At 38.0% G+C, this 52,041-nt stretch overlaps 2 protein-coding genes and 1 non-coding gene across 3 annotated transcripts; 1 reads left to right on the forward strand and 2 right to left on the reverse strand.

Moving 5' to 3' along the window:
• Positions 1–14,192: 14,192 nt before the first annotated feature.
• LOC149023955 (uncharacterized) lies at positions 14,193–14,729 on the reverse strand. The gene has a single exon (XM_089143386.1). The coding sequence runs from the start codon at positions 14,727–14,729 to the stop codon at positions 14,193–14,195; it is 537 nt and encodes a 178-aa protein (XP_088999512.1).
• A 5,340-nt stretch (positions 14,730–20,069) lies between these two features.
• TRNAV-UAC (transfer RNA valine (anticodon UAC)) lies at positions 20,070–20,142 on the reverse strand. The gene has a single exon. It is a non-coding gene; the product is annotated as a tRNA-Val (tRNA).
• A 6,441-nt stretch (positions 20,143–26,583) lies between these two features.
• Positions 26,584–30,707, forward strand: LOC149023957 (G-type lectin S-receptor-like serine/threonine-protein kinase At4g27290). Its single transcript, XM_089144381.1, is given in 9 exon segments — positions 26,584–27,240; positions 27,395–27,836; positions 27,838–28,111; positions 28,216–28,350; positions 28,451–28,617; positions 28,705–28,915; positions 29,173–29,410; positions 29,853–30,003; positions 30,103–30,707. Coding segments are annotated over 9 exon segments (2,529 nt in total). The 5' UTR covers positions 26,584–26,635; the 3' UTR covers positions 30,409–30,707.
• Positions 30,708–52,041: the final 21,334 nt, after the last annotated feature.

Below are 52,041 nucleotides of genomic sequence, written 5' to 3' on the forward strand. Positions count from 1 at the left end.
AGAAATTGCTTTTACTTTTTGTCGCTAAATACTTTCTTCAAGGACTACATGGGTGTTCCTTTGCTTATGGAACCTAACTTCGTTGACTATAGCTGTAAGGTAAAATAGTTTACTGGTCAGTTTTGAAAGTTTTAGATTTAATATGTTTCTTGTTTTCTGGTAATTTTTATTTCAATTTGAAGCAACTGGTATTGCCACCTTCATGTTCTAAAAAACTTTTAGTCAACTCTTCTGTCTAAACTAGATATGCTAGCTATCGACAGGACAATTTCACTTGTCTTGCTTATGCTGATGGATATTTGAGATTAGAAACTACCTGGTTGATGAAGCTAATGTGTTATTTGTATAACCTCAATTTTCATCTGAATTCATTGCTTATGGCATGGGTTTCAATTGTTTTTGTAGTTTCAATTTGGAGCTCCTCCCCCTGCAGAGGATAAGACCCTGAAGGACCCTTGCTTGGAAATGTGCCCAAATGCTTTTCGGCATCAAGGAAGAGGAGTTCTTAGACATGAACCACAATGCCCCAAGGTAAACTGAATCTGTCCTCTCATAGGACATTGTAAAGCACTAATTGTGCACCAAGCACATCTCTCTTCGTGAGTTGTTGATTGTATTCTTATTGCTTTGCCCTTTCTTTATTTCCAAATCCAACCCTTGAATCATTCTCCTATAATTCTAATCAGTCTTTTTTTGTTACGATAAATCCTATCCATTCTTTTTAAAATATCAAACATAGATAATTATCTCCATCATTGATTCTCTCCCTCATACCATTTCTTATGCAAAAAAACTAGGAATGCCTCGCGAACCCTTTTTTTTTTTGTGGAAAAATAACTACTAACAGTTATTTGTAGCTAGCCAGCACTTGAGCATTAAGCTTGTCACATTCCAGCAACGAAAGCCTAACGGGAAGAAGATATGTTTGTCAAGCTGATTTGCACTCTTCGTAAATTTTGTTGACACCAGTGAACAAGGATTTTGTTTTTGGTCAGCATATTGCTATTTTTCGTATGTTTAGTTGATGCCGATGAACAACGATTATGTTTCTAAATAGCATACTTGTGAGACCCTTTTCTCTCTTTGTGAATTTTGTTTCGAGTTCTGATTATTGGTATTAGTATTTTAATCGAGAATTCCATCCTTTCTTTTCCATATGGTTGATTTAAAATGATCGAATCATGGAAAAGATGTAGAAGAACTTATTGCGCTTGTATGCTTTTCTATTTGGTTGGATAAAGAAGATCCAAATTATTATTCTTGCAAGTCTTTTCTTCTGTTGGTGTTATTAATTGAATAGATTTCTTGCACTAGATTGGATTTTTAGTACCCTTCCTAATTCACTATGTTTAGTTTTTAGACTACTTAATTTTATTTTTGATCCTTTTTATTCATAATTGAGTTACTCATCATGTTGAATTGACTACTTTGATCCATGCTTGGCAACGTGGTCAATGGGAGTTTATTCACTTTAATGATTTTCAAAGCCAGTGTAAGATTTTATAACTTCCTACTATTTCTTATTGATTGTCAATTAACTTAGAGTTTTCATTGTAACTCTTTGAAATATATTTGGGTAATTGAATTTAGACTTATTTAAATGTTGATTGAAAAAAGAAAAATAAAAAAAAGACTATCTTTTCTCTCTTATATGGGCACGTGTCAGTATCTAATGCCATATGGTACTTCTTCAGCGATTCCTCAGTCTTGAATTTCTTTTTAGAGCAAAATGTTTTCTTTCTAATGCCATATGGCTTGCCTACATGGGTTTGAATAGGAGATAAAATAGTTGAAGCTCAAAATGTATGAATTACCATAGCCCCTGTGTGAAAAAAAGGAGGTTTACCAAAGGAAGAAAGCTGCGTTATTATTAGACTTCATTATCGACTTTGAAACAGGTTTATATCCTTTTTTTTTTCTTCACAAAATTCCTGCAGTGTTAGTCTATGACAAATGATCTAGGTCCTTAATGTTAAATAAATTGTGTTTATTTGGACATTTCATGGCCAATTTGATCTACACAAGCTTGGCTATTGTCTTCTAATTGAATATTGATTTTGGTATTTGTCTTATATATATATATTTTAACTTGTATTAAATTTGTAGTAGAATAGATTTTTGAAATTTGGATGGATTATTTCAAATATTTTTATCCTAAAAGAATGAAAAAAGACTTTACTAAGGATATTTAAGTAGTTGTCCCTGACAGCCCATTTAGAGACCATAATAGTTGCAACTCTGTAGCTATCTCCTTTGCATCCTTCTCTATTGCATTAAGGAAACCATCTTCCATTCCATCCAATTGAATTGATCTTCCAAATGAAAATCATTTTTCAATTAATTTTCATATAATGCAAATTGGCAGATTTTATATTTGGCCCTACACTTATCATCTTGTACAGGGTTCTGCATGCCAATAATGAATCTCACCTTCTTAGTATAAATTGTGAAAGTGAACCCTCTATAGCAGTGTTATCAACTAAGCCAATTACTTAGGATAGCGTAAAGCATGTTGTAAGTCTCCTTGTTGTAATTAATTATTAACACTTTAAAGAATTTAAGAATTTAATGTTGCTCTAAACCCTTTGACATGTCCTCTGATTTCTTGATATAATTTGAAAAACCAAGTTTTATGACAGTTGTCACTAATACTATTAGCTTGTGGATAAGCTTGGGTTCTAGGGAAAAGTACCAGCATTTCATCACCAAACTGACGAGTTGACAGCACTACCAAGGCACCAATTACATCTTTGACATCGTCATTGCAGGATGCAACAGAGTACAAGTTGAAGGTTAGACAACAGGCTAAGCAATACCCACCTCTGGTCTGACACCATATGTAACCTTTTTTTTTTCTGAAATAATGGCATTTGCCAACTGCAAATTGGTGCATTTATCAATTGCTTATGTATGTGTGTATTTAGACTTTTGAGTGATCATGCCTTCTAATTCACAATTGCATTATAATTCTAAATCTATGATGATAAACAATTAGTGAAAGATGATTTCAAATTCTTAACTTATATCCAATATATGATGAGCTCAATTAGAAATTTGAAACTCATTGCTTCTTTAGATCCAGCGTATTACTCCACTCATCAATACATGAGTCACAAAACCAAAAAGATATGTACAGTAGTTTTTGCTGTTAGGCATTCACTATACAAGCATAGAGATAGTGCAACAATTAGCATGCATTAAATATCTATTATTAATTATAGAATGATTGAGCTCAAATTGAAAGGAAATTATTTACCAAGGAAAAAGAAAATTAAAACTAAGTTTTTAAAGAAATGTAAGAAGGCCAATGGTCCAGATAATCATGAGATTAATGGTCTTATGTCTTATATGTTATGGTATAACTTATTGGTAACTTTTCCAACTAAGGTTTGTTTCAACTTTTTTCCATGTCAAGCACCATAGGCTTGTTTTAATTCTTTCAATGTTGTAATAAACTCATTTTACATAAAAAAAAATAAAAAAAATGAGAGACACTCTAATTAGGGAAGGAAGAGGACACTACAAGAAATCTAAAGCTCCTCGGATATGATGGACACCAGATTTTCATAAATGCTTTATTGGAGCTGTCAATTGCCTCAGCAAAAATAATGGTAAGTTTCAGTTGTAGTTCCCTACTGGATATATGAAGTTTGATATATATATATATATATATATATATATATATATATATATATATATATATATATATATATATATATATATATATATATATATATATATATATATATATATATATATATATATTTTATGAAAGTTTGATATATTTCTAATATAAATTGCAAAAAGAGGAGATGTCTGATTACCAAAAATAAATAAATAAATAAGAGGAGATGTCTAGATATTCATAAATAAGTTTGATCTTCTTACTTCCAATCGCCAAAACTTCATGATTTAACCAATTTTGCTTTGGAATATCAACTTCAAATTGACTAAAGAAGGTATTTGTTTTTCTCAGTGGAAATAAAGAAGATATTGCTGGTTAGAGGACAAGTGGGCATTTAAGTGATCTAAATACGACTTTGACTTTTAACCGGGGAAAAAAAGATTTCGTTCAAATGCCTTTTCTTATGGCTCTGTTATTTGCACAAACAACACAGAGCGACGTGCATTTGCACGTGTGAATTTTTACTAGTTTATTTAAGTTTTTTCTAGTTCTTTGATTGCTTTTGGGATTTTAGTTTCTAGAATGAATGTTTATGTTCAAAATTTTTATGTAATGCAAGGAATATTGAAATTGTTTAGTTTATTTTATGCAAGTGTATTTTCCTTTCTTTTGATCAATGCAATTTCAATTTCAAATTCGAGTTTCAATTTTCAAAAGGATTCATTTTTCTCTAGATCTAGCAATTGCAGATTTGGATCATTCCAGATCTGGTTGTTAGGGTTGGTTGAGATTTGAATCAATTGTTCAAAGATTATTTTTGTCATTCAAGATTCAAAGATGCAAGTAAGTAGCCTTCGTCAATAATCTTCTCTTCCCCCTTCATTCGCGCTTTTGTCTACCCCTCCATATTCTTAACTTAGGATTTATTTTTCAACATTTATTTATTGTTTTCCTTTCCCCCTGGGTCCTTGATCAAAGATGCCTACAATTGTGCCTCTCTTTGGTTAAGGTTTTCCTTTTCATTTTATTGCTTTGTTATTTACTTTTTGCACTTTTTCTCTTTTTAATATCCATTCCCCTGATTGGTGGACTGTAAGCTACGACAAAGGGTCCACAGTTAAAGTCATCATAGTTATTCTCCCATTCACTCAATCCAGAGCTAACACTCAGATCACTTCCCTTTATTTATTTATTTATTGTTTGCATTTATTTTATTCTTGCCTTTTTTTCATTTATACGTTATTTTTTCATTTATTTATTAGATGATGAATGGTTAAGTTATGTTTGTTTTATTTTTAATCCCAATTTGATTGTATTAGATATATGTGTTAAGACCACTCATTTAGTTTAATTGATTAGTTAAAAATTTTGAATCATTACACTCTCGCGTTACCATTAAGAGGTTAAATTCTAAAGTGTCATATCTCCCTGAGATCGACCCATTAGTTACACGATACCATGTGCTTGGGATTACTTTTATTTTGCAAACAGATTTCATTATGAATCACTTCAGAGCTGAGATTAGAGCAATCCACCATCAGGTAGGCTCATTGAGGCAGCCCAAGCCACCATCCAGCTTGCCAGTAACAGAGGTGAGGATGCCAACAAACAAGCAGTGACAAATTCTACCTACAACTTGCCACGTACTAATTTCGTACCTGTCCCAACTAAGCCACAACTTTCCATTCCAGGTATGAACCCTATAAACATCTTTCCAAACTCGTCTTTTGTGCCTACCAAATCCCAAGTAGCCCCCCTTTCCCTGTTCTCATGTTCGACAACCCAAATATACCCCTAGTTCCTTGCTCACCACATGGCTAACCATTTCCATAAATTTGCACAAGCGACAACTAACTCACCTTTTCATCCCACCCTTTTTCCCTATCATATTCAGTTTCTACAACAATTTCAAACCTTTGATAACCAACATCTCACCACTAGCCCTAATTATCCTTTGCACCATTTTCCTATTTTACCCCAAATATACCAAAAATCCAATCGCAGTCCGTTCTACTATCCATTGAGCTTTCTTATTTGCAAACTCAGATGATGCACAACCCTAAACTAGCTTCCACTATCCGGAACTTGCTTCCCCAAATGTTGAGTTTCTCCATTTTACAACACACACAATACACCTCTCCTTCCAGACAGTGACCTATGTAATAACCCATATGATGCCAACCTGAAACTCGAATTGCAGGACTGAAGACTCAAGTATCGAGCCTGAAGAAGTTGTGGGCCATCCGAATTAAAGCCCATGTCTTGGTTCCAAAACACATTGACCTAGGTAAAGATGGTGAAGAACCTGCTTTATTTGGAACCAAAAGAAGATCCAGTTGGAACCCAGATGGTTTGAGTAGGTGGACATCTAGTGTAAGAGAGTCAAGGTTGGAAGATGTCATTAAGCAAGGTAGGAGCCTTCTATAGGATGTTTAAGCTTGCAGCAGTGTTAGGGATTAGCCTAAATACTAAAAAGCACTAGAGTCGATTACTTGAGGTGGTTGATTGGCAAAGCAACCACCACCCTGGGTGGTCTTTTGGAATAGTATGGGCAGGTTTGCCTACTTTGCCCTCAACACCCTATTTAAAGCCCCTTAAAGCCTATTTTTACATTATTTAAAAGCTTTTGACTGTTGGAGATGACTGCAAGGTTTAAGAGCAGGTGTGGGAGAAGAAGACCCATTTTTGCAGAGAATCTCGCAGAGACTTTGTTGACTTTTGGATCCTAGAAGAAGGTAAACTAACTACTCTCTTATCCTTAATTTTCTTCTTTTTAAAGAGTGGTTTTTCTTACAAATCTCTGTTGGAAGAAGATTGGAGATGGGAAATAATTATTTTTCTTCATGTCCAATCAAATCATGTTGGGATAATAGATCAAATATCTATTTTAATGGCAAATACTTTCAGAAAGAGATACAAATTTTTAGATCTATGTTGTAGTTAGTTTTTCGTTTTCTTAGTTTTTTGTTTTCTCGTGGTTGGAGAGGCTTATGTAGTGTCTCATGAACGCGATTTAGGCCTAGGATAATCCCCAAAAGATGGATGACCAGAGGTTTGAATTTTAGACTTAAAATTCTACCACAAAACCTGGTGGTTGCTTAAGGAGGTCAGTTGGATCAACTGACTCAAGCAACTGGCCCATGTGACCGATTGGTTCACAGAACTTGTTTTGAGGGTGTTTCTGCTTTGTTTGATTCCCACACCTAAATGTAACTCTATGAACATAACTTTAGGCTTTACTCGGATCAACTGGAGTATTTGATTGTGAGGATCTTGGTCATATATCAGTAAATTTCCGCTAAGTCAGCTAAGGACACAATTACATATTATGTTGTATTATTTGATATGCTGATCTATTTATTATTTTAAGCATGTCTATAATCCTTTACTATGATGTAATTCTTGTTTAAGCATGATCAATTATGTAATGTGAGCCATGAATGATAATTATTGTGCTTTACTTCAGTATATGATGTGAGATGATGATTGATGTGGTTTTGACTTCGGGAATTGGATTGGTAAGCTTGTCCTTGAACATCAAGGGTTGTGGTCTGGACCATTATCCTTGGTGCTTATTGCACATTCCTTAGTTGTTGTCCTTCATAACTGGGAAATAGATGCATGGTTATGTTACCCATTACATGCTACTACCCTTTTGGCAAAGGTATTGAATTCGAATAACCCATGATGACAATGTCCAACAGATGTAGCTAGGATCTGTGAGGAGATACAACCCCACTATTATCATGCAATGGTAGGGTTGCATATATTAAGGGTTAGACTAATAGGCGTCCGAAAGATGGCTTGGGTGTGGTGAAAAGACATGAGAGACATCTGCCCTAACATATGTGGATGACCATAGAGTTAAGGATGTTGTCCAACAGAAGTAATTAGTCCATGAGAATTAGCATTTATAGCTGGAGAAGGATATTGGACCAACATGGCACTTGGCATGAGGAAATATATCTGGGCCACATGTAGTGTATTACTGTATGACCTTGCATTAGATTTTAGAGTCCCTGACATCTGCCAGTACTCAGACCAATGGTCATAGTGATAGAGTGTAGACCTATACCCTAGCCATAGTGGAAAATATGGACTATACCCCTTACTCGGGATCCTAACAAAGATAGTCAGTCTGTGAGAAATCAGGGTGACAAGACTTGCCTAGAAGAGGGCTAATGTATATCTTGATGCATGTCTAGCTAGATAAAGTTTGCATAGTTAGATTCACTAGATGTGTACATAGCATATCATTCATCATTTTTTTTATTTTATATTCATGCAATCTGGGTATACATGTGGTTGTTGCCTTATGGAGTTCTTTACAATTCATTCCTTTTGGATTTTTTGTTTTTCTTCAGATGGCTATGCAAGTATAGAAGAAACCTTGCATTTATGGGAGAACCCCACTGAAGAAATATTGGAGACGCTAGTAGGAACTGGTAACAATGAGCACAAAGCTTCATGTAGATGCCTGTAGTGCTCTTACGACTGTGCATTGACAATAGTAGAACTTTGGTTGTTCGTCGGTGGGATAAAGGGATGAAAGAGAGACTTATGACTCCTTTAATAGAACAACTAGAAGAAAAAATCCATAAAATGCTTAAAGAGAAATGTAAACAATAATGAGACCATTTTTAATTTTGCTTATGCTCGCATATTCTTATTTCAGATACTCTTTGCATTCATTTTGGAATTTTGGAACCTTTTTATTATTATTAATTGATGAGCGATTTATTTATTGCTCTTGATTATGGGATGGAGTGCCTTATTTATTATTGATAGTGTAACCTGATTTTGTGGTTGTGGATCACACCCACGAGTTGTCGGGATAGATTTGATACCGTCGAATGGTGTGTGACAGCCCCACCTTCCACATTTATCCAAACACCAGCACCACCTCTTGCAACATTACCAAATCTGGCATACCAAACACCGCCTACCTTTTTGGATGTTCCAAACCGAAAGAAGGCCAAAAACAAACAGTCCAAGGCCATTGTCATTAAACCAAACCAACCAAGTCAGGGCCTACCTCAATCGCCATAACCCCCCCTTCTACCTCCTCCTCACCCCTACTCTCTAACTTAGACCTCAAATTCCACTTCTATGGATCTTGATGGGCATCCTCCGCATTTTTTAACAATAGGGCTCGTGGACTGTCGCAACAACGCAATCCACAAACACCCACAAAACTATTGAGTTGGAAAGTTCAGGGCTTGGGCAACCCTGTGATTAGAAGTGTTTTGAAGAAAGTAGTGAAGAAAGATAGCCTAGATGTCATGCTTTTTATGGAGATCAAATTAACTTCCAATATTGCACAGATGTTTTGTGAGTCAATCAGGATGAATAATTCTTTCCATATTCCTCCAATTGGCAAGGGATTATGTTGCCTTCCTTAAGACTTAATTTCCCCCCACCACTGTGTGTAAAAGGGTTACAACAAATTGTCTCCCAAGATACAAGAGAGCCTAACAATTGTTGATTTTTACTTTTTAGGTTTCTTTATGCACTTACTAGACTGAAACACAGAGTACTTATGAAAAACAGTAGTCTATTATGTGATCTAAGGGTATCTATTGGTAGAGAGGTTCATAATTTGTAAGTTTGTACTCTATATAGATAGGAACCATTATGTATAATCACCTCCATATGAGGTCAAATTTAAGCTGTTGGATCGTTTGGTTGTACGATTCAATAGTCCAAATTGATCGGATGTATCAATATGGATATACCTTTCTTGGTACAAAGACGCTTTTTATATATAGGGGATGGAGGCGTTACATACGCCATCAACAAGAGTCAAACCCACAACTTTATTACTATGAGGTATTGATCTTACCAATCGAGGAAACATGCGTTATATATACTTTTATAACGAGTAGATTACGGATGCTACTCTAACTGTTGGATCTTGGATTCAGATGAATCTACCTCCATCATGTTGACCAAAAACAAATGGCAACAATAATAAACAATTAGGTAAAGACAATGCTAAGAGCGGAAAGTTGTAAGAATCTCATTGAAACATAAATGGCGTAAGTGAACCTCTGCAGCACTCAAACGCATGCCGCTACAAATAGTGCCACGTGGTGACCACGTAAATCCCATCGTTGAAGCTTTAAATGTTATATTCCTTTTAATAAGGGTCTAACTAAAGCGGTTCATCAACGACCCAACTAACCCTCCACCCTCAACTCACTTGTGTAAAAAACAAAAAAAAAAACCCCAGGTCCACTCAGAATTCCTCTCGTCTTTACCCTCTTCTTCACTGTTGTTGCCGGCCAGAAGACGAGATCATCATATTCAATGCCAAAATAGTCATTGTCGTCACTTTCGCATTCATTTTCCAGAGTCATCGTTGTCTTATTTTGAGAACATGATTAGAGAGCTTCTCCTTCTCTCCTTGTTGTGTTCTAACCAAGTGACCCTGTACCAATGTGTCATCCGTCAGTTCCATGGCACAAAATGGCGAATTAAAGCTAGATAGATTTGATTCATATGGTACATCAAGTTGCCTAGAAAGAACATGAAACAGAGAAGTAGTATTTCTAGAACTAGACTGAATAACATGATCAAAAGGTCTTAAGATTTGGTCACTGAAACTTAATTTATTACAATAATGCAAATAGAACTTTATGGGAAAACAATGGAGAAAGAGACAAAAAAGGAGAAACTTCCTCTTTACCTCTTCCTCTGGCTAGTGAGACGACAGTGACGCTGCGGAAAGAGGGTAGGGATGAGATCTAGGCTTCCTTTTTTATAATTTTTTATTTATTTAAGTCGAGGGTTGGTTGGGTGGTCGATGAACTGCTTTAGTTGAACTGGTATGTGATGTGTCCAAAATTGGTTCAATCCTCAAATTCCTACAAGACAGACGTCAGGTGTGGGCCGACCGTGGGGTCAGGTAACCACCTCTGAAGGTTAAGTCAGTAATGGATTACCACAGAGCTCTGATAAGCTGCAGTGCTTGAATTGAACGAATTAATGGAGGGAAACAATTCAGTTACCTTTGTTCGATGTGATCCTTTAGTTTATATAGGATTTACCCGTGGTTCTCAACCGTTGGATCAATCCTTGCTTTCTTTTTGCAACCATCTGATCATAGGGTTTTACCCTTCTTTCGGAGGTAATAGTAGTTACCTTCTTTGGTACGATTGCTCATTCCATATTGGTGTTGGTTACCTTCTGTGTCATGATCGTATATCCCGAATTCCATGGGATCACATCTCTTGTAACTATTAAGGTTCCTTCACCCTTACGTTACTCATTGGTTCGAACTCTGGACTGGTCCCGACCGGGTTTTTGGGGGGGGTAAGGGGGGAAAAGGGGTGGGGGGTTTTTTATCCTTTTTTGTGTGGGAGGGAAAATAATTTTTAAAGGTTGGGTTTTTTTGGTGGGGTGTGGGGCTTCTTTGGGGTGGGGTGGGGGGGGGTGTTTTGTGGGTTTGGTTGGGGTTTTTTTTTTGTAAGGGTTTAGGTAAGGAATAAAATAGGAGGAGGGGAAAAATTGGGAGTGGGGTGGTGTGGGTTGTTTAAAAGGAAAGTATTTGATGGGAGGAGAAAAGAGATTTTGTTAGCCAAAATTGATAATATAATAAAGGGAACAAAGAATTAAGAGAAGATTCGGAAAGACAGAACTTGAACCGAAAAAGAAGAGTAAAGGAAAACCGTCGAGGCGCGTTAGACGCTTTCCTTAAAACAGATTCGTCCCCTCCACAGTGTGCTTGAGGATTCAACAGACGTCTGTCTCCCAAGATACAACGACGAACAACGATGTACTTAGCACAAAGTATATCGCAACTACGAACTTGACATGTGCCTTCCTTCTATCACCACACGATTCAAATACGAAACCAAACTCGAAGCCAAACTCAAACCATTGACAACACTCACAAATCGTTTTTAAGAAGACCCTTAAAACACACTTAGCATTCTTCTTAAATCATAAAAGAAAACACAACACAACAACCATCTTCACCAAGGGGGATCCCTATTTATAGATGAGATCAATGTCTCTTTAACTAGCTTGAAAGATGAAAAGCCATAGTCACTTATTACCAAACTTAATGAATAAGTTATGGGAAATGAAAAGCTTTAGACTTTTAATAACAAGCTAGGAAGTGAGAAGTTTTCTTGGGAAATCAAGAGTCCCAAAACCCTCCATTAATCACAATAGGGAAATGAGAAGTTTGTTGTTAGGAAATAAAAGGTCTCATAACCTCCATTCATGAATTCTCCTTGGGAGATGAAACACCCAATAGTCCATAGGTATTCCCATAACCCTTCATTCATGACCTCTCCTTGTGCAATGAATCACCAAATAGTCCATTGGTATTCCATGCACATATTTCCACAAATTCATTTATTTCCACAAACTCTCCATATGAATGATTTTCATTCACATTCACTCATGCTCAAAGAGCATATTCCAACAATCCCCCACATGAATGAAAATGACGACGAAAAACAAAATAAACAACGACCGACAAGGTGATAGAATTCTACGGTGAAAGCCTGCATAGGATAGGTAGGTTTTGCCTTTGAACCTTCCCTTGTGAAAGTATATTTACTTTACTAGCTGATCAGTAGACGCGATGTCCTTGAACTGTTCTGCCATTTGTGTAAATGATGATATACTCCACACAGACATTCCCCTGACACAATTACAGTTCTCATGGTTATGTCCATTTTGGCCGTGGACATCGTCCTGGTTTTGCGAGAGTTTCTAGAGAATTGAGCCCTCACAATTCTCCTTTGAAGCGGCCCCTCTTCTCTCACACATAGGTGATTTCTTACTTAAGAGTAACCCGCATTACTCTGCTCGGATCCAACGTTTGTCCAATGCATAAGAATCATTAAAAGCATAAGCTTAACCTATTCCTTACGGGTATCACTGTTTTCATCTTAGGAATGGGTAGAGGATGAACCCCCATAGTGATCTCACTCGGTTATTACAGTTTAGTTGTCCTATTGAACCTAGATCTTGGGATCTCCAGTCAACTAGGTTAGGTTTCCACTGTAATCAACCTATTCATTCATGGGCTTGAGTCCCATTCCTCTTGATGTTTGTTTAACTTGATCTCAATTCAACCTTTGGTCAGTGGATCTGCAATCCTTTTCTTTTGACCTTATACAGTCATATGTCATGACTTTATTCGAGATCAATTAGCCAACAATATTATGTCAACGACATATGAGTCTTGACTCACTGTTATACATCACATTCTGCATTCTCTTAATAGATGCTTAGCTAGACATATAGCATGCATAAGAGATGCTAGAAACCAAAACAAATTTCATTTGCCCGTGTAACTTCGAGATATATAAATCTCTAGTATGAAGCTAATCAGCTATACAGTCCATTCCTACACGAGATGCTCACCATCTAGTTTGCTTTCTAACTTGCCTTCTAGCAAGCCTTGTAGCTTTCTTTCTAGCTTGCCTTGACAATTACCAAAAGTTCCAAACTAATTAGGGAACTCAAAATACAAAACTGCCATAACAAAACAAAACTGGTTTTGCAAAAATTCGAGATGAAAATAGATAAGTTTTTACAATAGATAAAACAATTTTGCAAAACCACATTGCCGATAAAACTTATAAATAGAGGCGATCAGTAGGTATGCGCATACACTTTCATAATTGTCAAGTTACTACTAATGGAGCATCAACATATTCTATCCATGGATGGACTTCACAAATTTTAAGTGCACTAACCATCAAGAGACTATGCCTCACATCTCTTATAGTATAAACAACTTTAACTTGCACCTCTCAAACCCATCATGATCAATAATGTATTTTAAGCAATTAATACATATGGATGGGTGCGGTCAAGTTGAGAATATCGTAGTGGTTTAAACCGGATGATCATCCATAAAATAAGTCCATAACAATTCAATGGACCAAATATTAACCACTAGAATGCCTTAAAAATAACCTCATATATACCCAACTCGGGAATATCTTCTTAGAAGTTCCATTGCCGTTTGGCCTCTTTGCCATACATTTATCCAAGGCTACAAACTCAAATTCTATCATGAATTTGGTTACCACCTTCTAATTTGAAGGATTTTTACGAGATCCATTACTTTCAGTCATAAACTGATAAAGAAGTCATCTATCACATGACTGCCGTGATCTCAAATCTTTTCATTTTTCCATGAAAATTCACATAACCCCCCACAATTCGGGTTTAATATATATAAAGTTTTATAACCTTATATATTTGGTATGTGCTCCATATGTAAGTCATAAGCACCATGCACACAACACTAATGAATTAGATTGCATGAATTATGCTACATCATTCATCTCTTACGACCCTTTTCATGGCTAACTATGGATTTTCTTAATCCACATAGTCAAAATACACTTGATGAATTTGCAACATGCAACCTCATATGATTACAACAAAATGTAATCAACAAGAAAATTCTTCCAACACAACCCAAGGTTGTCATATATGCATAGTGCAACATACAAGTAAATACACTTGCATATATATCAATAGAGAATGAAATCATCTCTTTATTTTTGTGCTTCCAATATTTCTTGAAGTCTTTCTACAAAGATTGTAGCTTCTTAATTATTGCAACTACTTGGAAAGACTCACTCATGGTCATTCCCTCAACATGAATTTCATGAATGATCGTTTGGAGTTCTTGAACTTGACTCATCACAGTCTTTGAGTCTATCATCTTGAAATTCAAGAACTGACCCACAAGAAACTTTTTAGCACCAGCATCCTTAGATCTATACTTATGGTCTAAGGACTCCCAAAGTTCCTTGGCAGAACCCTTAGGACTATACACACTATACATTGCATCAGTCAAGCCGTTTAGAACATAGTTCCGGCATAGGAAATCAAATTGTTTCCATGATTCAATCGTTTGAGCACTTGAACCATCCTTCCCATCAATAGGAGGATCCTCTTTTAAGAATCTCGCAAGATTCAAAGTTGTTAAATAAAACAACATCTTTTGTTGCCAAGTTTTGAAGTTTAGTCCTCCAAACTTTTCAGGCTTCTCATGGTGATTTACTGGAATCGAGACCGATTGAGTCGTGGCCGTAGGAGCCTTCACACTCGTGTTATCTCCCATATTTCAACCTGAACAAAATCTGAACCGCTAATGCATTTGACTCAACCTCTCCAACAGTAGGAAGATTAGCTTTTAAGAATCATACTAGATATAGTTTTGTTAAACAAAACAACATCTTTTCTATCCAAGTTTAAGGTTCAACCCTTCAAACTTTTCCATCTATTTTCAATTACATGAAAGAGTACATAAATAAGATTCCAATAGATAGCAATTCTAATTTTGGTCAATATCCAATTTCAAGACCATACTCTTTTTGCTATTTTAAGCCAAGATACTCTATGAGTATAGGAAATTGCAATATGCATATGATTCAATAATCCCATACCAAAGTATTGGAGTTACACATATTGATCACACTAGAATATTATCTAGCCCATATGTCTATGCAATTCATCCGTTCCATAATGCAATTATGGAGCCATAAACTCCAAAACATTCTCTTTGAAAATACCACCAAGATAGTTTGATATAACAATCACGTGAACCAAGTAAACACATTTTCTCATGAAAATTGTAAACCCAATGAACTGTTGTAGTTCCAAAAGAATCATGCCTTTAACTTTGTTATGAAACAATAAACTCAAGGCTAACAACTTTGATCATTTAGAGTTTTTGCATCCAACCCAACAAAAGCAAATCATATTAAATAAAACATGATAAAGTTGGGTAAATACCTTGAACAAAGTATCTCACAGAAGAATAATATTCACAAGATGAACTTAAAATCTTCTTTTCTTCCCATACTTCTTAACGGATTTTTTAGCCGTCACAATTCAATACGTACTAGATGAACTATTTGAAATCATAAGTTCACAATACCTAGTATATGAGACTAATAAGAACCAATGTAATGGTGCCCTTAGCTTGAGTAAGCAATACTTTGGAAAAACCTTTTACTTACCCATATTTAGCACAGGAAGATGAAAAAACCATATAATCAATACACATCATCATCTTCTCTTCCTTTCAACTTTATTTCTCCTTACATTAAATATATAGAGAAAGTAAAGTAAATAACATTATAACCTATAATGATAGGTTAACATTTTAAACAACCAAATAAATAGATGAAAACCCATGGTTGTCATCCTTGTAAATTCATTATCAGAATTCAAGGAAGGTTTTCATACTAAAGCAACAACCATTATGTAATATCTCAATGAGGATTATCATTAGAATTACATAAACAAGCAAACATATAACAGTCTTGTACTGATGTTTCAAACATCATAAAATTGGTGGAAATATCATATGATCCCCTTTCATTAGGTCTTTAGGAAAGGAGCATCAAGCAATTTAGATAGTAGTTCATGGAGTTTCTTAACAGCTAAAGTGTCTAAGAAACTTTCAGCCCTTACCATGATGTCTAATAAATCAATTTAAGAGGATAACCTCTTAGCAATAAAGTCAAGATGGCTTTCACCATGCTTGCACCAATCACTAAGTATTTCAACCATAGCTATTGTCCACTCATTTACACCACCATCTGCAGTGAGTAATTTATCTTTCCAGAAACTCAAAAGATTATCAAGAATTAGCCCATCAAAGGTTTCCATCCTCTCATCCAGAGATTGGACTTCTTCTATTCTTTGACGCTTGGAACAAGAACCCATGTCTTATACCTTAAATAATATGTTTTAAGATTGTTAGCCAAAATTGATATAATAAAGGGAACAAAGAATTAAGAGAAGATTTGGAAAGACAGAACTTGAACCGAAAAAGAAGAGTAAAGGAAAACTGTCGAGGCTCGTCAGACGCTTTCCTTAAAACAGATTCGTCCCCTCCACAGTGTGCTTGAGGATTCAACAGACGTCTGTCTCCCAAGATACAACGACGAACAACGATGTACTTAGCACAAAGTATATCGCAACTATGAACTTGAGATGTGCCTTCCTTCTATCACCACACGATTCAAATACGAAACCAAACTCGAAGCTAAACTCAAACCATTGACAACACTCACAAATCGTTTTTAAGAAGACTCTTAAAACACACTTAGCATTCTTCTTAAATCATAAAAGAAAACACAACACAACAACCATCTTCACCAAGGGGGATCCCTATTTATAGATGAGATCAATGTCTCTTTAACTAGCTTGAAAGATGAAAAACCATAGTCACTTATTACCAAACTTAATGAATAAGTTATGGGAAATGAAAAGCTTTAGACTTTTAATAACAAGCTAGGAAGTGAGAAGTTTTCTTGGGAAATCAAGAGTCCCAAAACCCTCCATTAATCACAATAGGGAAATGAGAAGTTTGTTATTAGGAAATAAAAGGTCTCATAACCTCCATTCATGAATTCTCCATGGGAGATGAAACACCCAATAGTCCATAGGTATTCCCATAACCCTTCATTCATGACCTCTCCTTGTGCAATGAATCACCAAATAGTCCATTGGTATTCCATGCACATATTTCCACAAATTCATTTATTTCCACAAACTCTCCATATGAATGATTTTCATTCACATTCACTCATGCTCAAAGAGCATATTCCAACAGAAACCCCCCCAGGGGGGGGGGACCCCAAAGGGGGGGGGGCCCCCCCCCCGGGGGGAAAAAAAAAACCCCCCCTGGCTCTATATACATAGAAAAAAACCAAAAAAACATCCAATGGAGAAGAAAGAAAAAAAAAAAAAACCCCCAAAAAAAACTACTTGAAGAAAGAAAGAACAAAAGAAAACCCCCAGCCCCTAACGAGAGTCACCGAATTGGACCATTTGCAGCAAGCACGCTCTCAGACACACTCTTTCTCTCTACCATTCCATTCATCTTTGTATATTTTCTCATTCACCATGTTTGTGATGATTCCAAATTGTTGAAAACTTGAAATGATGGTGATACTCTGTCCAATTAAGTAGAGTGGCGGAGAAGGCTAATCTCATAGTTCTAAAGAGCATATCATACCAAGCATTTCATACTCATCTTCAAATGACAGTTATATCTATATGATTTGACATGTTGAGTTCCATCACAATAATTCAATTGTTATCCTCGTGAATCTTTCATTCATTAAGTGAAAGTGGGCTTCATACATAAACATAAGAGTATTATATCAAGCATTCCATGCTCATCTTTAGATGACATGATATCTCTATGATTTGACATGCTGATTTCCATCACCATAATTCAATTGTTATCTTCGCGACTCTTTCCTTCATTAACTAAAGGTGGGCTTCATACATAAACATAGAGTATCATATATCAAGCATTCCATGCTCATCTTTAGATGATGTGATATCTCTATGATTTGATATGCTGATTTCCATCACCAAAATTCAATTGTTATCCTCGTGAATCTTTCATTCATTAAGTGAAGGTAGGCTTCATACATAAACATAAGAGCATCATATCAAGCATTCCATGCTCATCTTTAGATGACATGATATCTCTATGATTTGACATGCTGATTTCCATCACCATAATTCAATTGTTATCTTCACGAATCTTTCCTTCATTAACTAAAGATGGGCTTCATACATAAACATAAGAACATCATATCAAGCATTCCATGCTCATCTTTAGATGATGTGATATCTCTATGATTTGACATGCTGATTTCCATCACCATAATTCAATTGTTATCCTCGTGAATCTTTCATTCATTAAGTGAAGGTAGGCTTCATACATAAACATAAGAGCATCATATCAAGCATTGCATGCTCATCTTTAGATGACATGATATCTCTATGATTTGACATGCTGATTTCCATCACCATAATTCAATTGTTATCTTCGTGAATCTTTCCTTCATTAACTGAAGATGAGCTTCATACATAAACATAAGAGCATCATATCAAGCATTCCATGCTCATCTTTAGATGACATGATATCTCTATGATTTGACATGCTGATTTCCATTACCATAATTCAATTGTTATCTTCGTGAACCTTTCATTCATTAAGTGAAAGTGGGCTTCATACATAAACATAAGAGCATCATATCAAGCATTCAATGCTCATGTTTAGATGGTGTGATATCTCTATGAGTTGACATGCTAATTTCCATCACCATAATTCAATTGTTATCCTCGTAAATCTTTCATTCATTAACTGAAAGTGGGCTTCATACACACACACTCTTTTTTTCTTCTTGAAATGCCTTTCATTTTTGTAAGTATGTTTTTTTTTCTTCATAAATTCTTTGTAAGTATTTTTTTCTTTTTGGTAATAAATTCTTTGTAAGTATCTCATTTGCTATAATTGTAATAACTCCAAATGGTTGAAAACTTGAAATGGTGGGGATATTCTTTGTAAAATAAATAGAGAGGAGCAAAAGGCCAACCTTATAGTTCAAAATGCATCATACCAAATATTCCATGCTCATCTTCATATGATGTGGAATCTCTCTGATTTCTCATGCTGATCTCCATTACCATAATTCAATTGTTGTATTGCCCTTTCTTTGAAATGACGTAAATTTTAAGAAAGATTATCAGTCCTAAGGGTGTCAACGGTGCAGTTTGGGACGGTTTCGGGCTGAAAAATACTAGCCCAAACATGGCCCATTAGCAAAATAATGATTTCGGGCCGGTTTCGGTTTGGTGCGGTTTTGGTTCCGGCTAACTAACGGTTTGGGCTAACGGTTTAGACTCGGGTTGACTAACGATTTATGGTGTGCAAGAAAATAAAATTAAAAAAAAAAAAAATAATAATTGAACATCCTACAACAAAAGCCAAAATTCTATGAAAAACAAAGTTGATCGGTCAATTTCCATTAAAAAATCCACCCATTCTTGAGAAATCAAGAACCTAGATATTAAGTAGTAGAATGACTATTTGATCTTTGAATTTATGCATAATTTTTTTAATTGTCTAGACCAACTACATAGTAGTAATATAATGATTCAAATACTATTTAATGTAAAATTATAAAACGGGTTGTAAAATAGGCTATAATGGGTTGCGGTTCGGTTTTGGGTTGGTGTGGGCTCTACTACCCTCAGCCCAAACACATCCTAATAAGGTTTGGTTGGGGCCGGTTTGGGCTATAACGGGCCGATGCGGTTTGGTTTCAACAGTTCGGGCCACAAAATTGACACCCCTAATTTATGCATGATTTTTTTAATTGTCTATACCAACTACATAATAGTAATATAATGATTTAAATACTATTTAATGTAAAATTATAAAACAGGTTGTAAAACAAGCTATAATGGGTTGCGGTTTGGTTTTGGGTTGGTTTGGGCTTTGCCACCCTCAGCCCAAACACAGCCCAATAAGGTTTGGTTCGGGCCTGTTTGGGCTATAATGGGCTGGTGCGGTTTGGTTTCAACAGGCAACAAATTGACACCCCTAAATTAGTCCATTCATTATGCAAACAAAAATGATTATTTATGATGCTGCCCAGGATCGAACTGGAGACCTTCAGTGTGTAAGACTGACGTGATAACCACTACACCACAGCATCAACATGTTGGAGAAGTGGCAAATCTATTTTTGAGTAGATTAGGAGAATCGGAATGCTGAAACTAAGCTAATAGGAACATGATAATCCCCAACCAAGTGATTGTTTTATAATTTATTTAACATAGATAGTGAAAGAATGCAAAGAAAAACTCTAATTTTGATAAATAGGTTGCTTACTTGAAGGGTAAGTCTTATGTATTTATAAATAAAATGGCTGTTGTACAAGATTCGTTTACAATATTCAATTTTGAATTCAAAATTAAAAACTTGAATTCAAAAAATCAAATTCAAACCATAACAAAGCCGTTATGGTGTTTCATCCCCCCTCAAACTCTGCATTGGCAGGTGCAAGAGTTTGTCTCTATGCTTGAAGAAAGCTTGTGACATTAAGCCCTTTGTAAAGACATTTGCAATTTGATCATTTGATAGAACAAAGTGCACTTTTATGGTGTTGTTCTGAACCAAGTCTCGGACAAAATGATAGTCCACTTCTATATGTTTTGTGCGAGCATGTAGCACTAGATTTGTAGCCATTTGTGTTGCAGACACATTATCACAATAAATTTCCATTCCTCTTGGAAGTTATACTTGCAAATCATGTAAAACATAATAAAGCCATAGTAACTCAGATGATGTGACGGCAAGGGATTTGTGCTCAGCTTCTATACTTGATCTAGATACTGTAGGTTGTTTCTTGGAAAACCATGATAATAAATTATCCCCAATTAAAAAAAGTGCAAAATCCACTAGTTGATCGGCATGTGTCTGGACATCCTGCCCAATCTGCATCAGTGTAAGAAACTATGAAAGAAAGTTGGGTTGGTTTCAAGAGAACACCAGCACCAATAGTATGCTTGACATAACGTAAAATACGTTTTGCTGCTTGTAGATGATCTTCTGTGGGAGATTGCATGAACTGACACACTTGATTGACTGCATAGGAGATGTCTAGTCTAGTGATTGTCAGATATTGTAAGGCTCCTACTAATTGTCTGTATGGTGTTGGATCAGGTAGGGGATAACCTGTTGTTGATGATAACTTTGTTCCAACTGCAATTGGGGTTGTGCATGGCTTTGAAGTCTCCATTCTTGTAGACTTTAATAAATCAATGGAGTATTTACTTGGAGTGAGTAAAAGACCATCTGAACTCCGATTAGCCTCAATTCCCAAGAAGTAATGTAAGTGTCTCAAATCTGTCATTGCAAATTCTTTGCTTAGGCTTTGAATAACTTCTTAAATTGCAGCTTCATTGGCTTCTATCAATATTATATCATCTACATATAACAGCAATACTGTCATTGTACCTTGGGTTTTGCGTGTAAACATGGAAGAATCTGCCATGCTTTGCTTGAAGCCTTCTCTTCGTAGGTATGTTTTGAATCTGTGAAACCAAGCTTGTGGAGCTTGCTTGAGACCATAAATTGCTTTTTGTAGATGACAAATATGTGTTGGTGGTTTAGATGTGCAAACAAACCCTTGTGGTTGTTCCATGTAAACATCTTCTACTAAGTTGCCATTCAAGAAGGCATTTTTTCACATCAAGTTGATGTACTAGCCATGACTTTGAGAGTGCAATAGTTAATATTGTCCGAATGGTGGCTAGCTTTACAACTGGACTAAATGTTTCATGAAAGTCCATTCTTGCCTGTTGGTCGAACCCCTTGGCAACTAATCGTGCTTTGTATCTCTCAATGGAACCATCATTTTGTCTTGATTCTGTACACCCATTTACAGCTTACAATATTCATACCCTTGGAATAAGGCACCAAGTTCCAAGTTTGATTGTCTATCAACGCTTTGTATTCTTTTTGCATTGCATCAATCCACTTTGGGTCTTTGAGGCTGATTTGTAGGTTTTAGGTTCAGTTGGGATGTTGGAGATGGTGGTAAGAAAGGTTTGAGGTATTGGGTGTCTAATAGTGAGTAAAGAGAGAGGGGTTTTTGGTTTGGCGGAATTGGTTTTACTCTTAGTAATCATAGGATGAGATGGTTGGGGCTGTGGTTGGTCTATTGTTGGTGAGGATTGATTAACATCTTGGGTTGGATTTGCCATTGATATGATTGGTGGTGATGTTGTAGGGGCTGTTTGTGATGGTTGGTTGTTTGAAATAGATGAAGAAGAATGTGAAGTGAGTGGAGGCACATTTGGTGGGTTGTGTGGGATGAAAACAAGTAGAGAAATAAGTTTGATTGGTGGTTTGTTTGATGATTGGTGTGATGGGGGATTTGAAAAGGGAAATTCCTTTTCTTCAAAAATAACATGTCTAGATAAATATACCTTGTCAGTGTCCTTATCTAAGCATCTATAACCCTTGTGATAGAGATTGTAACCAAGAAAGACACAAGCCTTGGACTTTGGCGATAATTTGTCTTCTCTGTAGGGTGTCAAGTTGAGGTAACAAAGGCAGCCAAAAACTCTCAATAAACAATAATCTAGTTTTAAGCCAAACAGTGCTTCATGAGAAGATTTTCCTTGCAATACCGGTGTAAGTACCCGGTTTATTAAATAGACAGTAGCAGTAACGGCTTCTAACCAATATTCTTTGGGCATGTGAGCTTGGAATAGAAGGGATAAACCCATCTCTGTAATGTGTATGTGTTTTCTTTCTGAAACTCTATTTTGTTCTGGAATATGAGGACATGAAATCCTGGATACAATGCCACATTCATCAAGATAGTTTTTGAAAGCTCCCCTTGTTAACTCTAAGGCTTCATCACTTTGAAAAAATTTAATAGAAGTAGAAAGCAAGTTTTCAGCCATATTTTTAAATGCTTGAAACAATGAATTGCATCAAATTTAAATCGTAGAGGATAAAACCTAGTAAATCGACTGAAATCATCAACAAAAATAATATATGAATTGAATCCACTAATTGACAAAGTTTTAAGTGGGACCCCACAAATCACAATGAATAAGCTGTAATGGTTGAGTAGTTCTACTCACTGAAATAGAAAAGCTTAATTGGTGATGTTTGCCAAGTGGGCAAGCGTCTTTATTGAATCCAAGTGTTTCTCAAATGAGTAAGTACTACAGAAGAAGGATGACCAAGCCGGCGATGCCAAATATCAGAAGGATCTTTATTTCCATAAAGGGCCAAAGGAGGCACAGCATTGGCTGAGAAAGAATACAATTTATCTTTGACTAGAACCTTCAGTAGAATGATGCCTGACTCCAAATCCTTAACATATAAACCCCATGGAAAAAATTCAATAGAACAATTATTGTCAGATGTAAGTGGAGAAATGGAAATTAAATTCTTGGACAATTGGGGAACTATTAGTATGTCATTAAGAGATAAATTATTTGAATTTGTTTTCAAAGTTGAGGAGCCTATATGAGTTATAGGGAGTTTCTTACCATCACCAACTGAAACCTGGTCTTCTCCTTTGTAAGTGGCAGATTGCTGTAGCATGGTTGGATCAAATGACATATGGTTGGTAGCACCTGAATCTAGTATCCACTGTGCATCATTCTGTGGTGTAATGTATTGGGTATTTTGGGTACCATGTAAGCTAGTATAAGGAATGTGAGGTGGTGGATTAGGATTATTTCGGCTCTGAGCATAGCGGAAATAGCATCTATTGGCCGAATGGCCTTGCTTAGCACATATTTGACATCTGAAAGAATTAGTATTATAGGTGTTTTGGTTTGGTCCGTTATATGAATTTTGAGATCTTGGAGGGCCATTTGATGAATTTTGAGAGATAGTATTCATGAATAGTATTTTTAAATTTAAGATCAAGTTTTGAAAATATTGAAAATAGATAACATTGTGAAGATTTATGCTTAGGATGAAAATTTTAAAATACTATTCACGAACACTATCTCCCAAACATTGTGAAGATTTATGCTTAGGAGAGGAAAAAATTGCAAAAGGCAGAGGGAGACGAAGAAATGAATCGAACATAGGGTTCTCCGTTAGTCATTCTTATCCTTTTGAAATGTTTAACTATCTTACATCCTTTTGAATTTTTGATATATTTTCATCCTTTAGGAAGTTTGTTTAATAAATTAAATAACTCACACAAGGGGAGGCATTAATTTTAGGGGGTAATTAAGAGGTGCAAAACATGAAAACAAAAGATATAGTAGAATAATTGCATAGGCCACGTGGAATCCGGTGTGAATCTACTACTATAATAGCTTCAACTGAATGTGTTTTACTCTTCTCCTTTACTTTCTTTTGGTAGGTGGGAATGGTTTTGCTCAAAATATCATATTTGAGCAGATGAATTTCACATCTGTGCAGAATCCTATAATTATTGATCAAAATTATTGCGGCGTACCTGGTGCATGTAAGGAACAGGTGAGAATCGATCTTTCTCTTTCTCTGCACCTTTGGCCAGTACAATTCTATATATGTTCAATATTATCATGAGTTATTGACTTTGTTAATAATGTGTGTTGATGGAAGCCCACCGGTGTTCAAGTAAGAAACGTAATCTACAAAGGATTTAGTGGAACATCAAGCACTGAAGTGGCATGAAATTCGATTGCAGTCAAGCTGTCCCTTGCAACCAAATATTGTTGGATTCTATAGCATTATCTCCGGCAACCAATGTTCAACAAGTCTTGTCTAGTTGTAATAATGCTTTTGGATCACCTAAGGATCAGTTCAGCCTCCAAGCTGTTTGAAATGATTTTCTTTACTAAAGGACCGGCCAGTTTTGCCAACTCTGTTACCTTTGAACCTTCTACAAATGCTCCTACTCTTGTTGCTTCTTCTTCGTCAATGGCGTTCTCTGATGTGCATGACTTTCTGACCATTAAGCTTTCACCTAACAATTATTTTGTTTGGAGGTCACAGTTCCTCCCTCCACTCAGTAGTTTTGGCTTTGTGGGTTTCATCGATGGATCAAACCCTAAACCTTCACCGTTTTTGAATCCTAATTTTTCTTCGCCAGTGGCAAATCCTGCTTATTTTGCTTGGCATCGTCGGGATCAAGCTCTTTTCAGCTGGCTTCTCTCTACTCTTAGAGAGTCAATACATTCGCATGTTGTTGGCCTTCGGACCTCCGATAATGTTTGGGAGGCTCTTTCCTTAGCTTATGCCTCCTTTCTAAAGCGAGGATTATGCAACTACAAATACAATTGCACGGCATTCAAAAGGGACCCAATTCAATGGCAGATTATTTAATCAAGATCAAGATGATCTTTGATGCTCTTGCTCTAGCTTCACAACAAATCTCTGACTTTGATCTTGTTTTGTTCATTCTCCATGGCTTAAGGTGAGAGCATCAAGCTCGGGCCTGCAAGTAGGGTTTCAAGTTAGGATCCTAAGGGATTTCACACTACCTCTCACCAATCCATACCGCTGCCATCCTACCCATCACCCATTGCTTGTTTATCTTATTCTTGTCCTCCACCACAAACTTGTAACCTACCCAGACACTATTACATCTCACCATGTGACACTTGACCTTCATACCCTATCATTCTATGATACTCCCACCTGCTCGAATCAGTTGCAACCTAAAAACGGTAAGGTCTCCCCATTTCCCGTATTGGTAAGTCTTTTATCTCTTCTACAGCTGCATTTCCTATGTTGGTTCTCCTTTCATGATTATTCTTGTGAAGAAAACATTTTCGGTGAATCCATTGACTTTTTAGGGCCCTTGCAAGGCTTTCGGTAAAGATGTGTGGACTGTGTGACTTTATTTTTCAAGTGTATTAACAGTAGCATCAATGTAATTGAGGTCCGCATAAACTGGCCCCAATGAACCTGATATCCATAAAAAAAAAAAAAAGTAGGAGATGAAAAGGGAATTTTATGGGATGATATAATAAAGATCTTCCAATAGTTTTTGAGCTTTGGCTTGAAAATGTGAAAATGTCCAACTGAGATTATCTTGAGGAATACAACTATAGTAAAGAGATTCATGGATCCTACAATTTTTCAATAACATAAATTTAAAATAGTAGTTTATTCTTAATTTAAAATTTTATTTTATTATTGCTTTCTTCTTCCCTAACAACTCTGCATTATGATGATTTATTTTTACTTGTAATAATTTCTTTTACCCCTTAATAGACAATTAAACACGGATTATGCTTGGAGCAGCGCTGCTCCGAGCAGCTGACCACTCCGAAGAATTTTGGGTCTGAATCAAATCTAGACGGTTAAGTTTAAATGCTTCATCAGGCGGTCAGCTGCTGGGAGCAGTGCCGCTCCCTAGCAATTTCAACTAAACACAGCTTTAAAATGACTTCCTATGTGCTTCCTTCTTTTCTTGGTAAGATCTTTCTATACGCTTCTTTCATCATCCTCATATGTGTAAGTTTGCTTTCCACGTATGTATAAAAACAAAAAGAGTTTGGTTTTCACATACTACTCAGAGATAATGTAGCTTCTGAAAACGTTGAACATATGGTTGTGAATCTAGAGAAAACAGTGAACCAAAAAAAATAAAATAATAATAAAATCTAGAGAAAACAATGAATATTCACCGCAAAAAGCAGAAAAGTATATCATCATTATCGTCATCAGACGCTATGTTCGTCCCTCTCATATGCTTAAGCTTCCTATTTCAGTTAAGCATCTACGATGCTGCTCCCACACCTTCACTTGCCGATTACCTGAACCCAAATGAATCAATCACTGATGGCGAATTTCTTGTCTCAGCTGGAAACGATTTTGCTTTGGGCTTCTTCAGCCCTGGCAATTCTAGCTACAGATATGTTGGGATTTGGTATTACAAAATTCCTAAAACCACAGTGGTCTGGGTTGCTAACAGAGACAACCCTATTAATGATTCCTCCGGAGTCGTCTCCTTTGCCCAGGACGGGAATCTCGTCGTCTCTTCGCGTAGCAATCCGAGACAACCTCTGTGGTCTACCAATCTCTCCTCAAGTTCCAATTCCACCTTTCTGAGGCTTCTTGACTCCGGAAACCTCGTTCTATACATGAGCGGCGACGCTGCAAGTGACACAACTAGCTCTAGGGTCCTCTGGGAGAGCTTTGATCATCCTGCACACATATTGCTTTCTGGAATGAAACTAGGGTTGAACAGGAAGACCGGTCTTAACAGGGTCCTCACATCCTGGAAATCTAAAGATGATCCTAACCGTGGGATGTACTCCTTCGGGTTCTATTCCAGGTAGATTTCTTATTAATTGTAATCTAGCTTCCAGAATTTCTAGGTAGTAGTTAACGGATTCAAATCTTCTGGAGCACCCAGCTCGAAAGTTTATCTCTGCATTAGTTTCTCCATAATATACATACCAATGTTCACCCAATCCTGAACTTAACAGCTTCGATTCACACGGACGGTCTACAGAACAGTTCTTGTACAATGGATCGGCCCCGGTATGGAGAACTGGTCCTTGGAACGGCCAAAGGTTTAGTGGTGCTTCAGAGATGAGCCAGAATAACTACCTCTTCAATTACGAGTTCGTCAACAACAGCGACGAGCTCTATGTGATGTACAGCATGAACAACTCCTCCATCTTCTCACCGTTCGTACTCGATTATTCTGGCACGGTCGAAAGGCTGATGTGGATAGAAAGGACCAGTAGATGGAGAACGTACTATTCCGCGCCCAAAGATAACTGTGACTATTACAGACACTGCGGGGCCTATGGGAGTTGTCGCATTGCAGATAACGCGTTAGAGTGCTCTTGTCTGCCAGGATTTGAACCCAAATCTCCAATGGATTGGTACTTGAGGGATTGGTCAGATGGGTGCGTGAGGAAGAAAAAACCTTGGGTGCGGCAATGGAGATGGATTCTTAACATTGGTAGGGGTGAAGCTTCCTGACACGTCCATGGCCACCTTAGTGGACAAGAGTTTGAGTGTCAAGGAATGCGAGCAAGTTTGTTCCAAGAACTGCTCTTGCACTGCTTATGCCCCTGCAGATAAAACTGGTGGAGGCAGTGGCTGCATTGCTTGGTTTGGCGAGTTGATGGACATTCGGTATTTTAATGAAGATGGCGACAATTTATACCTACGTGTTGATGCTGTGGAGCTAGGTTTGTATACATTTATCCATTTCTTCCTTAATTCTCACTTCAGTCCATTTTTTATGATTCAAATTGTTCACGAAGATATCTGGGTGTTTTCACGTACTACATAGCAGCTGCACATGCAAGAAAACATAAAGGATTTCTTCACGACAAGCGGAATGTGATTATTCTTACAGTGTCTCTTGTAGTAACCTCTCTGCTTCTATTTGCTGCATTTATGCACCATTTGCTGAAGAGGAGAAATGGTAAGGGCAAAACTAAATTCTGTTATGTTGTAATTCTAGTAATTTACTCAAACATGGTTTCACTGTCAGATAATGTTAACAATAATGCTCAATCATGCAGGGGCAGCTGAACGTAGTTACGAGGACTTGACCGGAACAATTGAGCTTCAAGATGATCGGACGAATCCAGAAATACCATTCATTGAACTAGATGTTGTTGCAGCTATAACGGACAACTTCTCTCCCAGTAACTTGCTTGGAGAAGGCGGTTTTGGTGCTGTTTACAAGGTTTGTGTCTCTTGGCATGCGTCGCTACTGCATGATTTCTTTGTCTTAATGCATGTAGTTTACATCAATTCCTAACTCAATTTCTAGGGTCAGCTGTTTAATGGGAAGGAGGTGGCTATTAAAAGACTATCCAAGAATTCAGGGCAAGGAATGGAAGAGTTTAAAAATGAAGTTCTATTGATTTCCAAGCTTCAGCATAGAAATTTGGTGAGGCTTCTCGCTAGTTGTGTCCATGAAGAAGAAAAGATATTAATCTATGAATACATGCCCAACAATAGCTTGGACTCCTTCATTTTTGGTATGTTTCAGCCAGTCTTTCTATGCAAATTCATATTATCATGTATGGTGGCATTGACTTCTCTTTGTATAAGATATAGAGAAACATAAAAGGGGCATTGGGTTAATCTAGTATGGGATAGGTTAGAGGATTTGGCTCTGCTCTTTCAGTTACTTTCTGAAATTTTGGTGCAATATTGATCAAGAACCTAATATTTTACAACATGTATGATCTATTTTTAACTTCTAATTGTTTCATTTGAAAAATTCAACGTACAGATAAAACTAAGAGTGCAATGCTTGATTGGAAAAAGCGATTTGAAATCATAGACGGTATTGCTCGAGGTGTCCTCTATCTTCATCACGACTCCAGGCTGAGAATCATCCATAGAGATTTGAAAGCTGGAAATGTGTTACTAGATGACGAGATGAACCCCAAAATTTCAGATTTTGGTATGGCAAGGATTTTTGGAGTAAATCAAGTTCAAGCAAATACGAAGAGGATAGTTGGGACATAGTAAGTACTCCCTTTCTTCTTTTATTTAATTAAGAGAAAAAGGATATAGTCAAATTCAACAATAATGCATGAATTTTCCCTTGGTTGCTACCAATCTTGCCTAGGTTGGTTTCAATCAAATTTAGACCCTGCACTGTTTGCCAGAGCAAGCATTTGAGAGGAACCCATCAAAGGTGAGCAGGATTGTAATCTGATAAGACTAGTGTGAAACAAAGTCCAACACCCCTAATTAGCAAGAGGAAAGAGTTTGGCTTTCCTCAGGGTATCCCCCCTTATACGTACAAGCAACCTTTACCCTAGAAAAAGAAGTGTGAAACAAAGAGAAACAATCAAGAGAAATTGCACATATATTCTTGTTGAATTTATATTGGCTTTACACTTGCTTACATCCATCATATTTTGGCTTAGTTAACTTCTTTTCTTTTCTGTTGCATTGTTATAGTGGTTATATGTCACCAGAATATGCTATGCATGGAATTTTCTCAACAAAATTGGACGTATTCAGCTTTGGAGTACTATTGTTGGAGATAATTACTGGCAAGAAGAACAATGTATATTTCCATGAAGATCCTTCAACAAATTTAATAGAACATGTAAGTACACTTGTTTATTTTCATTGTTGCTGCTACAAAAAAAAAAAAGGGTTCAGTTCCCATTTCTTATGTTTGTTGATTGTTTTGAAATGGCTATAGGTATGGGAGTTATGGAAAGAAGGTTGTGCATTGGATTTAGTTGATTCATCAATGAATGGCTCATACCCAATTCATGAGGTTTCAAGGTGCATTCAAGTTGGGTTGTTATGCGTGCAAGAAAGTGCATTAGATAGACCAAACATGTCGAGGGTTATTTTCATGTTAGGGAGTGAAATAGAACTACCAACACCTAACCGACCTGGTTTTATTATGAAGAAAACACTTAAAGGTCTAGATTCATCTTCCACAGACATGGAACCTTGCTCTATAAATAAAATGACGACAACGATGGTAGAACCTCGATAAAGAAGAGAGCTTTTTGCATTGTATATTTGTAAACTGTAGAGATCCATTGTCCTGCAAATATACATAGCCATAGATATTTTAAACAATTGAACCATTCCATGTATTTAGGCCAAGGTTGTTTAGCCATTTCACTATGGGCGGTTGTCCTTTCCATTTTAAATAAGAGCAAATTTCTATCACTTCTCTATACTTAGGCTCTATTTTCTAAAATTCCCTTCAAACTTTTCCATCTGATTTCCTCAAAAACCAAACTCACTTCTCCTTCTCCCCTGATGTTTTTAAATACCCAATTTACCCCTCTATTTTTCTAACCCAGTGAATTTCTCTCTTTCAAATCGAGTCACCTTATATTATTTGGTTCAAACTTATTGCTTGAACCACCAAACTACATTGTATTTTATCAACCTCCAAAATCAACTTCTTAATTTAAAAAAATATAAAATAAAATCAAACGTATGTTGTAACAACCGTGTAAAGTTGTTGAATTGAATATTTCTAAGTTCTAAATGATCTTCCCTCTTACCAGAAAAACAAAAAGAAAAAATGATTGGGAAGTCAATTATAGAACAAACCTTTGTGCAGAAGAGGTTGTGTCGATCTGTTGCTTCATCTCCTTCTTCTGTTTAATAATTCTACAAATAATCAAGCTTCAGGAATGGAAAAGAAAGATCCCATTTAGATCTAAAACATAGACTAAGAAAGTAGCCGATGACAAAAATTAAAACTTAAAACTTGGAGGCAAACAATCCAGTTCCAAAAATGGAAACCAAAAATCTTATTCAAATCTCAAACATGGACTAAGAAATTTGCTAGTGATGAAATTTGAACGGAAAACTGGCATGGGGAATGCTACTTTTGCCAGTCATGACAACTCACTGCCTTTCTTCCTCTTCTCAGTCATATCCATTAACTGTTTGTATATTCAAACCCCCCCCCCCCCCCAAAAAAAAAGAAAAAAGCCTACTGGCGAATCTTGCCTCTCAAGCACTTTTTGGTTATGAAATGCTGTAATTTTTCTTCCTTTTTTTGTCTTTTTCAATTAATGGGTTCTGAAATGTCCTTTGTGTTAGGGTTAGGGTTTAAGCACAAGGTTGTTGAAAGCATTACACCCTGAGTATCTAGATTGGAATACTTAGACCATTGCTTCCAGCTAGTATTTATAGACTAGCACTAGGTTCTATGCTTAGTTGGACTCTCACACAAAGGCCCATTACATCGTTGGATCGTAACTGATCCAATGGCCTATATTAGAACATACGTTGGATATAACTAAAATACCTCAACCATATTTTAATATGACTCAGATACCTCAACAATCTATTCCTATGTTCTACATATGGCTCTAGCGTTAGTCCCAGAAATGTAATGTTCCAACTCAATACAGAATCATTCATAACTTTCCAAAAAGATAATAGTATTCAATAAAATCCAAAAGAACACTTTAAATCAAAACATGAATTTTAGAACAAATCTAAACCCAATCTAATTAGAAGTTCTTCTTGGAATTGAATTACTTATGCTCACAAAGAACAATATAACTGTTCATTGCATCCTTGAACGATTTACTCATAAAGTGAATCATTCCTGTCAAAATCCATCCTGACAGCTTTGATTGATTTTACTTGTCAAGTAAATCTTTCCACCAAGCCAGAGGATTGGATTTGCTCCTCCATTTTCGTCATCCATTGCAAATTTAAAAAAATATGAATTTCATAATATATATATATTCAATTATTTGCATAAATATCCAATTCAATAAAAAAAAATGTAGTACATGATGACTAAAAATCATTCGCATTTTCATCAATTTTTATACAAGAACAAGATATAAATTGTTTATTTTACAAAAAACCATTACATGTTTCTATTTGGAATGTTAAGAGTTATAGTGTCCAACATAGTTATTGGTTGTATCATCAAATTTGGAATGATAAGCCTTTCTAGGGAAGACATATCATAAGATGTGGAATGATATAAATATAATAATAACATCATCGAAACATATAAACAATTTCTATATTCCTTGTTTGGAATAATAAGGTAATCAAGCTCCATATAAAGGTTGCTATATCATCAATGTGGAATGATTTCATAAATCTCTATACTCCACAATCCTACCAAATTATCTGAAATATGTAAATTGTTATAAATGTTAACTATGGCTAGATGAATTTCGAACAATTCAAAATAACATAGAATTGGATTAAGACCTATCTATCTATATGGTCTTTTACCCCATTTCCCCTACAATTTTGAATGTTCGATTTGTATTTCAATCCCTTTATAAGAACATCTGCCATGTTTTATCTTGATCATACATCAACTAAAGTAATTACTTCTTGTTCTATTAGATAATTCAGCACAACCCGCATTAGCCTAATTTGTCTCATCTTACCATTAAAGAGTGAGGTATTAGCTATCATTGTTGTTGCTTGATTATCACAAAACAAATCTTTAAGTTAATCAAAGGAATACCCAATATCAGATCTGTTGCGTCTAGAATTTCTTCGAGAAGCCGGATATTGAGATGATCACCTTAAGAGCTCTCCAACCAAGTTGGAATAACTGGGATGCCTGTACACACAAAGAAAGCAAGAACGGTCCGGCCTAGTTTTGGCCGGGGAACCGCCTCCGACGCTCAAGTCAGCCTAGGCAACAATAATGGTTCTTGAGAGAGTTCTCAAGAACGTAATGAGTAAGTACTCAGATGAAAGTTCTCATACCTTTCTCCATGTAGGAGGTGGGTTTATATAGAGGTTACCTGGAGGCGGCAATTCCTTAAGTTCCGGATCGATAGTTGAGGAGTGAGTGGAGTAGTGGAATAATGGCTCCTTCTTTGTCGCACCTGATAATGCCGTTATGCTGACTCACCTCCCCAATTCTCGGAATAGATATGCTGAGTGTTTATGCGTAACTAACTCTTATTGACTTAGTCAAGAGAGTCCTCTGAGAAATGCTAGAGTTGGATATAGATACATATATTTTTCCCAAGTGTGGCACTTCTCCAACGAAGAAATGAACCTGCCCAAGAGGGAGGTATCTCTCCCGAATGAGGCCCTCGGGACCTTCTCCAACGAAGAAACGAGCCTGCCCAAGAGGGAGGTATCTCTCCCGAGGGAGGTATCTCTCCCGAATGAGGCCCTCCGGACCTTCTTCAAGGATGAGATGCACCCGCCCACGGGGGTGCCTTTCTCTCCCGAGATGGGGACTCGGGACTTTAGCTCCCCACAACAGAGCCCCCCATTCCGTGCGATCGGTTTCTCGAGTGTATGGAATGCTTTTCTCATACCTCTTTGAAGGTTTTTTCTTTTGAAGAAATTCCAATGCGTCGTCTTGAATGATAGCCATCATTTCTCTAAAGTCTCGTTGAGTCGAGAAGCCCCCAGCCTGGTTCTCCGAGAGATGCCATTGCCTTTATTAAGGGTGACTACCCGAGTGAGGTCCCAAGTGAGACGCCTTAGAAATTCCATCTCATGAGAGTCTAACTTGGACTTTCACGAGAGGTGGGGAAATGTTCCCGAATGGATACCCAAGTGAGGTCCCGAGTGTAACGCCTTTGAATAATTCCATCTCATGAGAGTCTAACTTGGACTTTCACAAGAGGTGGGGAATTTCTCCCGAATGGCTACCCGAGTGAGGTCCCGAGTGTAACGCCATTGAATAATTCCATCTCATGAGAGTCTAACTTGGACTTTCATAAGAGGTGGGGAAATACTCCCGAGTGGCTACCCGAGCGAGGTCCCGAGTGTAACGCCTTTGAATAATTCCATCTTATGAGAGTCTGCATTGGACTTTCATAAGAGGTGGGGAAATACTCCCGAGTGGCTACCCGAGCGAGGTCCCGAGTGTAACGCCTTTGAATAATTCCATCTTAGGAGAGTCTGCATTGGACTTTCATAAGAGGTGGGGAAATACTCCCGAGTGGCTACCTGAGTGAGGTCTCGAGTGTAACGCCTTTGAATAATTCCATCTTATGAGAGTCTGTATTGGACTTTCATAAGAGGTGGGGAAATTCTCCCGAGTGGCTACCCGAGCGAGGTCCCGAGTGTAACGCCTTTGAATAATTCCATCTTAGGAGAGTCTGCATTGGACTTTCATAAGAGGTGGGGAAATACTCCCGAGTGGCTACCCGAGCGAGGTCCCGAGTGTAACGCCTTTGAATAATTCCATCTTATGAGAGTCTGCATTGGACTTTCATAAGAGGTGGGGAAATACTCCCGAGTGGCTACCCGAGCGAGGTCCCGAGTGTAACGCCATTGAATAATTCCATCTTATGAGAGTCTGTATTGGACTTTCATAAGAGGTGGGGAAATTCTCCCGAATGGCTACCCGAGTGAGGTCCCGAGTGTAACGCCTTTGAACTCTCTTGGGTTCTTCGTTGATTTGAAGAGCGCTCCTGGGTTCTTAAGCTTGTTAAGAACTCTCCTGGGCTCTTCTTAAGAAAGCTCTTGGGTTCTTGAATTTGTCAAGAACTCTCTTGGGTTCTTCGTTGATTTGAAGAGCGCTCCTGGGTTCTTAAACTTGTTAAGAACTCTCCTGGGCTCTTCGTAAGAAATGCTTGTGTCTTCTTCGCTATAACTTTCTTTTCAAGAAAAAGGATGTCAAAAATGGAGACGTAGACTTTATTGAGAATCAAATGGTCTTTCGACTTGCTTGCATTTTCTGACATAGTCCACGGCATCTTTCTGAATAGTCGGCCAATAAAGGCCTTGGCGTATTATTTTGTGGGCTAAAGCACGACCTCCCATATGCGCTCCGCATATTCCTTCGTGTACTTCAGCTAAGGCATATTGAGTTTGAGAAGGGCCAACACACTTTAGAAGAGGTGTGTGGACTGATCTTTTATAAAGCCGTTCTTCAATAATGGTGAACTTCGCTGCTTGATTTTTAACTGCCTTAGCTTCCTTGACGTCTTCTGGGAGGATATCATTCTTCAAATATGCTATAATTGGGCTCATCCAACTAAGCTCTTCTTCAATATCCATCGCCTCGGCCTCCCGAACGCTAGGAATTTCTAACTGTTCAATATAAACGGCTGAGCCTAAGGTCGAATATTTGGATAAAGCCAACTTGGATAACTCATCTGCTACTTCATTTTCCTTTCTCGAAATTTTTTTTAAAAAAAAAGGAGGAAAAAAGGGGCAAAAAAAAAAAATTTATTTAATAAAATATTCTCTTCTTTTTTTCCGTGCGGGGGAGCACCCCCCGGGGGGGGGGGGGGGGGGGGGGGCCCGACAACCCGCGGATGTGAACCGTCACAGGATCCATGGTTTTAGTCTATCAATAATAATAAATACAAATACAGATAATCAAGAGCAAGAATAGTGCAATAATTAATAAACAGGTTACAGGAGTCCAAATACTCCGATAAATATCCAAGAAATAATCAAAGGAAAGAATCAAGAATCAAATGTAATATCGAGTTCAGCGGAAGCAAAATAAATAACTAGATAATCTTCATCTTCAGGAGGCTTCATGCTCTGCAAGTCCATGTACCACCTGTCTCGTGCCACATCGCCTTCAAACGAGAAGGCTCTTTCATACGAATCATCTCCAACTTCCGACGTTGTGCAACCATCTCGTACGCTTTATATAATACATACAATGAAAGGAATGAGTTCCAACGAACTCGATGAAGGAACAAGCAATTCTCATATATATGTCAATACAATCCACGAATGCACGGATGAAATGATATGGATGGTATGCGAAATATGAATGCTACTAAGATCTAACTATGCAAGTCTCTAATGGCTGACATGCTTTAAGATATACACCAGCCCTCCTTTGGGTAAGTCTCATCACTCGATCCGGCAAGGACTGGTTACCTCTCGTAGGGATCCTGGGCAAAGGGGTAAGTCCACACCTGGCTCTCAAAACCGTGGTCGGGGGTTAAGTCAACACTCTCTCACCACGACCATTGGCAATGAGTACTTGGCGCATGTCGGGGTTTCTAATCCAATGCAAGGTCATAATGGTAACATACTATATGAAGTCCAGATACTTCCCCTATGGCACCAACCAACTCGGTTCAAGTATCCTTCGCAACCTAGGAGTGAGAATCCTCACGGACTGGCTACCTCTGTTGGACTCCACTCCTTAACCCTATGGTCATCCACATATTATTGGGGCGGATGCTCTCATGACTCCTTGCGACACCCGGTCCGCTCCTTGGACGTCCATGAGCCCAACCCTAACATATGCAACCCTACCATTACATGACCAACAGTGGACCACTGAGTCTCCGCACGGACTGGTTACCGCTGTTGGATGAAACATAGTCACGTCACCATTGTCACGGGTCACCCGGCTTCAATTCCCCTGCCGAAAGGGTAATAGCATGTGGGGTACCTAGCCATGCAATTCTAGACTCCCTAAGTATTGTCATCAAGTAATCATGATAGTGCTGGAGACATCAGCAGGCATGTGTCCCATTCCACAGCCTTCTGATATCCCAAGCCAAGATATCCCAATGGAATACCCCTTCCATCACAATCACACTACATCACTCTTTATCATATCATGAACAGTTGTGCAATATCATAAAAGATGAAGTACATCAAGGAACACCACAAACAGCAAGTGTACAATAAGATTCACATGCTTTATACAATTACAGCAAGTTACATGATCAAAGAATAGTAAATAGAACAACAGAATCATCATGTATATGTAATTGCATAAATAAGAATGCATGTCCTTACCTGTAATTTAGTAGAAGTCCTCTAACTTGCAATCCAAAAACTATTATAAGACTTTTATTTGAAACAGAGAACACCTAGGCATAGGGTTACAAGAATGTATAAGAGTCAAGAGTCAAAACAATTCAAAAATCAAACCTACACGATGCTATCGGAAACCAGTGGTTGCTTGTGGCGGTTGCTTAAGTTAAGCGACCTCCACAAGCGACCGCCCCTGCTTTCAGCACGGTTTCCAACTCCGAAAATCAGACTTTTTATCATCCGATTTCAATCCGTTTTGGGATGATCTTAGTCCGAATTTCAAGCTTAAAAGGTCTAGAACAAGGGGGTAACAAGAAACCCTAAAATTAACAAAGATTTATTACCCAAATCATTCCCCTTGATGGGATCCATCCATTAAACAAATGCGGGGATTCGTTTTCGGACAGGATCTCATCAAGAACATTGAAAAGGGAGATACAACAAATCAATTGGGTAACCACTAACAAAATGGGGATGGGTTCATATCAATCGGAGGTTAAAAAGAAGAGAATAGAAGATGGAGATTCATTACCTTAATAAGAATCACCAAGAATAGAAGAGAAAAGGTTTCATATCATTAACAAGACTTTGACACTGAATCCCGCACGTTTCCACAGCCGCCTAATCGCCCAAAATAGCAATCCCGAACATAATAATGCGTTAATAGGGCGAGGGATGCTATTTATAACGAACAGGGGGCAAAATAGGGCATTTTCCCACAAGCAGAACCGGGCGGTCGCTTAAGGCGGTCGCTTGGTTTAATCAACCGCCACTAGTAACCGCCCCCAAGTATATTGCTATACAAGGGTGCTTTGCTCATGGGGTTGAAGACCAAGTACAACCAAACCCAAATGAAGACATGGGGGAGATCATAGTCCGAAAAATCAATCATAATAGGTTTGTAATAAAGGGGTTAGGGTTTCATCATAACATATGACTCATGAAAAGGTTATGATCACGGAAAGAGAGGGAATGATTGTTATCAAGAAAATAACAAGAAATCATAGGAAATCTAGTTTATGTTAACAGAAACATTACCCATGAGGTTTCCCTCACATGGAAGGTTACAAGAGGTTTCCAGAAAGATCATAAAAGGATTAGGGTTTCAAAGAATTTATTTGACTAGGGTTAAGATCATGATGATGATCATAGATCTCAAAGAATAGAATGAGATCATGGAATAGATGGTTGCAAGGATGCATCATCTTTTTCCTGATCTCAAACAAGAACAAGAATGAAGAAAGAATAATTAGAAATCCTAATTAGGTTAAACATGGATCATGAAGAAAATATAGTGATCAAGTTTAGGTTAACACAAATATCACCCCAAGGAAAGAGAAACAAAGAATCAAGATTCACCCATGGGAAAGAGAAACAAAGAATGCACAATCTGAAAAAGTGTTGGGAAGTTTCCAACAAATAAAAGAACAATAGGGTTTCATATATGGTTACCTCTCATAAGAGTCGGTTACCTCTCATGAGAGCTACCCATAATTAATTCTCACAAAAACAACCTAAGATAGATAAAGGAACATCTCATTAGTATTTCAAAATAAAGAATGGAATTAGAAAGGGTCTACTAATGAGAGAAAAATAAGGTTCTCAATTAAAGTGAAGGGAAATAAATTCAAATCATACAATTAGGGATTTACTAACAAGAATCCGTGTATCCCACGAAAAGACTAGGGAGAATAAAGATTCACCCTTAGGGCAAAGAATTTACAATCAAGAAAGGTTTTGGGGAGAGTCCAATGAATTAATAGAAAATAAAAGGGTTGCCAATTGTTCCAAGGAAAAACAAGGATCAACTCCTCAATCATGAGGACACAAGGGAAGGTCATGGTAATAATATGAGACCTTCCCCACAATAATAAAGATAGGTAGGAAATTAGGGAAAGTATCATTAAGAGCTTTGGTGGAATCAAATTCAAGGATCATCGCCATATGGCTTCAAGATCATAGAGTGAATTGGGGGATTCACTCTAGGGTTAAAAGAATTAAAGAAGAGGTCATTACAGTAGTGTAATACCCTTCTCATGATCAGAAAATCAGAAGTAGAGAAGAAAGAATGAATTAAAGAAGAAGCGAATTGAATACCAACCTTTTAGAAGAGAAACCGATGAAGAAACCTGAACAGATTGCTTGAGGATCTTCCTTGGCTTCGAAGGAGAGGTTCTAGGAATCTTCCCACGTTCTCCCAAGGCTTAGAAACAGATTGAGAGTGAAACACATGGAGTTCCCCCTTTTAAATAGCACAAAGAGTTCAAGAGTTACTAGGGTTTCACCAAATTGACCAAATTGACCCTGTTGGTTGATTGGTTGCCAAAGAGGAAGTTCAAAGGTCGATCCCACACTATCTAGAGGTTTAGAAACATGGTGGGAATAGTTTACCACGAAATTAAAAGAAATAAAGCTTTTGAAAACCTTCAAAACAGATATTTACCAAAATGCCACTGCCTGGACAGCTTATTCAAAACAAAGGATTTAATGGGCCAAACTTCAATATTTTTGGATGGGCTTCTTTCAATACATCGTACTACTTACCTAGTATGGAGGGAAGTCTTCAAACCAGGTCCAACTAAGCTTTAGGTCCATCAACCAAGTTCTTCTTCACAAATAAATAGTTCAACACCAAATCAAGTAAGGTTTCCATAAGGAAACACCATCATCAATATCCATGGGTTTTGGGTCAAACACCATATCTTCAACTGAGATGGCCCACAAAGACATCTTCCTAAGATTTTCAAAGATAGAAAAACTGAAATCACGGTCAAACTTCAAAGTCAACATTAAATAAAACCCGACTTCACGCAAAAAAAAACCGAGAGTCGCTTCGGACTTCCAATTCTTGGACTCTTAGGGCTCGGGCAAGTCTTAGTCCTGCTAGTAGGGCTTCATACTCGGCCTCATTATTAGAGGCTTTGAAGTTGAATCTTAAAGCATAATGAATAGTGAATCCATCCGGGCTGATAAGCATTAGGCCTGCTCCACTCCCCGAAGAGTTGCTCGAGCCGTCGACATATAAAGTCCATAACTCCTGACCGAGTGGATCTTCTACTCCCGAACTGGGCATGCTATTCTCAAGAACAAAGTCAGCCAAAACTTGTCCCTTTATAGCTGGACGAGTTCTGTACTCGATTTGATATTTGCTTAACTCAATGGCCCATGTTACCATTCTTCCTGCTAAGTCTGGTTTCTTCTTCTTTTACTAACACCGCGCTCACTGCCGCTGGAGAAATGGCTAAGTATGTGAATAATTGTTCTCCCGTTGAAGGTCGGGCTAAGAGAGGTGGAGTCCCGAGTTTCTCCTTCAACTTCTCGAACGCTTTCTGACATTCATCGGTCCATAAGGTATCCTTTGCCTTCCCGAGCTCTTTGAGAGCTTTGAAGAAAGGCAAACATTTCTCACCCGATCGCGAGATAAATCTGTTTAAGGCTGCGACTCTTCCAGTTAGGCATTGGATGTCTCTAACCGTCTTTGGTGACTCCATCTCGAGCAAGGCTTTGATTTTCTCTGGGTTTGCCTCAATTCCTCGTTGGGATACCATAAACCCAAGGAATTTTCCGGAAGAAACTCCGAACGCACATTTCTCCGGATTTAGCCTCATCTGGTATGTTCTCAAAGTATCAAAGACTTCTTCAAGATTTTCCAGATGACTTCTTCGGACGATACTCTTTATGAGCATATCATCCACTTATACTTCCATATTTCTTCCTATTTGGTCTTTGAAGGCTTTGTTTACCATTCTCTGATAAGTGGCCCCAGTGTTCTTCAACCCGAAGGGCATTACTTTATAAAGGTAACTTTCTCAATCCGTCATGAAGGTCGTATCCCTTTCGTCCTTGGGATTCATCCTAATTTGATTATATCCCGAGTAAGCGTCCATGAAGCTCAATACTTCATGTCCTACTGTGGTGTCGATCAAAAGGTCGATCCGGGGAAGTGGATAGCAATCCTTTGGGCATGCTTTATTCAAGTCTGTGTAATCTGTACACATTCTCCATTTGCCGTTGGCTTTCTTCACCATGACTACATTCGCCAACCAAGTTGGGCATTCTATGGGTTTTATAAAACCCGATTGCTCTAGCTTCTCCACTTCGGTTCTGATGGCAGCATGTTTCTCGAGCGAAAAATTCCTTCTTTTTTGGATCATTGGAATTGCATCGTCCCTGATCCATAAGCTATGTTCTGCAACTCTTCGATCTATTCCGGGCATGTCTTCGGCCGACCACGCGAATACATCTAGGTTGTTTTGGAGAAACTCGGTGAGTTCTTCCTTGAATTCTGTAGGCTGTTCTGAACCGATCATTGTCCCTCTCTCGGGAAGATCCGGATGAAGTTGAATTCGCTCAAGTTTCTCAACAGGTTCGGCTCTTTGCATAGCTTCTTCATCCCGGTCATCCTGAATTTCAATACTCATTGTATTGCCCGATCTCTCGGCTTTTTTGACTTTCTTAAGATAATTCACATAACATTGTCTGGAGAGTTGTTGATCGGAAGAGTACTCCCCGACTCCCGCTGTGGTTGGAAACTTCAACTTCATATGTGTTGGAGAAACCACTGCCCCTAAGGCATTAAGAGTTGGCCTCCCGAGTAAGACATTGTAAGCTGAAAGGTCCCGAACCACCATGAATGTTGCTTAGACGACTGCCTCCCGAGGGGAGGTCCCGATCCTTAGATCCAATTGGATGGTCCCTTCGGATATGGCGGACGACCCGGCGAAACCATATAAGTGAGTCCCGCATGGAGTCATCATCTCGTCCTCAAACTTCAATTTCTTAAATGCTTCATAAGATAGTAAGTCGGCGGAAGATCCCGTGTCCACAAGAACTCGGTGAACTTCTCGATTTGCCAATTTCACTTTGATAACTATAGCATCGTCGTGAGGAGAAGTGACGCCCTTGAGATCTTCGTTGGTGAAAGTTATTGGATCTGGGCATAGGTCATTTCTTCTTTTTCTTGGCAACTGCATCGATCCAACGAACCGTGCCTTTTGCTTCGCCTTCTTAATGGATTCTTCCGTCGGATTTCCCAAAACAATGTAAATGGGGGAAAACTCCCGAGTGTCGGGTTTCTTCTCGGGATTCTTATCTGCCCTCTCGGGACTTTTGGATCTGAGTCTTTTTGTTGATCTAGGCGGGGACTTCTCTCGGTCTTGTCGGCTCTTCTGAAGATATTTTTTTAGATGCCCTGCTTGGATGAGCTTCTCGATCTCGACCTTGAGATTTCTGCACTCATCCGTATGGTGGCCGTAGTCCTTGTGGAAACGGCAATAGTTCGTCATATTCCTATCTTCGGGTCGGGCTTTTATCTTACCAGGCCACTTCAAGTTTTCTTTATCTCTGGATCGTAATAGAATTTCTGACCTCTTAGTATTAAGAGGTGTAAAGTCTCCATTGGCGAGTCTTTCTTTCCAACCTCCCTTTTTGTCATCTCTTGCCCGAGCATTTGAATTCTAACCTCTTTCTCCATAATTCTTCTTTTCCTTTACGCCTCTCGTAGACTCTTCTCGGGCTTCGATAACTTCTGCAACCGTTGCTTGCTTTTGGCATTTCTTAAGAAGTGCTCCATAAGTCCTCGGCTTATCTTGAAGCAATACCTCGAGCAAACGTCTTTGGGTTATTCCGCTCCATAGTGCATTGTACGCCACCGTGTCATCCAACTCTTCTACCTCGATAGCCACTTTATCGAATCTCAGAAGGTAGTCCCGAACGGACTCATTTGGTTTCTGCCTAATGGCAAAAAGGCTCTCTGCTGTCTTCTTACTCCCGATGCAACTTCGGAATCGGGCAATAAATTTTCTCCCGAGTTCTCGAAAGTTTTGGATGAATCTTGGCGGTAGGCTAGAAAACCATTTTATCGCCGGGCCTTTGAGAGATGCCGGGAAGGTTCGACACAATAGCTCATCTTCTCGGCCAATAACAGCCATGACATATTTAAAATAACTAATATGTTCTCGAGGATTAGACTTACCTTCATAGGGAGTAAATGTCGGCATGATAAAGTTTGGTGGAAGAGGTGCTCTCATAACTTCTTCTGAGAAGGGTTCTCTGTCAACCACGTCATAGTCGTCATCCAGGTCCCGATCATCAAGCCGTCTCTCCATGGCATCTAATCTTCTCCCGAGACCATGCGCCTCTTGACGCTCTTGCGGAGACCGAACACTTCCGAGATCAGAATATTGGGAAGTTGGTCTATGAGAAGATCCATATTGACTAACCGACCCTCTCGGGTTATTAGATCTAGAATGGCCCCTTCCATGGCTTTCTCCTTCTTGCTCTCGAACTCCTTCATTTCTGCGCCCTTTTCTGGGTAAATCTTGAGTTTGCCTAAGCCCAGCCAAACGGTGGAACACACTTCCCCTCGACCGATCCTCTTGGGGACGTGGCTCTTCAATATGCACTCCTTGAGATCTTTCTCCAACTCGTTCGGCTGGTCGTCTTGGTATTCTGGGATTTCTCCTTTCTTCATTCACCAGACGTTGCCTATCCCGAGTCTGACGGACGGCTTCACGCCTTCGTCCCTCTTGGGAATTTCTGGGGGGTCCGGATGGTACCTCGATTTGATGGACTAGGCCTCGAACAACTCCTTGGAGCTCTAACATTTGTTGTTGGACTTCTCTTTGCATATTCTGCAAATCGGCCACTGTCGCTGGAATTGGAGGTTGACTCGAACCGCCTTCTCCAAATGGAGTTGGAATAGTTAACGGGGGATTCTCCGGAACTCCTTCTTGACCTTCCTCTGGAATAGGAATTTGTCGATCTAGAGAAGGGAGAGTTTGTTCTTCAACATGTCCGTTTTCCGTCTCCCTTTCTCTCGCTCGAGTGAGAATTTGAGAACTTGTCACCTGAGGTGTGGTACGTCTCGTCATGACTTTTTGTGACGTTTCCCACAGACGGCGCCAAATTGTTGCGTCTAGAACTTCTTCGAGAAGCCGGATATTGAGATGATCACCTTAAGAGCTCTCCAACCAAGTTGGAATAACTGGGATGCCTGTACACACAAAGAAAGCAAGAACGGTCCGGCCTAGTTTTGGCCGGGGAACCGCCTCCGACGCTCAAGTCAGCCTAGGCAACAATAATGGTTCTTGAGAGAGATCTCAAGAACGTAATGAGTAAGTACTCAGATGAAAGTTCTCGTACCTTTCTCCATGTAGGAGGTGGGTTTATATAGAGGTTACCTGGAGGTGGCGATTCCTTAAGTTCCGGATCGATAGTTGAGGAGTGAGTGGAGTAGTGGAATAATGGCTCCTTCTTTGTCGCACCTGATAATGCCGTTATGCTGACTCACCTCCCCAATTCTCGGAATAGATATGCTGAGTGTTTATGCGTAACTAACTCTTATTGACTTAGTCAAGAGAGTCCTCTGAGAAATGCTAGAGTTGGATATAGATATATATATTTTTCCCAAGTGTGGCACTTCTCCAACGAAGAAATGAACCTGCCCAAGAGGGAGGTATCTCTCCCGAATGAGGCCCTCGGGACCTTCTCCAACGAAGAAATGAGCCTGCCCAAGAGGGAGGTATCTCTCCCGAATGAGGCCCTCGGGACCTTCTCTAACGAAGAAACGAGCCTGCCCAAGAGGGAGGTATCTCTCCCGAATGAGGCCCTCGGGACCTTCTTCAAGGATGAGATGCACCCGCCCACGGGGGTGCCTTTCTCTCCCGAGATGGGGACTCGGGACTTTAGCTCCCCACAACAAGATCTTTTATCGACTCTTTGCCTTGTCTCTTCCTGAGGCAGGAGAATATAATTCTGATTCTATAAAAAGTAGAACTCAAAACAATACAAGTTCATCTTTTGGATTTTCTTTCAACAGCCACTTCACTTAGTGTAAAAATAATCACTAGGTAGATTTGCTGTTTCTATTTCTGAGCAATAAGATGCACCAGAATTATCCTTAATTTGAGGATGTCTAATTTAGAGAAGAGTATAGGTTAAAGTACCCTTAAAGTATCTTATTAGTCTTGTAAAGGCAACCAAAGCTCTCTACTAAGATTACTAGTGAATCAACTCAGCATGTCTACTGTATAGACAATGTCTGACTTAATGCAACTTACTGCATATAAGAGACTATCAATCAGTTTAGAATGATCTAACTAATTCACAGCTTTACCATCATTCGGTACAAGCTTTTGTTATAATCATATGATGTCTCTACTAGTTTGCATCCACTATATCCTCATCTAGAAAGTTTTTTTTTTCAATATAACTAGATTGACTAAGGGTAATTCATTGCCCATAAAAACTTACTTTTATGCCAAGAATGGTGTTTACAACACCAATTTGTCATGTCAAATTATTTAGCTAAGGTTTCTTTGATGTCATTCACTACAGAATGATCAGAATCAAGAATCAGCATATTGTCTACATATAAGCAAATAATTATGATCTTATTCAACATAAACTTATAATAAACGCATTTATCAAAGTTACTCATTTGAAACTCAAAGCTCTTTACTTATTCTGTCAAATTTTTGTGTCATAATTTAGTTGCTTATTTAAGATCATAAAAGGACTAGCTTATTTTGTAGTCAATATGTTTAAAACCTTTCATGATATACCCTTTAAGTTTGTTCATGTAGAATCTATAATAATATACTCTTTGTCCATGTCATTCACTCTATCAAAATCCACAAAATTTAAAATCGATATGAATCACTTGATATGAAATGAAAACTTAGAGACATGTCCTTTTTAATTACAAGACCACGAATCATGAGACTAAAACAAAAACACATTAGTGTTCTATAGAACAAATTTAGACTCTTTCATCCAACATTTTGTTTTCTCTTTCTTGCATTGATTTTAGACCCAATGAAGGTCTCTAACTTGGTCAGGTTAATTGGACGCATATCTCCATTCAAGTGTTCTCTCTCTTCCCTTCCCATATTTTTCTTCAAAAAAAAATTCTTCACAGAAGAGAGTAAGTGGCAGTTTCTTTCTGGATTTCGATAGTGTCAAAGCCATCACTTTATTCACTTTAACGGAATCCTTTCTTTTGTATTTTTAACAATAGTAAAGTTGGAAGAAAATTACCACCAACTCATTAGGAATTGGGTTTATTTTATTTCCTAATTTTAACTTCAATGAATTGAAGTAACAATTGACAACCATGCCTTCTCCATTATGTGGTTATGCAAATATGTTATCTTTCTTATTTCAAATTTCATGGCTTAAGGGTTCACTTTGAAGTATTTAAGTCAAATGTTACCCATCTAATATACCATGCATATAAACCACAAGAAGGGGCTTTAGTTAACTAACAAACCCAACCACTTAAGAGAAATCTTATTCTAGATTTCATAAGCCTCTTCTTAACACCTCTCTAACACCTCCTCCAATTTCCTTGCCTCTCCAGTGAAAACCAAGGGAGGGAAGCTCTCGAGAATCTTCCGAATGGAATCGAGCTCCTCCTGATTTGGGTAACCAGGAATTTGAAGAGCCTTCTTGCATTTCCATCCATCAATAGTCCAATTCGACAACCACGAAGAGCCAATCTTGGTCTCTAGGACAGCTCAGTTGGATTTTTTTCATTGGCTCAGCTGCATGAACAACGTAAATAGTGTGGGGCTTTGGGGAGATTAGGCAAAACAAACAATACCCAACTCCCAAAGAAAGACTACTTTTCAGATTTTAAAATAAAAAATTCAGACTATTTTGAATAATATAAACTTTTCTGAACATGAGTCTATCATGTGTCTGTTGGATAAGCACAATAATCACACCAAAATTGTTTTTCCTTCACAGGTTAGCCATCCATCACAGTTGGAGAGCTACTCGGGTGGGAAAACCAGAGGCTGTTAGAAATGGATTTCAACAAGTTAAGGTAATTGGTATGTTGCCACGATGAGAAAATAGGGTAACGCTCAAAGAAGCCAAAGTTCCCTTCAGCAACCATTCCATAATTTTCTTATCGTTTGCCTTGATAAAATCACTTGCTGCGAATTGAAGCACTGTTGAAGTGGACGGTCGATGAGATGTAATTATCCATTTGAAGATAACTGAAACTCCATAGTACTGGAGCTCAGAGTGAAGTTAAGCACAAACTGAAATTCACAAAGAAATTCGTAATGCTTTAAGATTGTTAGGGTTAGGGTTTAAGCACAAGGTTTCTTAAAGCATTACACCTAGAGTATCTAGATTGGAATACTTAAACCGTTGCTTCTAGCTAATATTTATAGGCCAACACTAGGTTCTATGATTAGTTGGACTCTCTCACAAAGGCCCATTACACCGTTGGATTGTAATTGATCCGATGGCCTATATTAGAACATACGTTTGGTATAACTCAAATACCTCAATCATATTTGAGTATGTCTCAGATACCTCAACACTTTGATGTTGAATGAAAGAGTAGATTAGAATACATCTAGGGAAAAATAAATACAAAGAACAGTAAAAGGACTAGAAAGAAGTCAAACTTTTGATTGAATGGTAAAACTTGTGGCCATCTTTGAGGAAACCGAAGGAGAGAAGTAGACAAAAAGGTTGAATTCATGTTTCAAGATACATGATAGTTTGGTGATTCAAGGAATAAATTTAAACCATGTAATGCAAACCAACCCTATTTAGAAGAGAGGGATAACTTGGGTATTTAAAAACATCAGGGGAGAAGAAGAGGTAAGAGTTTAATAAAAGAGTCTAAACATAACTGAGTGATAGAAATTTTGTTTTTGGAATTGACGATTTTTTATTTATTTATTGGGGGTATGGGTATTACATAATATACCATCAGGAAAAATAAAACCTAGCCTCTTCATTAAGAGGTGTTGGTCTTACCAACTGAGCAAACATGCGATGGTAACTGAGTGATAGAGATTATACCAATCCAAGCGCTAAGTTTTTTTTTTTTTTTGGTAGAAGACAATTGGGATTTATTTAAATTTAAAACCACATTCAAGTTTACAACCTAAGTTATCAAACAAAATATACGAAACCAAAAGGGGGGAGGTGTAGAATGACAGAACATAGATTGTTGGAAGTGGGCTCCTTCGGGTGCCAAGCAATCTACTATGCTATTGCCTTCTCGTTTTGTATGCTGGAAGACTAACAAATCAAATTGAAGGGCAATATGGTGACAATCTTGGATGATAGTTTTAATTTTCCAACAAGGATCTCTATCTGTGTGAATCATGAGATCAATACATCCCAGTTATCGCCTTTGAATATGAGGATAATTAGCCCCAGGTCTGTTGCCCAACTCAGAGCTTTCTTCATTGCCATGGCCTTTGCTACTATAGAAGATTGATGTGTACAACCTTCATGGAAACAAAACTTCCTTTTTGAATATGCATTGATAAGCATGTGTTCTACATCTAGTTCTAAGAAGCCGCAGAGCACACAATCTTGTGGTAGATGGTGTCCCTTCTTGGGAAGTAGATCCATAGTAGGTAATTTGTGATGCAAAAGTATCTAGATAAAAGTGTGAATTAATCTAGGAGCAAAATGTAGGTGCCAAAGTTTCATCCAAATGCTAGTCTTGGCGCTGGTTGGGGTTTCCATACCTAGTCTATAAGAGATAGAAAATTTTCCTGAAGAGCTAGGTGACCAAATAATTTCATCATCTTTTGAAAACAAAAGCAGTGTGATTTGGGTGATTGCTTGTACCATCTTTGGTGACCACCATTCATTTAATAGCTCCACATTCCAAGTATTTGATTCTTGATTAATGAAGGCTGAAACATTGCTTAGTGGGTTAGAGGATGTCGAGAGGGGGCCAAGAAGTCCGTTGGTACCTAGGATCCAATTGCCAGACCATGGCTGGATTTTTTTGTCCATTCCCAACCAAATGGAAGAGACCCAGTTTCATGAATTCTTGTGCCAAAATGATAGACTTCCATTTCGAGGAAGAATTTGGGGAAGCTTTAGCCTACAAGAAGTATACATCTCGAATATACTTTCAATTCATTAGTTTTCCCCAAAGTGAGTTATTGGGAATGAGGAGTTCCCAGCCCTCACAAGCCAAAAGGGCTAAGTTCATAATTTCAAAGTTTTTGATGTTCAATCCTCCTGCTCGCTTTGATTTGTAAATTGTTTCCCAATTGATGGTGTGCACAAGAATTTTGTCACCATTAGAGTAGAAAATTTTCTTTTTCGCTTGTTCTTATTCGAGTAAAGTTGCTTTGGGAAGCTTGAAGCATGACATATAGTACGAAGGCATGGCAAAAGAAGTAGTTTGTATTGACACTATTTTCCTGTTTGACTGAGATATTTGGCCTTCCAGCTCTACAACCTACTATTTACTCTTTGCAGCAAGGAATCACAGTGATTTCTTTTAAGTTTACCACTAATAAGTGAAATGCCTAAGTATATATCCATTTCTGAAGTTGGTCTAATAGCAAAAACTGTCTGCCCCTCAAAGTCACAGTGCTAATGACTAAGAGACTTTATCCTGCAAGCCTCAAACCGTCAAATGAGGAAGTCAATACCTAAAACCAATTTGAAAGATAGACTAATTCAAGTTTGGGTCTAGCCGAATCTTCTAGGTTAAGTTAAGATAAAATGAGGAATTACAGGCCGCAAGTGATGGAATGAAAGTTTCAAGATTGACGAAAAGCTATCGCCTCCAAATAAAGGGTTTCGTCAGTGCTGAGAGTAACTATTAAAAAGAGAACAAAATATGGTTTTGGCTATATAAATCAAAATGATCACCATCAAAGGGTAGCTCAGTTGGTAATACTGGCACCTCTTATTGAAGATGTTATAGTTCGAGTCTCCCTATGGTATATGTAATAGTCCCCAACCCCTATTATAAAAAGCTACTAATTCCAACAAAAAAATCAAAGTGGCCTTGTCGCAATTATTTGTTACAGTACCGTCGGTGTTTTTTAGTTCAATCCCATCGGCCTATTCGATTTTGGCTCTGTTTCAAAACCGAAACCAGACACCCTTTTTTGGTAAATTCAAATTCCTATAGGTTGATGCTCTCTTTCCCCCATTTTTCATTACGGATGAAGTAGAAGGATGAGATGATACTTTGAAATCTTTTAACTATGCACATGTAAAATGAGGCTGTCATATCTGACAATGCAAACTGAAAAATCACTCTTGGGAATTCCAGTGCTATTAGAACGGAACCAGTTGCATGAGTACTCCTCAGACATAATCCCAGTTGACCTGAAAATTTAACAGAATATTCCTAAGAGATGTTGAATAATCCAATTACTCCTCAGACATGTTGAATGCCTTCTCATTGGCCCCTTTGAACTGGTGCAAGCCTTTAGCAGTGACCAAGCTCCCAACAGGCGTATTTTTTTTTCTTTTAAAAAGCAATCTCATAGTTTATCGAAGTACACTCTTCTCCCATGATATAATTGGGAGGTTTGGTTTCTACCCAAAAAATAAAAAGGCAGGTTTTGGTAATCTCTCATGATAAATTTAAATGCTTGAGCACAGTTAGAATTTCGTTTGAGAGAGAATTTTTCCACACTCAGATTAGTGAGTGGAAGATGTATATTAATATTATATGAATTACAATTCAAATATTTGAGTTTGAACTACAACTTGTTTACAATCAAACTCTACAACTTGTTGATACTTTAACTATAACTCAAAACTCTTCTCAACCGGATGGAGATAAGATCAATCGAGGATAGAGCAAGTTATGGTGGATTTGGATTTCAATTTGAATTTGAATTCAGAGACTTATCCTTTACACTCCCTCACAAGGTCACTGGTTGAGAACAAACAATGAGCTTGTACTTTAAAAATTTAAATTGTGGAGCAGATAAGCCTTTGGTGAGAATGTCTGTGATTTGGTCTCCTCTAGGAGCGAATCAGATTGAAAGATTTTTGGTGGCGACTTGTTCACGAACAAAATGATAGTCAATCTCGATGTGTTTGGTTCGTGCATGAAAGACCGGATTTGCAACAAGGTAAGTAGCTCCAATATTATCGCAATATAAAGTTGGTGCAGAAGTGACAAGCCCAAGTTCAAGCAGTAGCTGACGTAACCCTTTGTACTATGATTCTATAGAGGAGCGGGCCGCAGCGGGTTGTTTCTTGGAACTCCAAGAGATCAAGTTAGTGCCCAAGTAGACACAATAACCACTTGTAGATCGTTGATCAATAGTTGAACCGGCCCAGTCTGCATCACTAAAGGCAGTGAGAGAAAGATTAGTTGTTGGCCGAAATAGAATTCCATGGGGATGGGGTCTCTTTTAGATAACGAAGAATTCTCTTAACTGCAGCCCAATCATCAATTGTAGGGCGATGCATATATTGACCAACCCTATTGACAGCAAATGCTATATTAGGGAGTGTGAGAGTCAAATACTAAAGGGCACCCACTGTACTTCTATATTGGGATGGATATCATACAGGGAGGTTCCTCAGTTGTTGCTTTGGTGATGGAGGTCGTGGTTGCTACTGATTTTGCTTCATGCAATTGGTCCTTCACAAAAGATCTGAAGAATATTTTGATTGGCAAAGATGTAAACCGTGAGATGAGCAAGTGACCTCGACTCCTAAAAAGTAGTTTAACTCACCAAGATCTTTGATGGTGAATTCCTTGCCAATGGCCAAAATGATAGAATTAACCTCAGAAGAACTAGATCCAGTGAGGACAATGTCATCCACATATACAAGAAGATGAATTGTTTGATGTGCTGAAGTACGAAAATATAGTGCCGTATTAGATGAGGACTGTGAGAATCCCAAAGTGAGTAAATAACTGCCAAGCCGATGAGACCATGCCCTAGGGGCCTGTTTTAAACCATATAAAGCTTTCTGAAGGTGACATACATAAGTAGGTTTCTCTGGATCAATGAAACCATGTGGTTGAACCATGTAAACTTCTTCAGATTATTCACCATTTAAAAATGCATTTTGAACATCCAATTGGCGAAGAGTCCATCCTTGGGCAACTGCTAGCAATAGAATCAAGCGTATGGTAGTAGGTTTGACAATG

The sequence above is a fragment of the Hakea prostrata genome, chromosome 2 (assembly GCF_041222555.1).
Source record: "Hakea prostrata isolate BN-2017 chromosome 2, UWA_Hpros_2, whole genome shotgun sequence".
In the NCBI taxonomy this organism is placed as follows: domain Eukaryota; kingdom Viridiplantae; phylum Streptophyta; class Magnoliopsida; order Proteales; family Proteaceae; genus Hakea; species Hakea prostrata.

Coding starts and splice junctions, on each gene's coding strand:
- LOC149023955 (XM_089143386.1), bottom strand. CDS start 14,729: ATGGGAGATAACACGAGTGTGAAGGCTCCTACGGCCACGACTCAATCG.